The following is a 72,089-nucleotide window of genomic DNA, read 5'->3' on the forward strand; positions in this document are numbered from 1 at the left end:
TTATATGGTAATACTATATAACGTTATACGTTATTACGTATTAGTATATAACGTTATACGTTTTAGCGTAACAATATACAACGTTATACGTCATAACGTAACAATATACAACGTTATACTCTATTACGTAATAATATACAACGTTATATGTTATTACGTAATGGGACATATCGTTATAGATTATATGGTAATATATATCGTTATACGTCATTACTTAAAAATATACAACGTTATACGTCATTACGTAATAAGATACAACGTTATACGTTATTACGTAATAATATACAACGTTATAAGTAATATGCTAATACTATAGTAATTCTGCATAACGTTATACGTTATTTCGTAATAGTATATAACGTTATACGTTATATGGTAATACTATATAACGTTATACGTTTTTACGTAATAATATACAACGTTATACATAATATGCTAATACTATTGTAATTCTGTACAACGTTATACGTTATTACGTAACAGTATATAACGTTATACGTTATATGGTAATACTATATAACGTTATACGTTATAGCGTAACAATATACAACATGATACGCTATTACGTAATAGTATATAACGTTATACATTCTAAAGTAACAATATACAAAGTTATACGTTACAACGAAACAATATACAACGTTATACGTACTATGCTAATACTATCGTAATTCTGTATATCGTTATACGTTATTTCGTAATAGTATATAACGTTAGACTTTATATGGTAATACTATATGACGTTATACGTTATATGGAAATACTATATAAAGTTATACGGTATAACGTAACAATATTCAACGTTATACGTTAATACGTAATAGTATATAACGCTATACATTATATGGTAATACTATATAACGTTATACCTTATTACATAATAGTATATAACGTTATACGTTATGTGGTAATACTATATAACGTTATACGTAATGGCGTAACAATATGCAACGATATACTTTTTTATGTCATAGCATATATCGTAACACGTTACATGGTAATACTATATAACGTTATACGCTATTATGTAATAGCATATAATGTTTTACGTTATATGGTAATACAATATAACGTTATACGTTATTACGTAGTAGTATATAACGTTATACGTTTTAACGTAACAATATAAAACGTTATACGTCATAACGTAACAATATACAACGTTATAATCTATTACGTAATAATATACAACGTTACATGTTATTACGTAATGGGACATATCGTTATAGATTATATGGTAATATATATCGTTATCCGTCATTACGTAACAATATACGTAATAGTATATACGTTATACGTCATTACGTAATAAGATACAACGTTATACGTTATTACGTAGTAATATACAACGTTATAAGTCATATGCTAATACTACAGTAATTCTGCATAACGTTATACGTTATTTCGTAATAGTATATAACGTTATACGTTATATGGTAATACTATATAACGTTATACGTTAATACCTATTAGCATATAATGTTATACGTTATATGGTAATACTATATAACGTTATACGTTATTACGTAGTAGTATATAACGTTATACGTTATAACGTAAGAATATACAACGTTATACGTCATTACGTAATAATATACAACGTTATACGTTATTACGTAATAATATACAACGTTATACATAATATGCTAATACTATAGTAATTCTGCATAACGTTATACGTTATTACGTAACAGTATATAACGTTATACGTTATAGCGTAACGATATACAACATTATACGCTATTACGTAATACTATATAACGTTATACGTTATAACGTAACAATATACAACGTTATACGCTATTACGTAATAGTATACAACGTTATACGTTATTACGTAATAATATACATCGTTATACTTAACAAGCTAATACTATAGTAATTTCGCATAACTTTATACGTTATTTCGTAATAGTGAATAACGTTATACGTTATATGGTAATACTATATAACGTTATACGTTATAGAGTAACGATATACAACATTATACGCTATTACGTAATAGTATATAACGTTATACATTATAACGTAACAATATACAACGTTATACGTAATATGCTAATACTATCGTAATTCTGTATAACGTTATACGTTATTTCGTAATAGTATATAACGTTAGACTTTATATGGTAATACTATATAACGTTATACGTTATATGGTAATACTATATAAAGTTATACGGTATAACGTAACAATATTCAACGTTATACGTTAATACGTAATAGTATATAACGTTATACATTATATGGTAATACTCTATAACGTTATACCTTATTACATAATAGTATATAACGTTATACGTTATGTGTTAATACTATATAACGTTATACGTAATGGCGTAACAATATGCAACGATAAACGTTTTTATGTTATAGCATATATCGTAACACGTTACATGGTAATACTATATAACGTTATACGTTATTATGTAATAGCATATAACGTTTTACGTTATATGGTAATACTATATAACGTTATACGTTATTACGTAGTAGTATATAACGTTATACGTTTAACGTAACAATATAAAACGTTATACGTCATAACGTAACAATATACAACGTTATAATCTATTACGTAATAATATACAACGTTACATGTTATTACGTAATGGGACATATCGTTATAGATTATATGGTAATATATATCGTTATCCGTCATTACGTAACAATATACGTAATAGTATATACGTTATACGTCATTACGTAATAAGATACAACGTTATACGTTATTACGTAGTAATATACAACGTTATACGTTATTACGTAATAATATACAACGTTATACATAATATGCTAATACTATAGTAATTCTGCATAACGTTATACGTTATTACGTAACAGTATATAACGTTATACGTTATATGGTAATACTATATAACGTTATACGTTATAGCGTAACGATATACAACATTATACGCTATTACGTAATACTATATAACGTTATACGTTATAACGTAACAATATACAACGTTATACGTTATTACGTAATAATATACAACGTTATACTTAACAAGCTAATACTATAGTAATTTTGCATAACTTTATACGTTATTTCGTAATAGTGTATAACGTTATACGTTATATGGTAATACTATATAACGTTATTTCGTAATATTATATAACGTTATACGTTATATGGTAATACTATATAACGTTATACGTTACAACGTAACAATATACAACGTTATACGCTATTACGTAATAGTATATAACGTTATACATTATAACGTAACAATATACAATGTTATACGTTATAACGTAACAATACACAACGTTATACGTTAATACGTAATAGTATATAAGGTTATACATTACATGGTAATACTATCTAACGTTATACGTTAAATCGTATTAGCATATATTGTTATACGTTATATGGTAATACTATATAACGTTATACGTCATTACGTAATAATATATAACGTTATAAGTTATTACGTAATAATATACAACGTTATACTTAATATGCTAATACTATAGTAATTCTGCATAACGTTATACCTCATTACATAATAGTATGTAACGTTATACATTATGTGGTAATACTATATAACGTTATTCGTAATAGCGTAACAATATGCAACGATATACGTTTTTACGTAATAGTATATATCGTAACACGTTACATGGTAATGCTATATAACGTTATACGTTAATACGTAATAGTATATAACGTTGTACATTATATGGTAATACTATATAACGTTATACGTTATTACGTAATAGTATATAACGTTATACATTTTAACGTTAGAATCTTACAACGATATATGTTATTGCGTAATAGTATATAACGTTATACGTTATATGGTAATACTATATAACGTTATACGTTATAACGTAACAATATACAACATTATACGTTATTACGTAATAGTATATAACGTTATACATTACAACGTAACAATATACAACGTTATACGCTATTGAGTAATAGTATGCAACGATATTCGTTATTACGTAATAGTATATATCGTCATACGATATACTGTAATACTATATGACGCTATACGTTATTACGTAATAGTATATAACGTTATACGTTACATGGTAATGCTATATAACGTTATACGTTATTACGTAATAGTATATAACGTTATGCATTATAACGTTACAACATACAATGCTATACGCTATTGCGTAATAATATACAACGTAATACGTTACTACGTAATAGTATATAACGTTATACATTATATGGTAATACTATATAACGTTATACGTTATAGCGTAACAATATACAACGTTATACGCTATTACGTAATAGTATATAGCGTTATACATTATAGCGTAACAATATACAATGTTATACGTTATAACGTAACAATATACAACGTTATTCGTTAATACGTAATAGTATATAACGTTATACATTACATGGTAATACTATAGAACGTTATACGTTATTACGTATTAGTATATAATGTTATACGTTATATGGTAATACTATATAACGTTATACGCTATTACGTAGTAGTATATACCGTTATACGTTATAACGTAACAATATACAACGTTATACGTTATTACGTAATAATATACATCGTTATACTTAACAAGCTAATACTATAGTAATTTTGCATAACATTATACGTTATTTCGTAATAGTGAATAACGTTATACGTTATATGGTAATACTATATAACGTTATTTCGTAATATTATGTAACGTTATACGTTATATGGTAATACTGTATAACGTTATACGTTACAACGTAACAATATACAACGTTATAAGCTATTACGTAATAGTATATAACGTTATACATTATAACGTTACAATATACAATGTTATACGTTATAACGTAACAATATACAACGTTATACGTTAATACGTAATAGTATATAACGTTATACATTACATGGTAATACTATATAACGTTATACGGTAATACGTATTAGCATATAATGTTATACGTTATATGGTAATACTATATAACGTTATACGTTATTACGTAGTAGTATATAACGTTATACGTTATAACGTAAGAATATACAACGTTATACCTCATTACGTAATAATATACAACGTTAAACGTTATTACGTAATAATATACAACGTTTACATAATATGCTAATACTATAGTAATTCTGCATAACGTTATACGTTATTTCGTAATAGTATATAACGTTATACGTTATATGCTAATACTATATAACGTTATACGTTATAGCGTAACGATATACAACATTATACGCTATTACGTAATAGTATATAACGTTATACATTATAATGTAACAATATACAATGTTATACGTTATAACGTAATAATATACAACGTTATACGTAATATGCTAATACTATCGTAATTCTGTATATCGTTATACGTTATTTCGTAATAGTATATACCGTTAGACTTTATATGGTAATACTATATGACGTTATACGTTATATGGTAATACTATATAAAGTTATACGGTATAACGTAACAATATTCAACGTTATACGTTAATACGTAATAGTATATAACGCTATACATTATATGGTAATACTATATAACGTTATACCTTATTACATAATAGTATATAACGTTATACGTTATGTGGTAATACTATATAACGTTATACGTAATAGCGTAACAATATGCAACGATATACGCTTTTACGTAATAGTATATATCGTAACACATTACATGGTAATACTATATAACGTTATACGTTATTACGTAATAGCATATAACGTTATACGTTATATGGTAATACTATATAACGTTATACGTTATTACGTATTAGTATATAACGTTATACGTTTTAGCGTAACAATATACAACGTTATACGTCATAACGTAACAATATACAACGTTATACTCTATTACGTAATAATATACAACGTTATATGTTATTACGTAATGGGACATATCGTTATAGATTATATGGTAATATATATCGTTATACGTCATTACTTAAAAATATACAACGTTATACGTCATTACGTAATAAGATACAACGTTATACGTTATTACGTAATAATATACAACGTTATAAGTAATATGCTAATACTATAGTAATTCTGCATAACGTTATACGTTATTTCGTAATAGTATATAACGTTATACGTTATATGGTAATACTATATAACGTTATACGTTTTTACGTAATAATATACAACGTTATACGTAATATGCTAATACTATTGTAATTCTGTACAACGTTATACGTTATTACGTAACAGTATACAACGTTATACGTTATATGGTAATACTATATAACGTTATACGTTATAGCGTAACCATATACAACATGATACGCTATTACGTAATAGTATATAACGTTATACATTCTAAAGTAACAATATACAAAGTTATACGTTACAACGAAACAATATACAACGTTATACGTACTATGCTAATACTATCGTAATTCTGTATATCGTTATACGCTATTTCGTAATAGTATATAACGTTAGACTTTATATGGTAATACTATATGACGTTATACGTTATATGGAAATACTATATAAAGTTATACGGTATAACGTAACAATATTCAACGTTATACGTTAATACGTAATAGTATATAACGCTATACGTTATATGGTAATACTATATAACGTTATACCTTATTACATAATAGTATATAACGTTATACGTTATGTGGTAATACTATATAACGTTATACGTAATGGCGTAACAATATGCAACGATATACTTTTTTATGTCATAGCATATATCGTAACACGTTACATGGTAATACTATATAACGTTATACGCTATTATGTAATAGCATATAACGTTTTACGTTATATGGTAATACTATATAACGTTATACGTTATTACGTAGTAGTATATAACGTTATACGTTTTAACGTAACAATATAAAACGTTATACGTCATAACGTAACAATATACAACGTTATAATCTATTACGTAATAATATACAACGTTACATGTTATTACGTAATGGGACATATCGTTATAGATTATATGGTAATATATATCGTTATCCGTCATTACGTAACAATATACGTAATAGTATATACGTTATACGTCATTACGTAATAAGATACAACGTTATACGTTATTACGTAGTAATATACAACGTTATAAGTCATATGCTAATACTACAGTAATTCTGCATAACGTTATACGTTATTTCGTAATAGTATATAACGTTATACGTTATATGGTAATACTATATAACGTTATACGTTAATACCTATTAGCATATAATGTTATACGTTATATGGTAATACTATATAACGTTATACGTTATTACGTAGTAGTATATAACGTTATACGTTATAACGTAAGAATATACAACGTTATACGTCATTACGTAATAATATACAACGTTATACGTTATTACGTAATAATATACAACGTTATACATAATATGCTAATACTATAGTAATTCTGCATAACGTTATACGTTATTACGTAACAGTATATAACGTTATACGTTATATGGTAATACTATATAACGTTATACGTTATAGCGTAACGATATACAACATTATACGCTATTACGTAATACTATATAACGTTATACGTTATAACGTAACAATATACAACGTTATACGCTATTACGTAATAGTATACAACGTTATACGTTATTACGTAATAATATACATCGTTATACTTAACAAGCTAATACTATAGTAATTTCGGATAACTTTATACGTTATTTCGTAATAGTGAATAACGTTATACGTTATATGGTAATAATATATAACGTTATTTCGTAATATTATGTAACGTTATACGTTATATGGTAATACTATATAACGTTATACGTTACAACGTAACAATATACAACGTTATAAGCTATTACGTAATAGTATATAACGTTATACATTATAACGTTACAATATACAATGTTATACGTTATAACGTAACAATATACAACGTTATACGTTAATACGTAATAGTATATAACGTTATACATTACATGGTAATACTATATAACGTTATACGGTAATACGTATTAGCATATAATGTTATACGTTATATGGTAATACTATATAACGTTATACGTCATTACGTAATAATATATAACGTTATACGTTATTACGTAATAATATACAACGTTATACTTAATATGCTAATACTATAGTAATTCTGCATAACGTTATACGTTATTTCGTAATAGTATATAACGTTATACGTTATATGGTAATACTATATAACGTTATACGTTATAGAGTAACGATATACAACATTATACGCTATTACGTAATAGTATATAACGTTATACATTATAACGTAACAATATACAACGTTATACGTAATATGCTAATACTATCGTAATTCTGTATAACGTTATACGTTATTTCGTAATAGTATATAACGTTAGACTTTATATGGTAATACTATATAACGTTATACGTTATATGGTAATACTATATAAAGTTATACGGTATAACGTAACAATATTCAACGTTATACGTTAATACGTAATAGTATATAACGTTATACAGTATATGGTAATACTCTATAACGTTATACCTTATTACATAATAGTATATAACGTTATACGTTATGTGTTAATACTATATAACGTTATACGTAATGGCGTAACAATATGCAACGATATACGTTTTTATGTTATAGCATATATCGTAACACGTTACATGGTAATACTATATAACGTTATACGTTATTATGTAATAGCATATAACGTTTTACGTTATATGGTAATACTATATAACGTTATACGTTATTACGTAGTAGTATATAACGTTATACGTTTAACGTAACAATATAAAACGTTATACGTCATAACGTAACAATATACAACGTTATAATCTATTACGTAATAATATACAACGTTACATGTTATTACGTAATGGGACATATCGTTATAGATTATATGGTAATATATATCGTTATCCGTCATTACGTAACAATATACGTAATAGTATATACGTTATACGTCATTACGTAATAAGATACAACGTTATACGTTATTACGTAGTAATATACAACGTTATACGTTATTACGTAATAATATACAACGTTATACATAATATGCTAATACTATAGTAATTCTGCATAACGTTATACGTTATTACGTAACAGTATATAACGTTATACGTTATATGGTAATACTATATAACGTTATACGTTATAGCGTAACGATATACAACATTATACGCTATTACGTAATACTATATAACGTTATACGTTATAACGTAACAATATACAACGTTATACGTTATTACGTAATAATATACAACGTTTACATAATATGCTAATACTATAGTAATTCTGCATAACGTTATACGTTATTTCGTAATAGTATATAACGTTATACGTTATATGGTAATACTATATAACGTTATACGTTATAGCGTAACGATATACAACATTATACGCTATTATGTAATAGTATATAACGTTATACATTATAATGTAACAATATACAATATTATACGTTATAACGTAATAATATAAAGCGTTATACGTAATATGCTAATACTATCGTAATTCTGTATATCGTTATACGTTATTTCGTAATAGTATATAACGTTAGACTTTATATGGTAATACTATATGACGTTATACGTTATATGGTAATACTATATAAAGTTATACGGTATAACGTAACAATATTCAACGTTATACGTTAATACGTAATAGTATATAACGCTATACATTATATGGTAATACTATATAACGTTATACCTTATTACATAATAGTATATAACGCTATACGTTATGTGGTAATACTATATAACGTTATACGTAATAGCGTAACAATATGCAACGATATACGTTTTTACGTAATAGTACATATCGTAACACATTACATGGTAATACTATATAACGTTATACGTTATTACGTAATAGCATATAACGTTATACGTTATATGGTAATACTATATAACGTTATACGTTATTACGTATTAGTATATAACGTTATACGTTTTAACGTAACAATATACAACGTTATACGTCATAACGTAACAATATACAACGTTATACTCTATTACGTAATAATATACAACGTTATATGTTATTACGTAATGGGACATATCGTTATAGATTATATGGTAATATATATCGTTATACGTCATTACTTAACAATATACAACGTTATACGTCATTACGTAATAAGATACAACGTTATACGTTATTACGTAATAATATACAACGTTATAAGTAATATCCTAATACTATAGTAATTCTGCATAACGTTATACGTTATTTCGTAATAGTATATAACGTTATACGTTATATGGTAATACTATATAACGTTATACGTTTTTACGTAATAATATACAACGTTATACGTAATATGCTAATACTATGGTAATTCTGTACAACGTTATACGTTATTACGTAACAGTATATAACGTTATACGTTATATGGTAATACTATATAACGTTATACGTTATAGCGTAACAATATACAACATGATACGCTATTACGTAATAGTATATAACGTTATACATTCTAAAGTAACAATATACAAAGTTATACGTTACAACGAAACAATATACAACGTTATACGTAATATGCTAATACTATCGTAATTCTGTATATCGTTATACGTTATTTCGTAATAGTATATAACGTTAGACTTTATATGGTAATACTATATGACGTTATACGTTATATGGTAATACTATATAACGTTATACGTTATAGCGTAACGATATACAACATTATACGCTATTACGTAATACTATATAACGTTATACGTTATAACGTAACAATATACAACGTTATACGTTATTACGTAATAATATACAACGTTTACATAATATGCTAATACTATAGTAATTCTGCATAACGTTATACGTTATTTCGTAATAGTATATAACGTTATACGTTATATGGTAATACTATATAACGTTATACGTTATAGCGTAACGATATACAACATTATACGCTATTATGTAATAGTATATAACGTTATACATTATAATGTAACAATATACAATATTATACGTTATAACGTAATAATATACAACGTTATACGTAATATGCTAATACTATCGTAATTCTGTATATCGTTATACGTTATTTCGTAATAGTATATAACGTTAGACTTTATATGGTAATACTATATGACGTTATACGTTATATGGTAATACTATATAAAGTTATACGGTATAACGTAACAATATTCAACGTTATACGTTAATACGTAATAGTATATAACGCTATACATTATATGGTAATACTATATAACGTTATACCTTATTACATAATAGTATATAACGCTATACGTTATGTGGTAATACTATATAACGTTATACGTAATAGCGTAACAATATGCAACGATATACGTTTTTACGTAATAGTAGATATCGTAACACATTACATGGTAATACTATATAACGTTATACGTTATTACGTAATAGCATATAACGTTATACGTTATATGGTAATACTATATAACGTTATACGTTATTACGTATTAGTATATAACGTTATACGTTTTAACGTAACAATATACAACGTTATACGTCATAACGTAACAATTTACAACGTTATACTCTATTACGTAATAATATACAACGTTATATGTTATTACGTAATGGGACATATCGTTATAGATTATATGGTAATATATATCGTTATACGTCATTACTTAACAATATACAACGTTATACGTCATTACGTAATAAGATACAACGTTATACGTTATTACGTAATAATATACAACGTTATAAGTAATATGCTAATACTATAGTAATTCTGCATAACGTTATACGTTATTTCGTAATAGTATATAACGTTATACGTTATATGGTAATACTATATAACGTTATACGTTTTTACGTAATAATATACAACGTTATACGTAATATGCTAATACTATGGTAATTCTGTACAACGTTATACGTTATTACGTAACAGTATATAACGTTATACGTTATATGGTAATACTATATAACGTTATACGTTATAGCGTAACAATATACAACATGATACGCTATTACGTAATAGTATATAACGTTATACATTCTAAAGTAACAATATACAAAGTTATACGTTACAACGAAACAATTTACAACGTTATACGTAGTATGCTAATACTATCGTAATTCTGTATATCGTTATACGTTATTTCGTAATAGTATATAACGTTAGACTTTATATGGTAATACTATATGACGTTATACGTTATATGGTAATACTATATAAAGTTATACGGTATAGCGTAACAATATTCAACGTTATACGTTAATACGTAATAGTATATAACGCTATACATTATATGGTAATACTATATAACGTTATACCTTATTACATAATAGTATATAACGTTATACGTTATGTGGTAATACTATATAACGTTATACGTAATGGCGTAACAATATGCAACGATATACTTTTTTATGTTATAGCATATATCGTAACACGTTACATGGTAATACTATATAACGTTATACGCTATTATGTAATAGCATATAACGTTTTACGTTATATGGTAATACTATATAACGTTATACGTTATTACGTAGTAGTATATAACGATATACGTTTTAACGTAACAATATAAAACGTTATACGTCATAACGTAACAATATACAACGTTATAATCTATTACGTAATAATATACAACGTTACATGTTATTACGTAATGGGACATATCGTTATAGATTATATGGTAATATATATCGTTATCCGTCATTACGTAACAATATACGTAATAGTATATACGTTATACGTCATTACGTAATAAGATACAACGTTATACGTTATTACGTAGTAATATACAACGTTATAAGTCATATGCTAATACTACAGTAATTCTGCATAACGTTATACGTTATTTCGTAATAGTATATAACGTTATACGTTATATGGTAATACTATAAAACGTTATACGTTAATACGTATTAGCATATAATGTTATACGTTATATGGTAATACTATAAAACGTTATACGTTAATACGTATTAGCATATAATGTTATACGTTATATGGTAATACTATATAACGTTATACGTTATAGCGTAACGATATACAACATTATACGCTATTACGTAATACTATATAACGTTATACGTTATAACGTAACAATATACAACGTTATACGTTATTACGTAATAATATACAACGTTATACATAATATGCTAATACTATAGTAATTCTGCATAACGTTATACGTTATTTCGTAATAGTATATAACGTTATACGTTATATGGTAATACTATATAACGCTATACGTTAATACGTATTAGCATATAATGTTATACGTTATATGGTAATACTATATAACGTTATACGTTATTACGTAGTAGTATATAACGTTATACGTTATAACGTAAGAATATACAACCTTATACGTCATTACGTAATAATATACAACGTTAATCGTTATTACGTAATAATATACAACGTTATACATAATATGCTAATACTATAGTAATTCTGCATAACGTTATACGTTATTACGTAACAGTATATAACGTTATACGTTATATGGTAACACTATATAACGTTATACGTTATAGCGTAACGATATACAACATTATACGCTATTACGTAATACTATATAACGTTATACGTTATAACGTAACAATATACAACGTTATACGCTATTACGTAATAGTATACAACGTTATACGTTATAACGTAGCAGTATACAACGTTATACGTAATATGCTAATACTATCGTAATTCTGTATAACGTTATACGTTATTTCGTAATAGTATATAACGTTATACGTTATATGGTAACACCATATAACGCTACACGTTATAACGTAACAATATATAATGTTATACGTTATTACATAGTAGTACATAACGTTATAAGTTATAACGTAACAATATACAACGTTATACGCTATTACGTAATAGTATACAACGTTATACGTTATAACGTACAATATACAATGTTATACGTAATATGCTAATACTATCGTAATTCTGTATAACGTTACACGTTATTTCATAATAGTATATAACGCTATACGTTATATGGTAATACTATATAACGTTATACGCTATTACGTAGTAGTATATACCGTTATACGTTATAACGTAACAGTATACAACGTTATACGTTATTACGTAATAATATACAACGTTATACATAATATGCTAATACTATAGTAATTCTGCATAACGTTATACGTTATTACGTAACAGTATATAACGTTATACGTTATATGGTAATACTATATAACGTTATACGTTATAGCGTAACGATATACAACATTATACGCTATTACGTAATACTATATAACGTTATACGTTATAACGTAACAATATACAACGTTATACGTTATTACGTAATAATATACAACGTTATACATAATATGCTAATACTATAGTAATTCTTCATAACGTTATACGTTATTTCGTAATAGTATATAACGTTATACGTTATATGGTAATACTATATAACGTTATACGTTAATACGTATTAGCATATAATGTTATACGTTATATGGTAATACTATATATCGTTATACGTTATTACGTAGTAGTATATAACGTTATACGTTATAACGTAAGAATATACAACGTTATACGTCATTACGTAATAATATACAACGTTATACGTTATTACGTAATAATATACAACGTTATACATAATATGCTAATACTATAGTAATTCTGCATAACGTTATACGTTATTACGTAACAGTATATAACGTTATACGTTATATGGTAACACTATATAACGTTATACGTTATAGCGTAACGATATACAACATTATACGCTATTACGTAATACTATATAACGTTATACGTTATAACGTAACAATATACAACGTTATACGCTATTACGTAATAGTATACAACGTTATACGTTATAACGCAGCAGTATACAACGTTATACGTAATATGCTAATACTATCGTAATTCTGTATAACGTTATACGTTATTTCGTAATAGTATATAACGTTATACGTTATATGGTAACACCATATAACGCTACACGTTATAACGTAACAATATATAATGTTATACGTTATTACATAGTAGTACATAACGTTATAAGTTATAACGTAACAATATACAACGTTATACGCTATTACGTAATAGTATACAACGTTATACGTTATAACGTACAATATACAATGTTATACGTAATATGCTAATACTATCGTAATTCTGTATAACGTTACACGTTATTTCATAATAGTATATAACGCTATACGTTATATGGTAATACTATATAACGTTATACGCTATTACGTAGTAGTATATACCGTTATACGTTATAACGTAACAGTATACAACGTTATACGTTATTACGTAATAATATACATCGTTATACTTAACAAGCTAGTACTATAGTAATTTTGCATAACTTTATACGTTATTTCGTAATAGTGAATAACGTTGTACGTTATATGGTAATACTATATAACGTTATTTCGTAATATTATGTAACGTTATACGTTATATGGTAATACTATATAACGTTATACGTTACAACGTAACAATATACAACGTTATACGCTATTGAGTAATAATATACAACGTAATACGTTATTACGTAATAGTATATAACGTTATACATTATATGGTAATACTATATAATGTTATACGTTATAGCGTAACAATATACAATGTTATACGTTATAACGTAACAATATACAACGTTATACGTTAATACGTAATAGTATATAACGTTATACATTACATGGTAATACTATAGAACGTTATACGTTATTACGTATTAGTAAATAATGTTATACGTAATATGCCAATACTATCGTAATTCTGTATAACGTTACACGTTATTTCATAATAGTATATAACGCTATACGTTATATGGTAATACTATATAACGTTATACGTTATTACGTAGTAGTATATAACGTTATACGTTATAACGTAAGAATATACAACGTTATACGTCATTACGTAATAATATACAACGTTATACGTTATTACGTAATAATATACAACGTTATACATAATATGCTAATACTATAGTAATTCTGCATAACGTTATACGTTATTACGTAATAGTATATAACGTTATACATTATATCGTTACAATATACAATGTTATACGTTATAACGTAACAATATACAACGTTATACGTTAATACGTAATAGTATAAAACGTTATACATTACATGGTAATACTATATAACGTTATACGGTAATACGTATTAGCATATAATGTTATACGTTATATGGTAATACTATATAACGTTATACGTCATTACGTAATGATATATAACGTTATACGTTATTACGTAATAATATACAACGTTATACTTAATATGCTAATACTATAGTAATTCTGAATAACGTTATACGTTATTTCGTAATAGTATATAACGTTATTTCGTTATATGGTAATACTATATAACGTTATACGTTATAGAGTAACGATATACAACATTATACGCTATTACGTAATAGTATATAACGTTATACATTATAACGTAACAATATACAATGTTATACGTTATAACGTAACAATATACAACGTTATAAGTAATATGCTAATACTATCGTAATTCTGTATATCGTTATACGATATTTCGTAATAGTATATAACGTTAGACTTTATATGGTAATACTATATAACGTTATACGTTATATGGTAATACTATATAAAGTTATACGGTATAACGTAACAATAGTCAACGTTATACGTTAATACGTAATAGTATATAACGTTATACATTATATGGTAATACTATATAACGTTATACCTCATTACATAATAGTATGTAACGTTATACATTATGTGGTAATACTATATAACGTTATACGTTATAACGTAAGAATATACAACGTTATACGTCATTACGTAATAATATACAACGTTATACTTAATATGCTAATACTATAGTAATTCTGAATAACGTTATACGTTATTTCGTAATAGTATATAACGTTATTTCGTTATATGGTAATACTATATAACGTTATACGTTATAGAGTAACGATATACAACATTATACGCTATTACGTAATAGTATATAACGTTATACATTATAATGTAACAATATACAATGTTATACGTTATAACGTAATAATATACAACGTTATACGTAATATGCTAATACTATCGTAATTCTGTATATCGTTATACGTTATTTCGTAATAGTATATAACGTTAAACTTTATATGGTAATACTATATGACGTTATACGTTATATGGTAATACTATATAAAGTTATACGGTATAACGTAACAATATTCAACGTTATACGTTAATACGTAATAGTATATAACGCTATACATTATATGGTAATACTATATAACGTTATACCTTATTACATAATAGTATATAACGTTATACGTTATGTGGTAATACTATATAACGTTATACGTAATAGCGTAACAATATGCAACGATATACGTTTTTACGTAATAGTATATATCGTAACACATTACATGGTACATATTACACATTACATATACATTACATATTACATATACATACATACATACATATATATACATACATACACATTACATATAACGTTATACGTTATTACGTAATAGCATATAACGTTGTACGTTATATGGTAATACTATATAACGTTATACGTTATTACGTATTAGTATATAACGTTATACGTTTTAACGTAACAATATACAACGTTATACGTCATAACGTAACAATATACAACGTTATACTCTATTACGTAATAATATACAACGTTATATGTTATTACGTAATGGGACATATCGTTATAGATTATATGGTAATATATATCGTTATACGTCATTACTTAACAATATACAACGTTATACGTCATTACGTAATAAGATTCAACGTTATACGTTATTACGTAATAATATACAACGTTATAAGTAATACGCTAATACTATAGTAATTCTGTACAACGTTATACGTTATTACGTAACAGTATATAACGTTATACGTTATATGGTAATGTTATATAACGTTATACGTTATAGCGTAACAATATACAACATGATACGCTATTACGTAATAGTATATAACGTTATACATTCTAAAGTAACAATATACAAAGTTATACGTTACAACGAAACAATATACAACGTTATACGTAATATGCTAATACTATCGTAATTCTGTATATCGTTATACGTTATTTCGTAATAGTATATAACGTTAGACTTTATATGGTAATACTATATGACGTTATACGTTATATGGTAATACTATATAAAGTTATACGGTATAACGTAACAATATTCAACGTTATACGTTAATACGTAATAGTATATAACGCTATACATTATATGGTAATACTATATAACGTTATACCTTATTACATAATAGTATATAACGTTATACGTTATGTGGTAATACTATATAACGTTATACGTAATGGCGTAACAATATGCAACGATATACTTTTTTATGTTATAGCATATATCGTAACACGTTACATGGTAATACTATATAACGTTATACGCTATTATGTAATAGCATATAACGTTTTACGTTATATGGTAATACTATATAACGTTATACGTTATTACGTAGTAGTATATAACGTTATACGTTTTAACGTAACAATATAAAACGTTATACGTCATAACGTAACAATATACAACGTTATAATCTATTACGTAATAATATACAACGTTACATGTTATTACGTAATGGGACATATCGTTATAGATTATATGGTAATATATATCGTTATCCGTCATTACGTAACAATATACGTAATAGTATATACGTTATACGTCATTACGTGATAAGATACAACGTTATACGTTATTACGTAGTAATATACAACGTTATAAGTCATATGCTAATACTACAGTAATTCTGCATAACGTTATACGTTATTTCGTAATAGTATATAACGTTATACGTTATATGGTAATACTATATAACGTTATACGTTATTACGTAGTAGTATATAACGTTATACGTTATAACGTAAGAATATACAACGTTATACGTCATTACGTAATAATATACAACGTTATACGTTATTACGTAATAATATACAACGTTATACATAATATGCTCATACTATAGTAATTCTGCATAACGTTATACGTTATTACGTAACAGTATATAACGTTATACGTTATATGGTAATACTATATAACGTTATACGTTATAGCGTAACGATATACAACATTATACGCTATTACGTAATACTATATAACGTTATACGTTATAACGTAACAATATACAACGTTATACGCTATTACGTAATAGTATACAACGTTATACGTTATTACGTAATAATATACATCGTTATACTTAACAAGCTAATACTATAGTAATTTTGCATAACTTTATACGTTATTTCGTAATAGTGAATAACGTTATACGTTATATGGTAATACTATATAACGTTATTTCGTAATATTATGTAACGTTATACGTTATATGGTAATACTATATAACGTTATACGTTACAACGTAACAATATACAACGTTATAAGCTATTACGTAATAGTATATAACGTTATACATTATAACGTTACAATATACAATGTTATACGTTATAACGTAACAATATACAACGTTATACGTTAATACGTAATAGTATATAACGTTATACATTACATGGTAATACTATATAACGTTATACGGTAATACGTATTAGCATATAATGTTATACGTTATATGGTAATACTATATAACGTTATACGTCATTACGTAATAATATATAACGTTATACGTTATTACGTAATAATATACAACGTTATACTTAATATGCTAATACTATAGTAATTCTGCATAACGTTATACGTTATTTCGTAATAGTATATAACGTTATACGTTATATGGTAATACTATATAACGTTATACGGTATAACGTAACAATAGTCAACGTTATACGTTAATACGTAATAGTATATAACGTTATACATTATATGGTAATATTATATAACATTATACCTCATTACATAATAGTATGTAACGTTATACATTATGTGGTAATACTATATAACGTTATACGTAATAGCGTAACAATATGCAACGATATACGTTTTTACGTAATAGTATATATCGTAACACCTTACATGGTAATGCTATATAACGTTATACGTTAATACGTGATAGTATATAACGTTATACATTATATGGTAATATTATATAACATTATACCTCATTACATAATAGTATGTAACGTTATACATTATGTGGTAATACTATATAACGTTATACGTAATAGCGTAACAATATGCAACGATATACGTTTTTACGTAATAGTATATATCGTAACACGTTACATGGTAATGCTATATAACGTTATACGTTAATACGTAATAGTATATAACGTTGTACATTATATGGTAATACTATATAACGTTATACGTTATTACGTAATAGTATATAACGTTATACATTTTAACGTTAGAATCTTACAACGATATATGTTATTGCGTAATAGTATATAACGTTATACGTTATATGGTAATACTATATAACGTTATTTCGTAATATTATGTAACGTTATACGTTATATGGTAATACTATAGAACGTTATACGTTATTACGTATTAGCATATAATGTTATACGTTATATGGTAATACTATATAACGTTATACGCTATTACGTAGTAGTATATAACGTTATACGTTATAACGTAACAATATACAACGTTATACTTAATATGCTAATACTATAGTAATTCTGCATAACGTTATACGTTATTTCGTAATAGTATATAACGTTATACGTTATATGGTAATACTATATAACGTTATACGTTATAGCGTAACGATATACAACATTATACGCTATTACGTAATAGTATATAACGTTATACATTATAACATAACAATATACAATGTTATACGTTATAACGTAACAATATACAGCGTTATAGGTTAATACGTAATAGTATATAACGTTATACATTACATGGTAATACTATAGAACGTTATACGTTATTACGTATTAGCATATAATGTTATACGTTATATGGTAATACTATATAACGTTATACGCTATTACGTAGTAGTATATAACGTTATACGTTATAATGTAACAATATACAAAGTTATACGTTATTACGTAATAATATACAACGTTATACTTAACATGCTAATACTATAGTAATTCTGCATAACTTTATACGTTATTTCGTAAAAGGATATAACGTTATACATTATAACGTAACAATATACAATGTTATACGTTATAACGTAAAAATATACAGCGTTATACGTTAATACGTAATAGTATATAACGTTATACATTACATGGTAATACTATATAACGTTATACGTTAGTACGTATTAGCATATAATGTTATACGTTATATGGTAATACTATATAACGTTATACGTTATTACGTAGTAGTATATAACGTTATACGTTATAACGTAAGAATATACAACGTTATACGTCATTACGTAATAATATACAACGTTAAACGTTATTACGTAATAATATACAACGTTATACATAATATGCTAATACTATAGTAATTCTGCATAACGTTATACGTTATTTCGTAATAGTATATAACGTTATACGTTATATGGTAATACTATATAACGTTATACGTTATAGCGTAACGATATACAACATTATACGCTATTACGTAATAGTATATAACGTTATACATTATAATGTAACAATATACAATGTTATACGTTATAACGTAATAATATACAACGTTATACGTAATATGCTAATACTATCGTAATTCTGTATATCGTTATACGTTATTTCGTAATAGTATATAACGTTAGACTTTATATGGTAATACAATATAACGTTATACGTTATATGGTAATACTATATAACGTTATTTCGTAATATTATGTAACGTTATACGTTATATGGTAATACTATATAACGTTATTTCGTAATATTATGTAACGTTATACGTTATATGGTAATACTATATAACGTTATACGTTACAACGTAACAATATACAACGTTATAAGCTATTACGTAATAGTATATAACGTTATACATTATAACGTTACAATATACAATGTTATACGTTATAACGTAACAATATACAACGTTATACGTTAATACGTAATAGTATATAACGTTATACATTACATGGTAATACTATATAACGTTATACGGTAATACGTATTAGCATATAATGTTATACGTTATATGGTAATACTATATAACGTTATACGTCATTACGTAATAATATATAACGTTATACGTTATTACGTAATAATATACAACGTTATACATAATATGCTAATACTATAGTAATTCTGCATAACGTTATACGTTATTTCGTAATAGTATATAACGTTATACGTTATATGGTAATACTATATAACGTTATACGTTATAGCGTAACGATATACAACATTATACGCTATTAAGTAATAGTATATAACGTTATACATTATAATGTAACAATATACAATGTTATACGTTATAACGTAATAATATACAACGTTATACGTAATATGCTAATACTATCGTAATTCTGTATATCGTTATACGTTATTTCGTAATAGTATATAACGTTAGACTTTATATGGTAATACTATATAACGTTATACGTTATGTGGTAATACTATATAACGTTATACGTAATAGCGTAACAATATGCAGCGATATACGTTTTTACGTAATAGTATATATCGTAACACATTACATGGTAATACTATATAACGTTATACGTTATTACGTAATAGCATATAACGTTATACGTTATATGGTAATACTATAGAACGCTATACGTTATTACGTAATAATATATAACGTTATACGTTATTACGTAATAATATACAACGTTATACTCAATATGCCAATACTATAGTAATTCTGCATAACGTTATACGTTATTTCGTAATAGTATATAACGTTATACGTTATATGGTAATACTATATAACGTTATACGTTATAGAGTAACGATATACAACATTATACGCTATTACGTAATAGTATATAACGTTATACCTTATAACGTAACAATATACAATGTTATACGTTATAACGTAACAATATACAACGTTATAAGTAATATGCTAATACTATCGTAATTCTGCATAACGTTATACGTTATTTCGTAATAGTATATAACGTTATACGTTATATGGTAATACTATATAACGTTATACGTTATAGCGTAACGATATACAACATTATACGCTATTACGTAATAGTATATAACGTTATACATTATAATGTAACAATATACAATGTTATACGTTATAACGTAATAATATACAACGTTATACGTAATATGCTAATACTATCGTAATTCTGTATATCGTTATACGTTATTTCGTAATAGTATATAACGTTAGACTTTATATGGTAATACTATATAACGTTATACGTTATATGGTAATACTATATAAAGTTATACGGTATAACGTAACAATATTCAACGTTATACGTTAATACGTAATAGTACATAACGTTATACATTATATGGTAATACTATATAACGTTATACCTCATTACATAATAGTATGTAACGTTATACATTATGTGGTAATACTATATAACGTTATACGTAATAGCGTAACAATATGCAACGATATACGTTTTTACGTAATAGTATATATCGTAACACGTTACATGGTAATGCTATATAACGTTATACGTCAATACGTAATAGTATATAACGTTGTACATTATATGGTAATACTATATAACGTTATACGTTATTACGTAATAGTATATAACGTTATACATTTTAACGTTAGAATCTTACAACGATATATGTTATTGCGTAATAGTATATAACGTTATACGTTATATGGTAATACTATATAACGTTATACGTTATAACGTAACAATACACAACATTATACGTTATTACGTAATAGTATATAACGTTATACGTTATAACGTAACAATATACAACGTTATACGTTATTACGTAATAGTATATAACGTTATACGTTACAACGTAACAATATACAACGTTATACGCTATTGAGTAATAGTATGCAACGTTATTCGTTATTACGTAATAGTATATATCGTCATACGATATACTGTAATACTATATGACGCTATACGTTATTACGTAATAGTATATAACGTTATACGTTACATGGTAATGCTATATAACGTTATACGTTATTACGTAATAGTGTATAACGTTATACGTTATTACGTAATAGTATATAACGTTATGCATTATAACGTTACAACATACAATGCTATACGCTATTGCGTAATAATATACAACGTAATACGTTATTACGTAATAGTATATAACGTTATACATTATATGGTAATACTATATAATGTTATACGTTATAGCGTAACAATATACAATGTTATACGTTATAGCGTAACAATATACAACGTTATACGTTAATACGTAATAGTATATAACGTTATACATTACATGGTAATACTATAGAACGTTATACGTTATTACGTATTAGTATATAATGTTATACGTTATATGGTAATACTATATAACGTTATACGCTATTACGTAGTAGTATATACCGTTATACGTTATAACGTAACAATATACAACGTTATACGTTATTACGTAATAATATACATCGTTATACTTAACAAGCTAATACTATAGTAATTTTGCATAACTTTATACGTTATTTCGTAATAGTGAATAACGTTATACGTTATATGGTAATACTATATAACGTTATTTCGTAATATTATGTAACGTTATACGTTATATGGTAATACTATATAACGTTATACGTTACAACGTAACAATATACAACGTTATAAGCTATTTCGTAATAGTATATAACGTTATACATTATAACGTTACAATATACAATGTTATACGTTATAACGTAACAATATACATCGTTATACGTTAATACGTAATAGTATATAACGTTATACATTACATGGTAATACTATAGAACGTTATACGTTATTACGTATTAGCATATAATGTTATACGTTATATGGTAATACTATATAACGTTATACGCTATTACGTAGTAGTATATAACGTTGTACGTTATAACGTAACAATATACAAAGTTATACGTTATTACGTAATAATATACAACGTTATACTTAACATGCTAATACTATAGTAACTCTGCATAACTTTATACGTTATTTCGTAAAAGTATATAACGTTATACATTATAACGTAACAATATACAATGTTATACGTTATAACGTAACAATATACAGCGTTATACGTTAATACGTAATAGTATATAACGTTATACATTACATGGTAATACTATATAACGTTATACGTTAATACGTATTAGCATATAATGTTATACGTTATATGGTAATACTATATAACGTTATACGTTATTACGTAGTAGTATATAACGTTATACGTTATTACGTAATCATATACAACGTTATACTTAACATGCTAATACCATAGTAATTCTGCATAACTTTATATGTTATTTCGTAAAAGGATATAACGTTATACATTATAACGTAACAATATACAATGTTATACGTTATAACGTAACAATATACAGCGTTATACGTTAATACGTAATAGTATATAACGTTATACATTACATGGTAATACTATGTAACGTTATTCGTTAATACGTATTAGCATATAATGTTATACGTTATATGGTAATACTATATAACGTTATACGTCATTACGTAATAATATATAACGTTATACGTTATTACGTAATAATATACAACGTTATACATAATATGCTAATACTATAGTAATTCTGCATAACGTTATACGTTATTTCGTAATAGTATATAACGGTATACGTTATATGGTAATACTATATAACGTTATACGTTATAGCGTAACGATATACAACATTATAAGCTATTACGTAATAGTATATAACGTTATACATTATAATGTAACAATATACAATGTTATACGTTATAACGTAATAATATACAACGTTATACGTAATATGCTAATACTATCGTAATTCTGTATATCGTTATACGTTATTTCGTAATAGTATATAACATTAGACTTTATATGGTAATACTATATAACGTTATACGTTATATGGTAATACTATATAAAGTTATACGGTATAACGTAACAATATTCAACGTTATACGTTAATACGTAATAGTATATAACGCTATACATTATATGGTAATACTATATAACGTTATACCTTATTACATAATAGTATATAACGTTATACGTTATGTGGTAATACTATATAACGTTATACGTAATAGCGTAACAATATGCAACGATATACGTTTTTACGTAATAGTATATATCGTAACACATTACATGGTAATACTATATAACATTATACGTTATTACGTAATAGCATATAACGTTATACGTTATATGGTAATACTATAGAACGTTATACGTTATTACGTAATAATATATAACGTTATACGTTATTACGTAATAATATACAACGTTATACTTAATATGCCAATGCTATAGTAATTCTGCATAACGTTATACGTTATTTCGTAATAGTATATAACGTTGTACGTTATATGGTAATACTATATAACGTTATACGTTATAGAGTAACGATATACAACATTATACGCTATTACGTAATAGTATATAACGTTAGACTTTATATGGTAATACTATATAACGTTATACGTTATATGGTAATACTATATAAAGTTATACGGTATAACGTAACAATATTCAACGTTATACGTTAATACGTAATAGTACATAACGTTATACATTATATGGTAATACTATATAACGTTATACCTCATTACATAATAGTATGTAACGTTATACATTATGTGGTAATACTATATAACGTTATACGTAATAGCGTAACAATATGCAACGATATACGTTTTTACGTAATAGTATATATCGTAACACGTTACATGGTAATGCTATATAACGTTATACGTCAATACGTAATAGTATATAACGTTGTACATTATATGGTAATACTATATAACGTTATACGTTATTACGTAATAGTATATAACGTTATACATTTTAACGTTAGAATCTTACAACGATATATGTTATTGCGTAATAGTATATAACGTTATACGTTATATGGTAATACTATATAACGTTATACGTTATAACGTAACAATACACAACATTATACGTTATTACGTAATAGTATATAACGTTATACGTTATAACGTAACAATATACAACGTTATACGTTATTACGTAATAGTATATAACGTTATACGTTACAACGTAACAATATACAACGTTATACGCTATTGAGTAATAGTATGCAACGTTATTCGTTATTACGTAATAGTATATATCGTCATACGATATACTGTAATACTATATGACGCTATACGTTATTACGTAATAGTATATAACGTTATACGTTACATGGTAATGCTATATAACGTTATACGTTATTACGTAATAGTGTATAACGTTATACGTTATTACGTAATAGTATATAACGTTATGCATTATAACGTTACAACATACAATGCTATACGCTATTGCGTAATAATATACAACGTAATACGTTATTACGTAATAGTATATAACGTTATACATTATATGGTAATACTATATAATGTTATACGTTATAGCGTAACAATATACAATGTTATACGTTATAGCGTAACAATATACAACGTTATACGTTAATACGTAATAGTATATAACGTTATACATTACATGGTAATACTATAGAACGTTATACGTTATTACGTATTAGTATATAATGTTATACGTTATATGGTAATACTATATAACGTTATACGCTATTACGTAGTAGTATATACCGTTATACGTTATAACGTAACAATATACAACGTTATACGTTATTACGTAATAATATACATCGTTATACTTAACAAGCTAATACTATAGTAATTTTGCATAACTTTATACGTTATTTCGTAATAGTGAATAACGTTATACGTTATATGGTAATACTATATAACGTTATTTCGTAATATTATGTAACGTTATACGTTATATGGTAATACTATATAACGTTATACGTTACAACGTAACAATATACAACGTTATAAGCTATTTCGTAATAGTATATAACGTTATACATTATAACGTTACAATATACAATGTTATACGTTATAACGTAACAATATACATCGTTATACGTTAATACGTAATAGTATATAACGTTATACATTACATGGTAATACTATAGAACGTTATACGTTATTACGTATTAGCATATAATGTTATACGTTATATGGTAATACTATATAACGTTATACGCTATTACGTAGTAGTATATAACGTTGTACGTTATAACGTAACAATATACAAAGTTATACGTTATTACGTAATAATATACAACGTTATACTTAACATGCTAATACTATAGTAATTCTGCATAACTTTATACGTTATTTCGTAAAAGTATATAACGTTATACATTATAACGTAACAATATACAATGTTATACGTTATAACGTAACAATATACAGCGTTATACGTTAATACGTAATAGTATATAACGTTATACATTACATGGTAATACTATATAACGTTATACGTTAATACGTATTAGCATATAATGTTATACGTTATATGGTAATACTATATAACGTTATACGTTATTACGTAGTAGTATATAACGTTATACGTTATTACGTAATAATATACAACGTTATACTTAACATGCTAATACCATAGTAATTCTGCATAACTTTATATGTTATTTCGTAAAAGGATATAACGTTATACATTATAACGTAACAATATACAATGTTATACGTTATAACGTAACAATATACAGCGTTATACGTTAATACGTAATAGTATATAACGTTATACATTACATGGTAATACTATGTAACGTTATTCGTTAATACGTATTAGCATATAATGTTATACGTTATATGGTAATACTATATAACGTTATACGTCATTACGTAATAATATATAACGTTATACGTTATTACGTAATAATATACAACGTTATACATAATATGCTAATACTATAGTAATTCTGCATAACGTTATACGTTATTTCGTAATAGTATATAACGGTATACGTTATATGGTAATACTATATAACGTTATACGTTATAGCGTAACGATATACAACATTATAAGCTATTACGTAATAGTATATAACGTTATACATTATAATGTAACAATATACAATGTTATACGTTATAACGTAATAATATACAACGTTATACGTAATATGCTAATACTATCGTAATTCTGTATATCGTTATACGTTATTTCGTAATAGTATATAACATTAGACTTTATATGGTAATACTATATAACGTTATACGTTATATGGTAATACTATATAAAGTTATACGGTATAACGTAACAATATTCAACGTTATACGTTAATACGTAATAGTATATAACGCTATACATTATATGGTAATACTATATAACGTTATACCTTATTACATAATAGTATATAACGTTATACGTTATGTGGTAATACTATATAACGTTATACGTAATAGCGTAACAATATGCAACGATATACGTTTTTACGTAATAGTATATATCGTAACACATTACATGGTAATACTATATAACATTATACGTTATTACGTAATAGCATATAACGTTATACGTTATATGGTAATACTATAGAACGTTATACGTTATTACGTAATAATATATAACGTTATACGTTATTACGTAATAATATACAACGTTATACTTAATATGCCAATGCTATAGTAATTCTGCATAACGTTATACGTTATTTCGTAATAGTATATAACGTTGTACGTTATATGGTAATACTATATAACGTTATACGTTATAGAGTAACGATATACAACATTATACGCTATTACGTAATAGTATATAACGTTAGACTTTATATGGTAATACTATATAACGTTATACGTTATATGGTAATACTATATAAGGTTATACGGTATAACGTAACAATAGTCAACGATATACGTTAATACGTAATAGTACATAACGTTATACATTATATGGTAATACTATATAACGTTATACCTCATTACATAATAGTATGTAACGTTATACATTATGTGGTAATACAATATAACGTTATACGTAATAGCGTAACAATATGCAACGATATACGTTTTTACGTAATAGTATATATAGTAACACGTTACATGGTAATGCTATATAACGTTATACGTTAATACGTAATAGTATATAACGTTGTACATTATATGGTAATACTATATAACGTTATACGTTATTACGTAATAGTATATAACGCTATTCATTTTAACGTTAGAATCTTACAACAATATATGTTATTGCGTAATAGTATATAACGTTATACGTTATATGGTAATACTATATAACGTTATACGTTATAACGTAACAATACACAACATTATACGTTATTACGTAATAGTATATAACGTTATACGTTATAACGTAACAATATACAACGTTATACGTTATTACGTAATAGTATATAACGTTATACGTTACAACGTAACAATATACAACGTTATACGCTATTGAGTAATAGTATGCAACGTTATTCGTTATTACGTAATAGTATATATCGTCATACGATATACTGTAATACTATATGACGCTATACGTTATTACGTAATAGTATATAACGTTATACGTTACATGGTAATGCTATATAACGTTATACGTTATTACGTAATAGTATATAACGTTATGCATTATAACGTTACAACATACAATGCTATACGCTATTGCGTAATAATATACAACGTAATACGTTATTACGTAATAGTATATAACGTTATACATTATATGGTAATACTATATAATGTTATACGTTATAGCGTAACAATATACAATGTTATACGTTATAACGTAACAATATACAACGTTATACGTTAATACGTAATAGTATATAACGTTATACATTACATGGTAATACTATAGAACGTTATACGTTATTACGTATTAGTATATAATGTTATACGTTATATGGTAATACTATATAACGTTATACGCTATTACGTAGTAGTATATACCGTTATACGTTATAACGTAACAATATACAACGTTATACGTTATTACGTAATAATATACATCGTTATACTTGTCAAGCTAATACTATAGTAATTTTGCATAACTTTATACGTTATTTCGTAATAGTGAATAACGTTATACGTTGTATGGTAATACTATATAAGGTTATTTCGTAATATTATGTAACGTTATACGTTATATGGTAATACTATATAACGTTATACGTTACAACGTAACAATATACAACGTTACAAGCTATTACGTAATAGTATATAACGTTATACATTATAACGTTACAATATACAATGTTATACGTTATAACGTAACAATATACAACGTTATACGTTAATACGTAATAGTATATAACGTTATACATTACATGGTAATACTATAGAACGTTATACGTTATTACGTATTAGCATATAATGTTATACGTTATATGGTAATACTATATAACGTTATACGCTATTACGTAGTAGTATATAACGTTATACGTTATAACGTAACAATATACAAAGTTATACGTTATTACGTAATAATATACAACGTTATACTTAACATGCTAATACTATAGTAATTCTGCATAACTTTATACGTTATTTCGTAAAAGTATATAACGTTATACATTATAACGTAACAATATACAATGTTATACGTTATAACGTAACAATATACAGCGTTATACGTTAATACGTAATAGTGTATAACGTTATACATTACATGGTAATACTATATAACGTTATACGTTAATACGTATTAGCATATAATGTTATACGTTATATGGTAATACTATATAACGTTATACGTTACTACGTAGTAGTATATAACGTTATACGTTATAACGTAAGAATATACAACGTTATACGTCATTACGTAATAATATACAACGTTAAACGTTATTACGTAATAATATACAACGTTATATGTTATTACGTAATGGGACATATCGTTATAGATTATATGGTAATATATATCGTTATACGTCATTACTTAACAATATACAACGTTATACGTCATTACGTAATAAGATACAACGTTATACGTTATTACGTAATAATATACAACGTTATAAGTAATATGCTAATACTATAGTAATTCTGCATAACGTTATACGTTATTTCGTAATAGTATATAACGTTATACGTTATATGGTAATACTATATAACGTTATACGTTTTTACGTAATAATATACAACGTTATACGTAATATGCTAATACTATGGTAATTCTGTACAACGTTATACGTTATTACGTAACAGTATATAACGTTATACGTTATATGGTAATACTATATAACGTTATACGTTATAGCGTAACAATATGCAACGATATACGTTTTTATGTTATAGCATATATCGTAACACGTTACATGGTAATACTATATAACGTTATACGTTATTATGTAATAGCATATAACGTTTTACGTTATATGGTAATACTATATAACGTTATACGTTATATGGTAATACTATATAACGTTATTTCGTAATATTATGTAACGTTATACGTTATATGGTAATACTATATAACGTTATACGTTACAACGTAACAATATACAACGATATAAGCTATTACGAAATAGTATATAACGTTATACATTATAACGTTACAATATACAATGTTATACGTTATAACGTAACAATATACAACGTTATACGTTAATACGTAATAGTATATAACGCTATACATTATATGGTAATACTATATAACGTTATACCTTATTACATAATAGTATATAACGTTATACGTTATGTGTTAATACTATATAACGTTATACGTAATGGCGTAACAATATGCAACGATATACGTTTTTATGTTATAGCATATATCGTAACACGTTACATGGTAATACTATATAACGTTATACGTTATTATGTAATAGCATATAACGTTTTACGTTATATGGTAATACTATATAACGTTATACGTTATTACGTAGTAGTATATAACGTTATACGTTTTAACGTAACAATATAAAACGTTATACGTCATAACGTAACAATATACAACGTTATAATCTATTACGTAATAATATACAACGTTACATGTTATTACGTAATGGGACATATCGTTATAGATTATATGGTAATATATATCGTTATCCGTCATTACGTAACAATATACGTAATAGTATATACGTTATACGTCATTACGTAATAAGATACAACGTTATACGTTATTACGTAGTAATATACAACGTTATAAGTCATATGCCAATACTACAGTAACTCTGCATAACGTTATACGTTATTTCGTAATAGTATATAACGTTATACGTTATATGGTAATACTATATAACGTTATACGTTAATACGTATTAGCATATAATGTTATACGTTATATGGTAATACTATATAACGTTATACGTTATTACGTAGTAGTATATAACGTTATACGTTATAACGTAAGAATATACAACGTTATACGTCATTACGTAATAATATACAACGTTATACGTTATTACGTAATAATATACAACGTTATACATAATATGCTAATACTATAGTAATTCTGCATAACGTTATACGTTATTACGTAACAGTATATAACGTTATACGTTATATGGTAATACTATATAACGTTATACGTTATAGCGTAACGATATACAACATTATACGCTATTACGTAATACTATATAACGTTATACGTTATAACGTAACAATATACAACGTTATACGCTACTACGTAATAGTATACAACGTTATACGTTATAACGTAACAGTATACAACGTTATACGTAATATGCTAATACTATCGTAATTCTGTATAACGTTATACGTTATTTCGTAATAGTATATAACGTTGTACGTTATATGGTAACACCATATAACGCTACACGTTATAACGTAACAATATACAATGTTATACGTTATTACATAGTAGTACATAACGTTATAAGTTATAACGTAACAATATACAACGTTATACGCTATTACGTAATAGTATACAACGTTATACGTTATAACGTACAATATACAATGTTATACGTAATATGCTAATACTATCGTAATTCTGTATAACGTTACACGTTATTTCATAATAGTATATAACGCTATACGTTATATGGTAATACTATATAACGTTATACGCTATTACGTAGTAGTATATACCGTTATACGTTATAACGTAACAATATACAACGTTATACGTTATTACGTAATAATATACATCGTTATACTTAACAAGCTAATACTATAGTAATTTTGCATAACTTTATACGTTATTTCGTAATACTGAATAACGTTATACGTTATATGGTAATACTATTTAAACGTTATTTCGTAATATTATGTAACGTTATACGTTATATGGTAATACTATATAACGTTATACGTTACAACGTAACAATATACAACGTTACAAGCTATTACGTAATAGTATATAACGTTATACATTATAACGTTACAATATACAATGTTATACGTTATAACGTAACAATATACAACGTTATACGTTAATACGTAATAGTATATAACGTTATACATTACATGGTAATACTATAGAACGTTATACGTTATTACGTATTAGCATATAATGTTATACGTTATATGGTAATACTATATAACGTTATACGCTATTACGTAGTAGTATATAACGTTATACGTTATAACGTAACAATATACAAAGTTATACGTTATTACGTAATAATATACAACGTTATACGTAACATGCTAATACTATAGTAATTCTGTATAACTTTATACGTTATTTCGTAAAAGTATATAACGTTATACATTATAACGTAACAATATACAATGTTATACGTTATAACGTAACAATATACAGCGTTATACGTTAATACGTAATAGTATATAACGTTATACATTACATGGTAATACTATATAACGTTATACGTTAATACGTATTAGCACATAATGTTATACGTTATATGGTAATACTATATGACGTTATACGTTACTACGTAGTAGTATATAACGTTATACGTTATAACGTAAGAATATACAACGTTATACGTCATTACGTAATAATATACAACGTTAAACGTTATTACGTAATAATATACAACGTTATACATAATATGCTAATACTATAGTAATTCTGCATAACGTTATACGTTATTTCGTAATAGTATATAACGTTATACGTTATATGGTAATACTATATAACGTTATACGTTATAGCGTAACGAAATACAACATTATACGCTATTACGTAATAGTATATAACGTTTTACATTATAATGTAACAATATACAATGTTATACGTTATAACGTAATAATATACAACGTTATACGTAATATATTAATACTATCGTAATTCTGTATATCGTTATACGTTATTTCGTAATAGTATATAACGTTAGACTTTATTTGGTAATACTATATAACGTTATACGTTATATGGTAATACTATATAAAGTTATACGGTATAACGTAACAATATTCAACGTTATACGTTAATACGTAATAGTATATAACGCTATACATTATATGGTAATACTATATAACGTTATACCTTATTACATAATAGTATATAACGTTATACGTTATGTGGTAATACTATATAACGTTATACGTAATAGCGTAACAATATGCAACGATATACGTTTTTACGTAATAGTATATATCGTAACACATTACATGGTAATACTATATAACGTTATACGTTATTACGTAATAGCATATAATGTTATACGTTATATGGTAATAATATAGAACGTTATACTCTATTACGTAATAATATACAACGTTATATGTTATTACGTAATGGGACATATCGTTATAGATTATATGGTAATATATATCGTTATACGTAATTACTTAACAATATACAACGTTATACGTCATTACGTAATAAGATACAACGTTATACGTAATATGCTAATACTATGGTAATTCTGTACAACGTTATACGGTATTACGTAACAGTATATAACGTTATACGTTATATGGTAATACTATATAACGTTATACGTTATAGCGTAACAATATACAACATGATACGCTATTACGTAATAGTATATAACGTTATACATTCTAAAGTAACAATATACAAAGTTATACGTTACAACGAAACAATATACAACGTTATACGTAATATGCTAATACTATCGTAATTCTGTATATCGTTATACGTTATTTCGTAATAGTATATAACCTTAGACTTTATATGGTAATACTATATAACGTTATACGTTATATGGTAATACTATATAAAGTTATACGGTATAACGTAACAATATTCAACGTTATACGTTAATACGTAATAGTATATAACGTTATACATTATATGGTAATACTCTATAACGTTATACCTTATTACATAATAGTATATAACGTTATACGTTATGTGTTAATACTATATAACGTTATACGTAATGGCGTAACAATATGCAACGATATACGTTTTTATGTTATAGCATATATCGTAACACGTTACATGGTAATACTATATAACGTTATACGTTATTATGTAATAGCATATAACGTTTTACGTTATATGGTAATACTATATACCGTCATACGTTATTACGTAGTAGTATATAACGTTATACGTTTTAACGTAACAATATAAAACGTTATACGTCATAACGTAACAATATACAACGTTATAATATATTACGTAATAATATACAACGTTACATGTTATTACGTAATGGGACATATCGTTATAGATTATATGGTAATTTATATCGTTATCCGTCATTACGTAACAATATACAACGTTATACGTCATTACGTAATAAGATACAACGTTATACGTTATTACGTAATAATATACAACGTTATAAGTAATATGCTAATACTATCGTAATTCTGCATAACGTTATACGTTATTTCGTAATAGTATATAACGTTATACGTTATATGGTAATACTATATAACGTTATACGTTATAGCGTAACGATATACAACATTATACGCTATTACGTAATAGTATATAACGTTATACATTATAATGTAACAATATACAATGTTATACGTTATAACGTAATAATATACAACGTTATACGTAATATGCTAATACTATCGTAATTCTGTATATCGTTATACGTTATTTCGTAATAGTATATAACGTTAGACTTTATATGGTAATACTATATAACGTTATACGTTATATGGTAATACTATATAAAGTTATACGGTATAACGTAACAATAGTCAACGTTATACGTTAATAGGTAATAGTACATAACGTTATACATTATATGGTAATACTATATAACGTTATACCTCATTACATAATAGTATGTAACGTTATACATTATGTGGTAATACTATATAACGTTATACGTAATAGCGTAACAATATGCAACGATATACGTTTTTACGTAATAGTATATATCGTAACACGTTACATGGTAATGCTATATAACGTTATACGTCAATACGTAATAGTATATAACGTTGTACATTATATGGTAATACTATATAACGTTATACGTTATTACGTAATAGTATATAACGTTATACATTTTAACGTAACAATATAAAACGTTATACGTCATAACGTAACAATATACAACGTTATAATCTATTACGTAATAATATACAACGTTACATGTTATTACGTAATGGGACATATCGTTATAGATTATATGGTAATTTATATCGTTATCCGTCATTACGTAACAATATACAACGTTATACGTCATTACGTAATAAGATACAACGTTATACGTTATTACGTAATAATATACAACGTTATAAGTAATATGCTAATACTATAGTAATTCTGCATAACGTTATACGTTATTTCGTAATAGTATATAACGTTATACGTTATATGGTAATACTGTTTAACGTTATACGTTATTAGGTAATAATATACAACGTTATATGAAATATGCTAATAGTATGGTAATTCTGTACAACGTTATACGTTATTACGTATCAGTATATAATGTTATACGTTATATGGTAATACTATTCAACGTTATACGTTATAACGTAACAATATACAACGTTATGCGTTATTACGTAATAGTATTTAGCGTTATACGTTACAACGTAACAATATAGAATGTTATACGTTATAGCGTAAGAGTATACAACGTTATACGCTATTGCGTAATAATATACAACGTTATTCGTTATTACGTAATAGTATATATCGTCATACGATATACTGTAATACTATATAACGCTATACGTTATTACGTAATAGTATATGACGTTATACATTATAACGTAACAATTTGCAACGTTATACGTCATAACGTAACAATATACAACGTTATACGCTATTACGTAATAATATACAACGTTATACGTTATTACGTAATAATATACAACGTTATCAGTAATATGCTAATACTATAGTAATTCTGCATAGCGTTATACGTTATTTCGTAATAGTATATAACGTTATACGTTATATGGTAATACTATATAACGTTATACGTTATAGCGTAACAATATACAACGTTATACGTTATAGCGTAACAATATACAACGCTATACGCTATTACGTAATAGTATACAACGTTATACATTATAACGTAACCATATACAAACTTATACGTTATAACGTAACAATATACAACGTTATACGTAATATGCTAATACTATCGTAATTCTGTATATCGTTATACGTTATTTCGTAATAGTATATAACGTTATGCATTATAACGTTACAACATACAACGCTATACGCTATTGCGTAATAATATACAACGTTATTCGTTACTTCGTAATAGTATATCTCGTCATACGATATACTGTAATACTATATAACGCTATACGTTATTACGTAATAGTATATGACGTTATACATTATAACGTAACAATTTGCAACGTTATACGTCATAACGTAACAATATACAACGTTATACGCTATTACGTAATAATATACAACGTTATACGTTATTACGTAATAATATACAACGTTATCAGTAATATGCTAATTCTATAGTAATTCTGCGTAGCGTTATACGTTATTTCGTAATAGTATATAACGTTAGACTTTATTTGGTAATACTATATAACGTTGTACGTTATATGGTAATACTATATAAAGTTATACGGTGTAACGTAACAATATACAACGTTATACGTTAATACGTAATGGTATATAACGTTATCTATTATATGTTAATACTATATAACGTTATACGTTATTACGTAATAGTATATAACGTTATACATTATAACGTCACAATATACAACCTTATATGTTATTGCGTAATAGTATATAACGTTATACGTTATATGGTAAAACTATATAACGATATACGTTATAACGTAACAATATACAACGTTATACGTTAATACGTAATAGTATATAACGTTATACATTACATGGTAATACTATATAACGTTATACGTTATATAGTATTAGCATATAATGTTATACGTTATATGGAAATACTATATAACGTTATACGGTATTAGGTAGTAGTATATAACGTTATACGTTATAACGTAACAATATACAACGTTATACGTCATTACGTAATAATATACAACGTTATACGTTATTACGTAATAATATACAACGTTATACTTAATATGCTAATACTATAGTAATTCTCCATAACGTTATACGTTATTTCGTAATAGTATATAACGTTATACGTTATATGGTAATACTATATAACGTTATACGTTATAGCGTAACGATATACAACATTATACGCTATTACGTAATAGTACATAACGTTATACATTATAACGTAACAATATACAACGTTAAACGTTATTACGTAATAATATACAACGTTATACTTAATATGCTAATACTATGATAATTCTGTATAATGTTATACGTTATTTCGTAATAGTATATAACGTTATACTTTATATGGTAATACTATATAACGTTATACGTTATATGGTAATACTATATAACGTTATACGTTATATGGTAATACTATATAACGTTATACGTTATTACGTAGTAGTATATAACGTTATACGTTATAACGTAACAATATACAACGTTCTACGTCATTACGTAATAATATACAACGTTATACGTTATTACGTAATAATATACAAGGTTATACATAATATGCTAATACTATAGTAATTCTGCATAACGCTATACATTATTTCGTAATAGTATATAACGTTATACGTTATATGGTAATACTATATAACGTTATGCGTTATAACGTAACGATATACGACATTATACGCTATTACGTAATAGTATATAACGTTATACATTATAACGTAACAATATACAATGTTATACGTTATGACCTAACAATACACAACGTTATATGTAATATGCTAATACTATCGTAATTCTGTATATCGTTATACGTTATTTCGTAATAGTATATAACGTTAGACTTTATTTGGTAATACTATATAACGTTATACGTTATATGGTAATACTATATAAAGTTATACGGTGTAACGTAACAATATACAACGTTATACGTTAATACGTAATAGTATATAACGTTATACATTATATGGTAATACTATATAACGTTATACGTTATTACGTAGTAGTATATAACGTTATACGTTTTAACGTAACAATATACAACGTTATACGTCATAACGTAACAATATACAACGTTATACTCTATTACGTAATAATATACAACGTTATACGTTATTACGTAATGGGACATATCGTTATAGATTATATGGTAATTTATATCGTTATCCGTCATTACGTAACAATATACAACGTTATACGTCATTACGTAATAATATACAACGTTATACGTTATTACGTAATAATATACAACGTTATCACTAATATGCTAATACTATAGTAATTCTGCATAGCGTTATACGTTATTTCGTAATAGTATATAACGTTATACGTTATATGGTAATACTATATAACGTTATACGTTACTACGTAGTAGTATATAACGTTATACGTTATAACGTAAGAATATACAACGTTATACGTCATTACGTAATAATATACAACGTTAAACGTTATTACGTAATAATATACAACGTTATACATAATATGCTAATACTATAGTAATTCTGCATATCGTTATACGTTATTTCGTAATAGTATATAACGTTATACGTTATATGGTAATACTATATAACGTTATACGTTATAGCGTAACGATATACAACATTATACGCTATTACGTAATAGTATATAACGTTATACATTATAATGTAACAATATACAATGTTATACGTTATAACGTAATAATATACAACGTTATACGTAATATGCTAATACTATCGTAATTCTGTATATCGTTATACGTTATTTCGTAATAGTATATAACGTTAGACTTTATATGGTAATACTATATAACGTTATACGTTATATGGTAATACTATATAAAGTTATACGGTATAACGTAACAATATTCAACGTTATACGTTAATACGTAATAGTATATAACGCTATACATTATATGGTAATACTATATAACGTTATACCTTATTACATAATAGTATATAACGTTATACGTTATGTGGTAATACTATATAACGTTATACGTAATAGCGTAACAATATGCAACGATATACGTTTTTACGGAATAGTATATATTGTAACACATTACATGGTAATACTATATAACGTTATACATTATTACGTAATAGCATATAATGTTATACGTTATATGGTAATAATATAGAACGTTATACGTTATTACGTAGTAGTATATAACGTTATACGTTTTAACGTAACAATATAAAACGTTATACGTCATAACGTAACAATATACAACGTTATAATCTATTACGTAATAATATACAACGTTACATGTTATTACGTAATGGGACATATCGTTATAGATTATATGGTAATTTATATCGTTATCCGTCATTACGTAACAATATACAACGTTATACGTCATTACGTAATAAGATACAACGTTATACGTTATTACGTAATAATATACAACGTTATAAGTAATATGCTAATACTATAGTAATTCTGCATAACGTTATACGTTATTTTGTAATAGTATATAACGTTATACGTTATAAGGTAATACTGTTTAATGTTATACGTTATTAGGTAATAATATACAACGTTATATGAAATATGCTAATAGTATGGTAATTCTGTACAACGTTATACGTTATTACGTAACAGTATATAATGTTATACGTTATATGGTAATACTATATAACGTTATACGTTATTACGTAGTAGTATATAACGTTATACGTTATAACGTAAGAATATACAACGTTATACGTCATTACGTAATAATATACAACGTTATACGTTATTACGTAATAATATACAACGTTATACATAATATGCTAATACTATAGTAATTCTCCATAACGTTATACGTTATTTCGTAATAGTATATAACGTTATACGTTATATGGTAATACTATATAACGTTATACGTTATAGCGTAACGATATACAACATTATACGCTATTACGTAATAGTACATAACGTTATACATTATAACGTAACAATATACAACGTTAAACGTTATTACGTAATAATATACAACGTTATACTTAATATGCTAATACTATGATAATTCTGTATAATGTTATACGTTATTTCGTAATAGTATATAACGTTATACTTTATATGGTAATACTATATAACGTTATACGTTATATGGTAATACTATATAACGTTATACGTTATATGGTAATACTATATAACGTTATACGTTATTACGTAGTAGTATATAACGTTATACGTTATAACGTAACAATATACAACGTTCTACGTCATTACGTAATAATATACAACGTTATACGTTATTACGTAATAATATACAAGGTTATACATAATATGCTAATACTATAGTAATTCTGCATAACGTTATACATTATTTCGTAATAGTATATAACGTTATACGTTATATGGTAATACTATATAACGTTATGCGTTATAACGTAACGATATACGACATTATACGCTATTACGTAATAGTATATAACGTTATACATTATAACGTAACAATATACAATGTTATACGTTATGACCTAACAATACACAACGTTATATGTAATATGCTAATACTATCGTAATTCTGTATATCGTTATACGTTATTTCGTAATAGTATATAACGTTAGACTTTATTTGGTAATACTATATAACGTTATACGTTATATGGTAATACTATATAAAGTTATACGGTGTAACGTAACAATATACAACGTTATACGTTAATACGTAATAGTATATAACGTTATACATTATATGGTAATACTATATAACGTTATACGTTATTACGTAGTAGTATATAACGTTATACGTTTTAACGTAACAATATACCACGTTATACGTCATAACGTAACAATATACAACGTTATACTCTATTACGTAATAATATACAACGTTATACGTTATTACGTAATGGGACATATCGTTATAGATTATATGGTAATTTATATCGTTATCCGTCATTACGTAACAATATACAACGTTATACGTCATTACGTAATAATATACAACGTTATACGTTATTACGTAATAATATACAACGTTATCACTAATATGCTAATACTATAGTAATTCTGCATAGCGTTATACGTTATTTCGTAATAGTATATAACGTTATACGTTATATGGTAATACTATATAACGTTATACGTTACTACGTAGTAGTATATAACGTTATACGTTATAACGTAAGAATATACAACGTTATACGTCATTACGTAATAATATACAACGTTAAACGTTATTACGTAATAATATACAACGTTATACATAATATGCTAATACTATAGTAATTCTGCATAACGTTATACGTTATTTCGTAATAGTATATAACGTTATACGTTATATGGTAATACTATATAACGTTATACGTTATAGCGTAACGATATACAACATTATACGCTATTACGTAATAGTATATAACGTTATACATTATAATGTAACAATATACAATGTTATACGTTATAACGTAATAATATACAACGTTATACGTAATATGCTAATACTATCGTAATTCTGTATATCGTTATACGTTATTTCGTAATAGTATATAACGTTAGACTTTATATGGTAATACTATATAACGTTATACGTTATATGGTAATACTATATAAAGTTATACGGTATAACGTAACAATATTCAACGTTATACGTTAATACGTAATAGTATATAACGCTATACATTATATGGTAATACTATATAACGTTATACCTTATTACATAATAGTATATAACGTTATACGTTATGTGGTAATACTACTTAACGTTATACGTAATAGCGTAACAATATGCAACGATATACGTTTTTACGGAATAGTATATATTGTAACACATTACATGGTAATACTATATAACGTTATACATTATTACGTAATAGCATATAATGTTATACGTTATATGGTAATAATATAGAACGTTATACGTTATTACGTAGTAGTATATAACGTTATACGTTTTAACGTAACAATATAAAACGTTATACGTCATAATGTAACAATATACAACGTTATAATCTATTACGTAATAATATACAACGTTACATGTTATTACGTAATGGGACATATCGTTATAGATTATATGGTAATTTATATCGTTATCCGTCATTACGTAACAATATACAACGTTATACGTCATTACGTAATAAGATACAACGTTATACGTTATTACGTAATAATATACAACGTTATAAGTAATATGCTAATACTATAGTAATTCTGCATAACGTTATACGTTATTTCGTAATAGTATATAACGTTATACGTTATAAGGTAATACTGTTTAATGTTATACGTTATTAGGTAATAATATACAACGTTATATGAAATATGCTAATAGTATGGTAATTCTGTACAACGTTATACGTTATTACGTAACAGTATATAATGTTATACGTTATATGGTAATACTATTCAACGTTATACGTTATAACGTAACAATATACAACGTTATGCGTTATTACGTAATAGTATATAGCGTTATACGTTACAACGTAACAATATAGAATGTTATACGTTATAGCGTAAGAGTATACAACGTTATACGCTATTGCGTAATAATATACAACGTTATTCGTTATTACGTAGTAGTATATATCGTCATACGGTATACTGTAATACTATATAACGCTATACGTTATTACGTAATAGTATATGACGTTATACATTATAACGTAACAATTTGCAACGTTATACGTCATAACGTAACAATATACAACGTTATACGTTATAGCGTAACAATATACAACGCTATACGCTATTACGTAATAGTATACAACGTTATACATTATAACGTAACCATATACAAACTTATACGTTATAACGTAACAATATACAACGTTATACGTAATATGCTAATACTATCGTAATTCTGTATATCGTTATACGTTATTTCGTAATAGTATATAACGTTACAGTTTATATGGTAATGCTATATAACGTTATACGTTATATGGTAATACTATACAAAGTTATACGGTATAACGCAACAATATACAATGTTATACGTTATAACGTAACAATATACGACGTTATACGTAATATGCTAATACTATCGTAATTCTGTGTATCGTTATAAGTTATTTCGTAATAGTATATAACGTTAGACTTTATTGGGTAATACTATATAACGTTATACGTTATATGGTAATACTATATAAAGTTATACGGTGTAACGTAACAATATACAACGTTATACGTTAATACGTAATAGTATATAACGTTATACATTATATGGTAATACTATATAACGATATACGTTATTACGTAGTAGTATATAACGTTATACGTTTTAACGTAACAATATACCACGTTATACTTCATAACGTAACAATATACAACGTTACACTCTATTACGTAATAATATACAACGTTATACGTTATTAGGTAATGGGACATATCGTTATAGATTATATGGTAACATATATCGTTATCCGTCATTACGTAACAACATACAACGTTATACGTCATTACGTAATAGGATACAACGTTATACCTTATTACGTAATAATATACAACGTTATAAGTAATATGCTAATACTATAGTAATTCTGCATAACGTTATACGTTATTTCGTAATAGTATATAACGTTATACGTTATATGGTAATACTGTTTAACGTTATACGTTATTACGTAATAATATACAACGTTATATGTAATATGCTAATACTATGTTAATTCTGTACAACGTTATACGTTTTTACGTAACAGTATATAATGTTATACGTTATATGGTAATACTATTCAACGTTATACGTTATAACGTAACAATATACAACGTTATACGTTATTACGTAATAGTATATAGCGTTATACGTTACAACGTAACAATATAGAATGTTATACGTTATAGCGTAAGAGTATACAACGTTATACGCTATTGCGTAATAATATACAACGTTATACGTTGTTACGTAATAGTATATATCGTTATACGTTAAATGGTAATTCTATATAACGCTATACGTTATTACGTAATAGTATATATCGTTATATGTTATATGGTAATACTATATAGCGTTATACGTTATAGCGTAACGATATACAACATTATACGATATTACGTAATAGTATATAATGTTATACATTATAACGTAACAATATACAATGTTATACGTTATAACGTAACAATATACAACGTTATACGTAATATGCTAATACTATCGTCATTCTGCATAACGTTATACGTTATTTCGTCATAGTATATAACGTTAGACTTTATATGGTAATACTATATAACGTTATACGTTATATGGTAATACTATATAAAGTTATACGGTATAACGTAACAATATACAACGTTATACGTTAATACGTAATAGTATATAACGTTATACATTATATGGTAATACTATATAACGTTATTCGTTATTACGTAATAGTATATAACGTTATACGTTATATGGTGATACTATATAACGTTATACATTATTACGTAGTAGTATATAACGCTATACGTTATAACGTAACAATATACAACGTTATCCGGTCATTACGTAATAATATACAACGTTATACGTCATTACGTAATAATATACAACGTTATACGTTATAACGTAACAATATACAACGTTATACGTAATATGCTAATACTATCGTTATTCTGTACAACGTTATACGTTATTTCGTAATAGTATATAACGTTATGCATTATAACGTTACAACATACAACGCTATACGCTATTGCGTAATAATATACAACGTTATTCGTTATTTCGTAATAGTATATCTCGTCATACGATATACTGTAATACTATATAACGCTATACGTTATTACGTAATAGTATATGACGTTATACATTATAACGTAACAATTTGCAACGTTATACGTCATAACGTAACAATATACAACGTTATACGCTATTACGTAATAATATACAACGTTATACGTTATTACGTAATAATATACAACGTTATCAGTAATATGCTAATACTATAGTAATTCTGCGTAGCGTTATACGTTATTTCGTAATAGTATATAACGTTATACGTTATATGGTAATACTATATAACGTTATACGTTATAGCGTAACAGTATACAACGTTATACGTTATAGCGTAACAATATACAACGTTATACGCTATTACGTAATAGTATACAACGTTATACATTAAAACGTAACCATATACAAACTTATACGTTATAACGTAACAATATACAACGTTATACGTAATATGCTAATACTATCGTAATTCTGTATATCGTTATACGTTATTTCGTAATAGTATATAACGTTACAGTTTATATGGTAATACTATATAACGTTATACGTTATATGGTAATACTATATAAAGTTATACGGTATAACGTAACAATATACAACGTTATACGATAATACGTAATAGTATATAAAGTTATACATTATATGGTAATACTACATAACGTTATACGTTATTACGTAATAGTATATAACGATATGCATTATAACGTTACAACATACAACGCTATACGCTATTGCGTAATAATATACAACGTAATACGTTATTACGTAATAATATATATCGTTATACGTTATATGGTAATACTATATAGCGTTATACGTTATAGCGTAACGATATACAACATTATACGCTATTACGTAATAGTATATAACGTTATACATTATAACGTAACAGTATACAATGTTATACGTTATAACGTCACAATATACAACGTTATACGTAACATGCTAATACCATCGTAATTCTGTATATCGTTATACGTTATTTCGTAATAGTATATAACGTTACAGTTTATATGGTGTTACTATATAACGTTATACGTTATTACGTAATAGTATATAGCGTTATACGTTACATGGTAATACTATAAATAGTTATACGTTATAACGTAACAATATACAACGTTATACGTTAATACGTAATAGTATATAACGTTATACATTATATGGTAATACTATATAACGTTATACGTTATTACGTAATAGTATATAACGTTATACATTATAACGTTAGAATATACAACGTTATATGTTATTGCGTAATAGTATATAACGTTATACGTTATATGGTAATACTATATAACGGTATACGTTATAACGTAACAATATACAACGTTATACGTTATTACGTAATAGTATATAACGTTATACGTTACAACGTAACAATATACAACGTTATACGCTATTGGGTAATAATATGCAACGTTATTCGTTATTACGTAATAGTATATATCGTCATACGATATACTGTAATACTATATAACGCTATACGTTATTACGTAATAGTATATAACGTTATACGTTACATGGTAATGCTATATAACGTTATACGTTATTACGTAATAGTATATAACGTTATGCATTATAACGTTACAACATACAACGCTATACGCTATTGCGTAATAATATACAACGTAATACGTTATTACGTAATAGTATATAACGTTATACATTATATGGTAATACTACATAACGTTATACGTTATTACGTATTAGCATATAATGATATACGTTATATGGTAATACTATATAACGTTATACGCAATTACGTAATAGTATATAACGTTATGCATTATAACGTTACAACATACAACGCTATACGCTATTGCGTAATAATATACAACGTAATACGTTATTACGTAATAGTATATAACGTTATACATTACATGGTAATACTATATAACGTTATACGTTATAGCGTAACAATATACAACGTTATACGCTATTACGTAATATTATATAACGTTATACATTATAACGTAACAATATACAATGTTATACGTTATAACGTAACAATATACAACGTTATACGTTAATACGTAATAGTATATAACGTTATACATTACATGGTAATACTATATAACGTTATACGTTATTACGTATTAGCATATAATGATATACGTTATATGGTAATACTATATAACGTTATACGCTATTACGTAATAGTATATAACGTTATGCATTATAACGTTACAACATACAACGCTATACGCTATTGCGTAATAATATACAACGTAATACGTTATTACGTAATAGTATATATCGTTATACGTTATATGGTAATACTATATAGCGTTCTACGTTATAGCGTAACGATATACAACATTATACGCTATTACGTAATAGTATACAACGTTATACATTATAACGTAACAATATACAAACTTATACGTTATAACGTAACAATATACAACGTTATACGTAATATGCTAATACTATCGTCATTCTGTATATCGTTATACGTTATTTCGTAATAGTATATACCGTTACAGTTTATATGGTAATACTATATAACGTTATACGTTATATGGTAATGCTATATAACGTTATACGTTACAACGTAACAATATACAACGTTATACGCTATTACGTAATAGTATATAACGTTATACATTATAAAGTAACAATATACAATGTTATACGTCATAACGTAACAATATACAACGTTATACGTCAATACGTAATAGTATATAACGTTATACATTACATGGTAATACTATATAACGTTATACGTTAATACGTATTAGCATATAATGTTATACGTTATATGGTAATACTATATAACGTTATACTTCATTACGTAATAATATATAACGTTATACGTTATTACGTAATAGCATATAACGTTATACGTTATATGGCAATACTATTCAACGTTATACGTCATAACGTAACAATATACAACGTTATACTCTAATACGTAATAATATACAACGTTATACGTTATTACGTAATGGGACATATCGTTATAGATTATATGGTAATATATATCGTTATCCGTCATTACGTAACAATATACAACGTTATACGTCATTACGTACTAAGATACAACGTTATACGTCATTACGTAATAATATACAACGTTATAAGTAATATGCTAATACTATAGTAATTCTGTATAACGTTATACGTTATTTCGTAATAGTATATAACGTTATACGTTATATGGTAATACTATTTAACGCTATACGTTATTACGTAATAATATACAACGTTATATGTAATATGCTAGTACTATAGTAATTCTGTATAACGTTATACGTTATTACGTAATAATATATATCGTTATACGTTATATGGTAATACTATATAGCGTTATACGTTATAGCGTAACGATATACAACGTTATACGCTATTACGTAATAGTATATAACGTTATACATTATAAAGTAACAATATACAATGTTATACGTCATAACGTAACAATATACAACGTTATACGTTATTACGTAACAGTATATAACGTTATACGTTATATGGCAATACTATTCAACGTTATACGTTATAACGTAACAATATACAACGTTATACGTTATTACGTAATAGTATATAGCGTTATACGTTACAACGTAACAATATACAATGTTATACGTTATAACGTAACAATATACAACGTTTTACGTAATATGCTAATACTATCGTAATTCTGCATAACGTTATACGTTATTTCGTAATAGTATAAATCGTTATACGTTATATGGTAATACTATATAATGTTATACGTTATAGCTTAACGATATACAACATTATACGCTATTACGTAATAGTATATAACGTTATACATTATAACGTAAGAATATACAACGTTAAACGTTATTACGTAATAATATACAACGTTATACTTAATATGCTAATACTGTGATAATTCTGTATAACGTTATACGCTATTTCGTAATAGTATATAACGTAATACTTTAGAAGGTAATACTATATAGCGTTATACGTTATTATGTAATATCATATAACGTTATACGCTATATGGTAATACTATATAACGTTATACGTTATTACTTAGTAGTATATAACGCTATACGTTATTACGTAATAGTATATGACGTTATACAGTATAACGTAACAATTTACAACGTTGTACGTTATAACGTAACAATATACGACGTTATGCGTAATATGCTAACACTATCGTAATTCTGTATATCGTTATACGTTATTTCGTAATAGTATATAACGTTATGCGTTATAACGTAACAATATACAACGTTATACGTCATAACGTAACAATATACAACGTTATACGCTATTACGTAATAACATACAACGTTATACGTTATTACTTAATAATATACAACGTTATAAGTAATATGCTAATACTATGGTAATTCTGTACAACGTTATACGTTATTACGTAACAGTATATCATGTTATACGTTATATGGTAATACTATTCAACGTTATACGTTATAACGTAACAATATACAACGTTATACGCTATTGAGTAATAATATGCAAAGTTATTCGTTATTACGTAATAGTATATATCGTCATACGATATACTGCAATACTATATAACGCTATACGTTATTACGTAATAGTATATAACGTTATACGGTACATGGTAATGCTATATAACGTTATACGTAATTGCGTAATAGTATATAACGTTATGCATTATAACGTTACAACATACAACGCTATACGCTATTGCGTAATAATATACAACGTAATACGTTATTACGTAATAGTATATAACGTTATACATTATATGGTAATACTATATAACGTTATACGTTATAGCGTAAGAATATACAACGTTATACTTAACATGCTAATACTATAGTAATTCTGCATAACTTTATACGTTATTTCGTAATAGTATATAACGTTATACGTTATATGGTAATACTATATAACGTTATACGTTATAGCGTAACAATATACAACATTATACGCTATTACGTGATAGTATATAACGTTATACATTATAACGCAACAATATACAACGTTATACGTTATTACGTAATAATATACAACGTTATACATTACATGGTAATACTATATAACGTTATACGTTAATACGTATTAGCATATAATGTTATACGTTATATGGTAATACTATATAACGTTATACGTCATTACGTAATAATATATAATGTTATACGTTATTACGTAATAATATACAACGTTATATGTAATATGCCAATACTATGGTAATTCTGTACAACGTTATACGTTATTACGTAACAGTATATAATGTTATACGTTATATGGTAATACTATTCAACGTTATACGTTATAACGTAACAATATACAGCGTTATACGTTATTACGTAATAGTATATAGCGTTATACGTTACAACGTAACAATATAGAATGTTATACGTTATAGCGTAAGAGTATACAACGTTATACGCTATTGCGTAATAATATACAACGTTATACGTTGTTACGTAATAGTATATATCGTTATACGTTAAATGGTAATTCTATATAACGCTATTCGTTATTACGTAATAGTATATATCGTTATACGTTATATAGTAATACTATATAGCGTTATACGTTATAGCGTAACGATATACAACATTATACGCTATTACGTAATAGTATATAACGTTATACATTATAACGTAACAATATACAATGTTATACGTTATAACGTAACAATATACAACGTTATACGTAATATGCTAATACTATAGTAATTCTGCATAACGTTATACGTTATTTCGTAATAGTATATAACGTTAGACTTTATATGGTAATACTATATAACGTTATACGTTATATGGTAATACTATATAAGGTTATACGGTATAACGTAACAATACACAACGTTATACGTTAATACGTAATAGTATATAACGTTATACATTACATGGTAATACTATATAACGTTATTCGTTATTACGTAATAGTATATAACGTTATACGTTATATGGTAATACTATATAACGTTATACGTTATTACGTAATAATATACAAAGTTATACGTTATTACGTAATAATATACAACGTTATTATTAATATGCTAATACTATAGTAATTCTGCATAACGTTATACGTTATTTCGTAATAGTATATAACGTTATACGTTATGTGGTAATACTATATAACGTTATACGTAACAGCGTAACAATATGCAACGATATACGTTTTTACGTAATAGTATATATCGTAACACGTTACATGGTAATACTATATAACGTTATACGTTATTACGTAATAGCATATAACGTTATACGTTATTACGTAGTAGTATATAACGTTATACGTTTTAACGTAACAATATAAAACGTTATACGTCATAACGTAACAATATACAACGTTATACTCTAATACGTAATAATATACAACGTTATACGTTATTACGTAATGGGACATATCGTTATAGATTATATGGTAATATATATCGTTATCCGTCATTACGTAACAATATACAACGTTATACGTCATTACGTACTAAGATACAACGTTATACGTCATTACGTAATAATATACAACGTTATATGTAATATGCTAGTACTATGGTAATTCTGTACAACGTTATACGTTATTACGTAACAGTATATAACGTTATACGTTATATGGTAACACTATTCAACGTTATACGTTATAACGTAACAATATACAACGTTATACGTTATTACGTAATAGTATATAGCGTTATACGTTACAACGTAACAATATACAATGTTATACGTTATAACGTAACAATATACAACGTTATACGTAATATGCTAATACTATCGTAATTCTGCATAACGTTATACGTTATTTCGTAATAGTATAAAGCGTTATACGTTATATGGTAATACTATATAACGTTATACGTTATAGCTTAATGATATACAACATTATACGCTATTACGTAATAGTATATAACGTTATACATTATAACGTAAAAATATACAACGTTAAACGTTATTACGTAATAATATACAACGTAATACTTAATATGCTAATACTGTGATAATTCTGTATAACGTTATACGCTATTTCGTAATAGTATATAACGTAATACTTTATAAGGTAATACTATATAGCGTTATACGTTATTATGTAATAGCATATAACGTTATACGCTATATGGTAATACTATATAACGTTATACGTTATTACTTAGTAGTATATAACGCTATACGTTATTACGTAATAGTATATGACGTTATACAGTATAACGTAACAATTTACAAAGTTATACGTTATAACGTAACAATATACGACGTTATGCGTAATATGCTAACACTATCGTAATTCTGTATATCGTTATACGTTATTTCGTAATAGTATATAACGTTATGCGTTATAACGTAACAATATACAACGTTATACGTAATATGCTAATACTATCGTCATTCTGTATATCGTTATACGTTAATACGTAATAGTATATAACGTTATTCGTTATATGGTAATTCTATACAAAGTTATACGTTAATACGTAATAGTATATAACGTTATACGTTACAACGTAACAATATACAACGTTATACGTAATATGCTAATACTATCGTAATTCTGTATATCGTTATACGATATTTCGTAATATTATATAACGTTAGACTTTATATGGTAATACTATATAACGTTATACGTTATATGGTAATACTATATAAAGTTATACGGTATAACGTAACAATATTCAACGTTATACGTTAATACGTAATAGTATATAACGTTATACATTATATGGTGTTACTATATAACGTTATACCTTATTACGCAATAGTATATAACGTTATACATTATAACGTTAGAAGATACAACGTTATATGTTATTGCGTAATAGTATATAACGTTATACATTACATGGTAATACTATATAACGTTATACGTTATTACGTATTAGCATATAATGTTATACGTTATATGGTAATGCTTTATAGCGTTATACGCTATTACGTAGTAGTATATAACGTTATACGTTATAACGTAACAATATAAAACGTTATACGTTATTACGTAATAGTATATAACGTTATACGTTACAACGTAACAATATACAACGTTATACGCTATTGAGTAATAATATGCAACGTTATTCGTTATTACGTAATAGTATATATCGTCATACGATATACTGTAATACTATATGACGCTATACGTTATTACGTAATAGTATATAACGTTATACGTTACATGGTAATGCTATATAACGTTATACGTTATTACGTAATAGTATATAACGTTATACATTACATGGTAATACTATATAACGCTATACGTTATTACGTATAAGCATATAATGTTATACGTTATATGGTAATGCTATATAACGTTATACGCTACTACGTAGTAGTATATAACGTTATACGTTATAACATAACAATATAAAACGTTATACGTTATTACGTAATAGTATATAACGTTATACGTTACAACGTAACAATATGCAACGTTATACGCTATTGAGTAATAATATGCAACGTTATTCGTTATTACGTAATAGTATATATCGTCATACGATATACTGTAATACTATATGACGCTATACGTTATTACGTAATATTATATAACGTTATACGTTGCATGGTAATGCTATATAACGTTATACGTTATTACGTAATAGTATATAACGTTATGCATTATAACGTTACAACATACAACGCTATACGCTATTGCGTAATAATGTACAACGTAATACGTTATTACGTAATAGTATATAACGTTATACACTATATGGTAATACTATATAACGTTATACGTTATAGCGTAACAATATACAACGTTATACGCTATTACGTAATAGTATATAACGTTATGCATTATAACGTTACAACATACAACGCTATACGCTATTGCGTAATAATGTACAACGTAATACGTTATTACGTAATAGTATATAACGTTATACACTATATGGTAATACTATATAACGTTATACGTTATAGCGTAACAATATACAACGTTATACGCTATTACGTAATAGTATATAACGTTATACATTATAGCGTAACAATATACAATGTTATACGTTATAACGTAACAATATACAACGTTATACGCTATTGAGTAATAATATGCAACGTTATTCGTTATTACGTAATAGTATATATCGTCATACGATATACTGTAATACTATATAACGCTATACGTTATTACGTAATAGTATATAACGTTATACGTTACATGGTAATGCTATATAACGTTATACGTAATTGCGTAATAGTATATAACGTTATGCATTATAACGTTACAACATACAACGCTATACGCTATTGCGTAATAATATACAACGTAATACGTTATTACGTAATAGTATATAACGTTATACATTATATGGTAATACTATATAACGTTATACGTTATAGCGTAAGAATATACAACGTTATACTTAACATGCTAATACTATAGTAATTCTGCATAACTTTATACGTTATTTCGTAATAGTATGTAACGTTATACGTTATATGGTAATACTATATAACGTTATACGTTATAGCGTAACAATATACAACGTTATACGTTATAGCGTAACAATATACAACGCTATACGCTATTACGTAATAGTATACAACGTTATACATTATAACGTAACCATATACAAACTTATACGTTATAACGTAACAATATACAACGTTATACGTAATATGCTAATACTATCGTAATTCTGTATATCGTTATACGTTATTTCGTAATAGTATATAACGTTATGCATTATAACGTTACAACATACAACGCTATACGCTATTGCGTAATAATATACAACGTTATTCGTTACTTCGTAATAGTATATCTCGTCATACGATATACTGTAATACTATATAACGCTATACGTTATTACGTAATAGTATATGACGTTATACATTATAACGTAACAATTTGCAACGTTATACGTCATAACGTAACAATATAAAACGTTATACGCTATTACGTAATAATATACAACGTTATACGTTATTACGTAATAATATACAACGTTATCAGTAATATGCTAATACTATAGTAATTCTGCGTAGCGTTATACGTTATTTCGTAATAGTATATAACGTTAGACTTTATTTGGTAATACTATATAACGTTGTACGTTATATGGTAATACTATATAACGTTATACGTTATATGGTAATACTATATAAAGTTATACGGTATAACGTAGCAATATTCAACGTTATACGTTAATACGTAATAGTATATAACGTTATACATTATATGGTAATACTATATAACGTTATACGTTAATACGTAATAGTATATAACGTTATTCGTTATATGGTAATTCTATACAAAGTTATACGTTAATACGTAATAGTATATAACGTTATACGTTACAACGTAACAATATACAACGTTATACGTAATATGCTAATACTATCGTAATTCTGTATATCGTTATACGATATTTCGTAATATTATATAACGTTAGACTTTATATGGTAATACTATATAACGTTATACGTTATATGGTAATACTATATAAAGTTATACGGTATAACGTAACAATATTCAACGTTATACGTTAATACGTAATAGTATATAACGTTATACATTATATGGTAATACTATATAACGTTATACCTTATTACGCAATAGTATATAACGTTATACATTATAACGTTAGAAGATACAACGTTATATGTTATTGCGTAATAGTATATAACGTTATACATTACATGGTAATACTATATAACGTTATACGTTATTACGTATTAGCATATAATGTTATACGTTATATGGTAATGCTTTATAGCGTTATACGCTATTACGTAGTAGTATATAACGTTATACGTTATAACGTAACAATATAAAACGTTATACGTTATTACGTAATAGTATATAACGTTATACGTTACAACGTAACAATATACAACGTTATACGCTATTGAGTAATAATATGCAACGTTATTCGTTATTACGTAATAGTATATATCGTCATACGATATACTGTAATACTATATGACGCTATACGTTATTACGTAATAGTATATAACGTTATACGTTACATGGTAATGCTATATAACGTTATACGTTATTACGTAATAGTATATAACGTTATACATTACATGGTAATACTATATAACGTTATACGTTATTACGTATAAGCATATAATGTTATACGTTATATGGTAATGCTATATAACGTTATACGCTACTACGTAGTAGTATATAACGTTATACGTTATAACATAACAATATAAAACGTTATACGTTATTACGTAATAGTATATAACGTTATACGTTACAACGTAACAATATGCAACGTTATACGCTATTGAGTAATAATATGCAACGTTATTCGTTATTACGTAATAGTATATATCGTCATACGATATACTGTAATACTATATGACGCTATACGTTATTACGTAATATTATATAACGTTATACGTTGCATGGTAATGCTATATAACGTTATACGTTATTACGTAATAGTATATAACGTTATGCATTATAACGTTACAACATACAACGCTATACGCTATTGCGTAATAATGTACAACGTAATACGTTATTACGTAATAGTATATAACGTTATACACTATATGGTAATACTATATAACGTTATACGTTATAGCGTAACAATATACAACGTTATACGCTATTACGTAATAGTATATAACGTTATGCATTATAACGTTACAACATACAACGCTATACGCTATTGCGTAATAATGTACAACGTAATACGTTATTACGTAATAGTATATAACGTTATACACTATATGGTAATACTATATAACGTTATACGTTATAGCGTAACAATATACAACGTTATACGCTATTACGTAATAGTATATAACGTTATACATTATAGCGTAACAATATACAATGTTATACGTTATAACGTAACAATATACAACGTTATACGTTAATACGTAATAGCATATAACGTTATACATTACATGGTAATACTATAGAACGTATTACATTATTACATATTAGCATATAATGTTATACGTTATATGGTAATACTATATAACGTTATACGTTATTACGTAATAATATACAACGTTATACGTAATATGCTAATACTATGGCAATTTTGTACAACGTTATACGTTATTACGTAACAGTATATAACGTTATACGTTATATGGTAATACTATATAACGTTATACGTTATAACGTAACAATATACAACGTTATACGTTATTACGTAATAGTATATAGCGTTATACGTTACAACGTAACAATATAGAATGTTATACGTTATAGCGTAGCAATATACAACGTTATACGCTATTGCGTAATAATATACAACGTTATACGTTATTACGTAATAGTATATATCGTTATACGTTAAATGGTAATACTATATAACGCTATACGTTATTACGTAATAGTATATAACGTTATACGTTATATGGTAATACTATATAACGTTATACGTTATTACGTAATAGTATATAACGTTATACGTTATATGGTAATACCATATATAGTTATTCGTTACAACATAACAATATACAACGTTATACGCTAATACGTAATAGTATATAACGCTATACATTATATGGTAATACTATATAACGTTATACGTTATTACGTAATAGTATATAACGTTATACTTTATAACGTTAGAATATACAACGTTATATGTTATTGCGTAATAGTATATAACGTTATACGTTATATGGTAATACTAAATAACGTTATACGTTATAACGTAACAATATACAACGTTATACGTTATATGGTAATACTATATAACGTTATACGTTATAGCGTGACAATATACAACATTATACGCTATTACGTAATAGTATATAACGTTATACATTATAACGTAACAATATACAAAGTTATACGTTACAACGTAACAATATACAACGTTATACGTAATATGCTAATACTATCGTAATTCTGTATATCGTTATACGTTATTTCGTAATAGTATATAACGTTAGACTTTATATGGTAATACTATATAACGCTATACGTTATATGGTAATACTATATGAAGTTATACGGTATAACGTAACAATATTCAACGTTATACGTTAATACGTAGTAGTATATAACGTTATACATTATATGGTAATACTATATAACGTTATACCTTATTACGTGATAGTATATAACGTTGTACGTTATAACGTAACAATATACAACGTTATACGTTATTACGTAATAGTATATAACGTTATACATTATAACGTAACAATATAACGTTATACGCTATTGAGTAATAATATAGAACGTTATTCGTTATTACGTAATAGTATATATCGTCATACGATATACTGTAATACTATATGACGCTATACGTTATTACGTAATAGTATATAACGTTATACGTTACATGGTAATGCTATATAACGTTATACGTTACATGGTAATGCTATATAACGTTATACGTTATTACGTAATAGTATATAACGTTATGCATTATAACGTTACAACGTACAACGCTATACGCTATTGCGTAATAATATACAACGTAATACGTTATTACGTAATAGTATATAACGTTATACATCATATGGTAATACTATATAACGTTATACGTTATAGCGTAACAATATACAACGTTATACACTATTACGTAATAGTATATAACGTTATACATTATAGCGTAACAATATACAATGTTATACGTTATAACGTAACAATATACAACGTTATGCGTCATTACGTAATAATATACAACGTTATACGTTATTACGTAATAATATACAACGTTATACATAATATGCTAATACTATAGTAATTCTGCATAACGTTATACGTTATTTCGTAATAGTATATAACGTTATACGTTATAAGGTAATACTATATAACGTTATACGTTATATGGTAATACTATATAAAGTTATACGGTATAACGTAACAATATTCAACGTTATACGTTAATACGTAATAGTATATAACGTTATACATTATATGGTAATACTATATAACGTTATACGTTAATACGTAATAGTATATAACGTTATTCGTTATATGGTAATTCTATATAACGTTATACGTTATTACGTAATAGTATATATCGTTATACGTTATATGGTAATACTATATAAAGTTATACGTTACAACATAACAATATACAAAGTTATACGTTATTACGTAATAGTATATAACGTTATACGTTACAACGTAACAATATACAACGTTATACGCTATTGAGTAATAATATGCAACGTTATTCGTTATTACGTAATAGTATATATCGTCATACGATATACTGTAATACTATATGACGCTATACGTTATTACGTAATATTATATAACGTTATACGTTGCATGGTAATGCTATATAACGTTATACGTTATTACGTAATAGTATATAACGTTATGCATTATAACGTTACAACATACAACGCTATACGCTATTACCTAATAATATACAACGTTATACGTAATATGCTAATACTATGGCAATTTTGTACAACGTTATACGTTATTACGTAACAGTATATAACGTTATACGTTATATGGTAATACTATATAACGTTATACGTTATAACGTAACAATATACAACGCAATACGTTATTACGTAATAGTATATAACGTTATACGTTATATGGTAATACTATATAACGCTATACGTTATTACGTAATAGTATATAACGTTATACGTTATATGGTAATACTATATATAGTTATTCGTTACAACATAACAATATGCAACGTTATACGCTAATACGTAATAGTATATAACGTTATACATTATATGGTAATACTATATAACGTTATACGTTATTACGTAATAGTATATAACGTTATACTTTATAACGTTAGAATATACAACGTTATGTTATTGCGTAATAGTATATAACGTTATACGTTATATGGTAATACTAAATAACGTTATACGTTATAACGTACCAATATACAACGTTATACGTTATATGGTAATACTATATAACGTTATACGTTATAGCGTGACAATATACAACATTATACGCTATTACGTAATAGTATATAACGTTATACATTATAACGTAACAATATACAAAGTTATACGTTACAACGTAACAATATACAACGTTATACGTAATATGCTAATACTATCGTAATTCTGTATATCGTTATACGTTATTTCGTAATAGTATATAACGTTAGACTTTATATGGTAATACTATATAACGCTATACGTTATATGGTAATACTATATGAAGTTATACGGTATAACGTAACAATATTCAACGTTATACGTTAATACGTAATAGTATATAACGTTATACATTATATGGTAATGCTATATAACGTTATACCTTATTACATAATAGTATATAACGTTATACGTTATGTGGTAATACTATATAACGTTATACGTAATAGCGTAACAATATGCAACGATATACGTTTTTACGTAATAGTATATATCGTAACACGTAACATGGTAGTGCTATATAACGTTATACGTTATAACGTAACAATATACAACGTTATACGTTATTACGTAATAGTATATAACGTTATACATTATAACGTAACAACATAACGTTATACGCTATTGAGTAATAATATGCAACGTTGTTCGTTATTACGTAATAGTATATATCGTCATACGATATACTGTAATACTATATGACGCTATACGTTATTACGTAATAGTATATAACGTTATACGTTACATGGTAATGCTATATAACGTTATACGTTACATGGTAATGCTATATAACGTTATACGTTATTACGTAATAGTATATAACGTTATGCATTATAACGTTACAACGTACAACGCTATACGCTATTGCGTAATAATATACAACGTAATACGTTATTACGTAATAGTATATAACGTTATACATTATATGGTAATACTATATAACGATATACGTTATAGCGTAACAGTATACAACGTTATACGTCATTACGTAATAATATACAACGTTATACGTTATTACGTAATAATATACAACGTTATACATAATATGCTAATACTATAGTAATTCTGCATAACGTTATACGTTATTTCGTTATAGTATATAACGTTATACGTTATATGGTAATACTATATAACGTTATACGTTATATGGTAATACTATATAAAGTTATACGGTATAACGTAGCAATATTCAACGTTATACGTTAATACGTAATAGTATATAACGTTATACATTATATGGTAATACTATATAACGTTATACGTTAATACGTAATAGTATATAACGTTATTCGTTATATGGTAATTCTATACAAAGTTATACGTTAATACGTAATAGTATATAACGTTATACGTTACAACGTAACAATATACAACGTTATACGTAATATGCTAATACTATCGTAATTCTGTATATCGTTATACGATATTTCGTAATATTATATAACGTTAGACTTTATATGGTAATACTATATAACGTTATACGTTATATGGTAATACTATATAAAGTTATACGGTATAACGTAGCAATATTCAACGTTATACGTTAATACGTAATAGTATATAACGTTATACATTATATGGTAATACTATATAACGTTATACATTATAACGTTAGAAGATACAACGTTATATGTTATTGCGTAATAGTATATAACGTTATACATTACATGGTAATACTATATAACGTTATACGTTATTACGTATTAGCATATAATGTTATACGTTATATGGTAATGCTTTATAACGTTATACGCTATTACGTAGTAGTATATAACGTTATACGTTATAACGTAACAATATAAAACGTTATACGTTATTACGTAATAGTATATAACGTTATACGTTACAACGTAACAATATACAACGTTATACGCTATTGAGTAATAATATGCAACGTTATTCGTTATTACGTAATAGTATATATCGTCATACGATATACTGTAATACTATATGACGCTATACGTTATTACGTAATAGTATATAACGTTATACGTTACATGGTAATGCTATATAACGTTATACGTTATTACGTAATAGTATATAACGTTATACATTACATGGTAATGCTATATAACGTTATACGTTATTACGTATAAGCATATAACGTTATACGTTATATGGTAATGCTATATAACGTTATACGCTATTACGTAGTAGTATATAACGTTATACGTTATAACATAACAATATAAAACGTTATACGTTATTACGTAATAGTATATAACGTTATACGTTACAACGTAACAATATACAACGTTATACGCTATTGAGTAATAATATGCAACGTTATTCGTTATTACGTAATAGTATATATCGTCATACGATATACTGTAATACTATATGACGCTATACGTTATTACGTAATATTATATAACTTTATACGTTGCATGGTAATGCTATATAACGTTATACGTTATTACGTAATAGTATATAACGTTATGCATTATAACGTTACAACATACAACGCTATACGCTATTGCGTAATAATGTACAACGTAATACGTTATTACGTAATAGTATATAACGTTATACACTATATGGTAATACTATATAACGTTATACGTTATAGCGTAACAATATACAACGTTATACGCTATTACGTAATAGTATATAACGTTATACATTATAGCGTAACAATATACAATGTTATACGTTATAACGTAACAATATACAACGTTATACGTTAATACGTAATAGCATATAACGTTATACATTACATGGTAATACTATAGAACGTATTACATTATTACGTATTAGCATATAATGTTATACGTTATATGGTAATACTATATAACGTTATACGTTATTACGTAATAATATACAACGTTATACGTAATATGCTAATACTATGGCAATTTTGTACAACGTTATACGTTATTACGTAACAGTATATAACGTTATACGTTATATGGTAATACTATATAACGTTATACGTTATAACGTAACAATATACAACGTTATACGTTATTACGTAATAGTATATAGCGTTATACGTTACAACGTAACAATATAGAATGTTATACGTTATAGCGTAGCAATATACAACGTTATACGCTATTGCGTAATAATATACAACGTTATACGTCATTACGTAATAGTATATATCGTTATACGTTAAATGGTAATACTATATAACGCTATACGTTATTACGTAATAGTATATAACGTTATACGTTATATGGTAATACTATATGAAGTTATACGGTATAACGTAACAATATTCAACGTTATACGTTAATACGTAATAGTATATAACGTTATACATTATATGGTAATACTATATAACGTTATACCTTATTACGTGATAGTATATAACGTTATACGTTATAACGTAACAATATACAACGTTATACGTTATTACGTAATAGTATATAACGTTATACATTATAACGTAACAATATAACGTTATACGCTATTGAGTAATAATATGCAACGTTATTCGTTATTACGTAATAGTATATATCGTCATACGATATACTGTAATACTATATGACGCTATACGTTATTACGTAATATTATATAACGTTATACGTTGCATGGTAATGCTATATAACGTTATACGTTATTACGTAATAGTATATAACGTTATGCATTATAACGTTACAACATACAACGCTATACGCTATTACGTAATAATATACAACGTTATACGTATTATGCTAATACTATGGCAATTTTGTACAACGTTATACGTTATTACGTAACAGTATATAACGTTATACGTTATATGGTAATACTATATAACGTTACACGTTATAACGTAACAATATACAACGCTATACGTTATTACGTAATAGTATATAACGTTATACGTTATATGGTAATACTATATAACGTTATACGTTATTACGTAATAGTATATAACGTTATACTTTATAACGTTAGAATATACAACGTTATGTTATTGCGTAATAGTATATAACGTTATACGTTATATGGTAATACTAAAGAACGTTATACGTTATAACGTACCAATATACAACGTTATACGTTATATGGTAATACTATATAACGTTATACGTTATAGCGTGACAATATACAACATTATACGCTATTACGTAATAGTATATAACGTTATACATTATAAAGTAACAATATACAAAGTTATACGTTACAACGTAACAATATACAACGTTATACGTAATATGCTAATACTATCGTAATTCTGTATATCGTTATACGTTATTTCGTAATAGTATATAACGTTAGACTTTATATGGTAATACTATATAACGCTATACGTTATATGGTAATACTATATGAAGTTATACGGTATAACGTAACAATATTCAACGTTATACGTTAATACGTAATAGTATATAACGTTATACATTATATGGTAATACTATATAACGTTATACCTTATTACATAATAGTATATAACGTTATACGTTATGTGGTAATACTATATAACGTTATACGTAATAGCGTAACAATATGCAACGATATACGTTTTTACGTAATAGTATATATCGTAACACGTAACATGGTAGTGCTATATAACGTTATACGTTATAACGTAACAATATACAACGTTATACGTTATTACGTAATAGTATATAACGTTATACATTATAACGTAACAACATAACGTTATACGCTATTGAGTAATAATATGCAACGTTATTCGTTATTACGTAATAGTATATATCGTCATAAGATATACTGTAATACTATATGACGCTATACGTTATTACGTAATAGTAGATAACGTTATACGTTACATGGTAATGCTATATAACGTTATACGTTACATGGTAATGCTATATAACGTTATACGTTATTACGTAATAGTATATAACGTTATGCATTATAACGTTACAACGTACAACGCTATACGCTATTGCGTAATAATATACAACGTAATACGTTATTACGTAATAGTATATAACGTTATACATTATATGGTAATACTATATAACGTTATACGTTATAGCGTAACAGTATACAACGTTATACGCTATTACGTAATAGTATATAACGTTATACATTATAGCGTAACAATATACAATGTTATACGTTATAACGTAACAATATACAACGTTATACGTCATTACGTAATAATATAAAACGTTATACGTTATTACGTAATAATATACAACGTTATACATAATATGCTAATACTATAGTAATTCTGCATAACGTTATACGTTATTTCGTAATAGTATATAACGTTATACGTTATATGGTAATACTATATAACGTTATACGTTATATGGTAATACTATATAAAGTTATACGGTATAACGTAGCAATATTCAACGTTATACGTTAATACGTAATAGTATATAACGTTATACATTATATGGTAATACTATATAACGTTATACGTGAATACGTAATAGTATATAACGTTATTCGTTATATGGTAATTCTATACAAAGTTATACGTTAATACGTAATAGTATATAACGTTATACGTTACAACGTAACAATATACAACGTTATACGTAATATGCTAATACTATCGTAATTCTGTATATCGTTATACGATATTTCGTAATATTATATAACGTTAGACTTTATATGGTAATACTATATAACGTTATACGTTATATGGTAATACTATATAAAGTTATACGGTATAACGTAACAATATTCAACGTTATACGTTAATACGTAATAGTATATAACGTTATACATTATATGGTAATACTATATAACGTTATACCTTATTACGCAATAGTAAATAACGTTATACATTATAACGTTAGAAGATACAACGTTATATGTTATTGCGTAATAGTATATAACGTTATACATTACATGGTAATACTATATAACGTTATACGTTATTACGTATTAGCATATAATGTTATACGTTATATGGTAATGCTTTATAACGTTATACGCTATTACGTAGTAGTATATAACGTTATACGTTATAACGTAACAATATAAAACGTTATACGTTATTACGTAATAGTATATAACGTTATACGTTACAACGTAACAATATACAACGTTATACGCTATTGAGTAATAATATGCAACGTTATTCGTTATTACGCAATAGTATATATCGTCATACGATATACTGTAATACTATATGACGCTATGCGTTATTACGTAATAGTATATAACGTTATACGTTACATGGTAATGCTATATAACGTTATACGTTATTACGTAATAGTATATAACGTTATACATTACATGGTAATACTATATAACGTTATACGTTATTACGTATAAGCATATAATGTTATACGTTATATGGTAATGCTATATAACGTTATACGCTATTACGTAGTAGTATATAACGTTATACGTTATAACATAACAATATAAAACGTTATACGTTATTACGTAATAGTATATAACGTTATACGTTACAACGTAACAATATACAACGTTATACGCTATTGAGTAATAATATGCAACGTTATTCGTTATTACGTAATAGTATATATCGTCATACGATATACTGTAATACTATATGACGCTATACGTTATTACGTAATATTATATAACGTTATACGTTGCATGGTAATGCTATATAACGTTATACGTTATTACGTAATAGTATATAACGTTATGCATTATAACGTTACAACATACAACGCTATACGCTATTGCGTAATAATGTACAACGTAATACGTTATTACGTAATAGTATATAACGTTATACACTATATGGTAATACTATATAACGTTATACGTTATAGCGTAACAATATACAACGTTATACGCTATTACGTAATAGTATATAACGTTATACATTATAGCGTAACAATATACAATGTTATACGTTATAACGTAACAATATACAACGTTATACGTTAATACGTAATAGCATATAACGTTATACATTACATGGTAATACTATAGAACGTATTACATTATTACGTATTAGCATATAATGTTATACGTTATATGGTAATACTATATAACGTTATACGTTATTACGTAATAATATACAACGTTATACGTAATATGCTAATACTATGGCAATTTTGTGCAACGTTATACGTTATTACGTAACAGTATATAACGTTATACGTTATATGGTAATACTATATAACGTTATACGTTATAACGTAACAATATACAACGTTATACGTTATTACGTAATAGTATATAGCGTTATACGTTACAACGTAACAATATAGAATGTTACACGTTATATGGTAATACTATATAACGTTATACGTTATAGCGTGACAATATACAACATTATACGCTATTACGTAATAGTATATAACGTTATACATTATAACGTAACAATATACAATGTTATACGTTATAACGTAACAATATACAACGTTATGCGTCATTACGTAATAATATACAACGTTATACGTTATTACGTAATAATATACAACGTTATACATAATATGCTAATACTATAGTAATTCTGCATAACGTTATACGTTATTTCGTAATAGTATATAACGTTATACGTTATAAGGTAATACTATATAAAGTTATACGGTATAACGTAACAATATTCAACGTTATACGTTAATACGTAATAGTATATAACTTTATACATTATATGGTAATACTATATAACGTTATACGTTAATACGTAATAGTATATAACGTTATTCGATATATGGTAATTCTATATAACGTTATACGTTATTACGTAATAGTATATATCGTTATACGTTACATGGTAATGCGATATAACGTTATACGTTATTACGTAATAGTATATAACGTAATGCATTATAACGTTACAACATACAACGCTATACGCTATTGCGTAATAATATACAACGTAATACGTTATTACGTAATAGTATATAACGTTATACATTATATGGTAATACTATATAACGTTATACGTTATAGCGTAACAATATACAACGTTATACGCTATTACGTAATAGTATATAACGTTATACTTTATAGCGTAACAATATACAATGTTATACGTTATAACGTAACAATATACAACGTTATACGTTACTACGTAATAGCATATAACGTTATACATTACATGGTAATACTATAGAACGTTATACATTATTACGTATTAGCATATAATGTTATACGTTATATGGTAATACTATATAACGTTATACGCTATTACGTAGTAGTATATAACGTTATACGTTATAACGTAACAATATACAACGTTATACGTTATTACGTAATAATATACAACGTTATACTTAACATGCTAATACTATAGTAATTTTGCATAACCTTATACGTTATTTCGTAATAGTATATAACGCTATACGTTATATGGTAATACTATATAACGTTATTTCGTAATATTATATTACGTTATACGTTATATGGTAATACTATATAACGTTATACGTTACAACGTAACAATATACAACGTTATACGCTATTACGTAATACTATATAACGTTATACATTATAACGTAACAATATACAATGTTATACGTTATAACGTAACAATATACAACGTTATACGTTAATACGTAATAGTATATAACGTTATACATTACATGGTAATACTATATAACGTTATACGTTAATACGTATTAGCATATAATGTTATACGTTATATGGTAATACTATATAACGTTATACGTCATTACGTAATAATATATAATGTTATACGTTATTACGTAATAATATACAACGTTATACTTAATATGCTAATACTATAGTAATTCTGCATAACGTTATACGTTATTTCGTAATAGTATATAACGTTATACGTTATATGGTAATACTATATAACGTTATACGTTATAGCGTAACGATATACAACATTATACGCTATAACGTAATAGTATATAACGTTATACATTATAACGTAACAATATACAATGTTATACGTTATAACGTAACAATATACAACGTTATACGTAATATGCTAATACTATCGTAATTCTGTATATCGTTATACGATATTTCGTAATAGTATATAACGTTAGACTTTTATGGTAATACTATATAACGTTATACGTTATATGGTAATACTATATAAAGTTATACGGTATAACGTAACAATATTCAACGTTATACGTTAATACGTAATAGTATATAACGTTATACATTACATGGTAATACTATATAACGTTATACCTCATTACATAATAGTATATAACGTTATACGTTATGTGGTAATACTATATAACGTTATACGTAATAGCGTAGCAATATGCAACGATATACGTTTTTATGTAATAGTATATATCGTAACACGTTACATGGTAATGCTATATAACGCTATACGTTAATACGTAATAGTATATAACGTTATACATTATATGGTAATACTATATAACGTTATACCTTATTACGTATTAGCATATAATGTTATACGTTATATGGTAATACTATATAACGTTATACGTTATAGCGTAACGATATACAACATTATACGCTATTACGTAATAGTATATAACGTTATACATTATAACGTAACAATATACAATGTTATACGTTATAACGTAACAATATACAACGTTATACGTAATATGCTAATACTATCGTAATTCTGCATAACGTTATACGTTATTTCGTAATAGTATATAACGTTATACGTTATATGGTAATACTATATAACGTTATACGTTATAGCGTAACAATATACAACGTTATACGCTATTACGTAATAGTATATAACGTTATACATTATAGGGTAACAATATACAATGTTATACGTTATAACGTAACAAAATACAACGAAATACGTTAATACGTAATAGTATATAACGTTATACATTACATGGTAATACTATATAACGTTATACGTTATTACGTATTAGCATATAATGTTATACGTTATATGGTAATACTATATAACGTTATACGCTATTACGTAGTAGTATATAACGTTATACGTTACAACGTAACAATATACAACGTTATACGCTATTGAGTAATAATATGCAACGTTATTCGTTATTACGTAATAGTATATATCGTCATACGATATACTGTAATACTATATGACGCTATACGTTATTACGTAATAGTATATAACGTTATACGTTACATGGTAATGCTATATAACGTTATACGTTATTACGTAATAGTATATAACGTTATACATTACATGGTAATACTATATAACGTTATACGTTATTACGTATTAGCATATAATGTTATACGTTGCATGGTAATGCTATATAGCGTTATACGTTATTACGTAATAGTATATAACGTTATGCATTATAACGTTACAAAATACAACGCTATACGCTATTGCGTAATAATATACAACGTAATACGTTATTACGTAATAGTATATAACGTTATACACTATATGGTAATACTATATAACGTTATACGTTATAGCGTAACAATATACAACGTTATACGCTATTACGTAATACTATATAACGTTATACATTATAGCGTAACAATATACAATGTTATACGTTATAACGTAACAATATACAACGTTATACGTTAATACGTAATAGCATATAACGTTATACATTACATGGTAATACTATAGAACGTATTACATTATTACGTATTAGCATATAATGTTATACGTTATATGGTAATACTATATAACGTTATACGCTATTACGTAGTAGTATATAACGTTATACGTTATAACGTAACAATATACAATGTTATACGTTATTACGTAATAATATACAACGTTATACTTAACATGCTAATACTATAGTAATTTTGCATAACCTTATACGTTATTTCGTAATAGTATATAACGTTATACGTTATATGGTAATACTATATAACGTTA

Source organism: Bombus terrestris, chromosome 17 (genome assembly GCF_910591885.1).
Source record: "Bombus terrestris chromosome 17, iyBomTerr1.2, whole genome shotgun sequence".
NCBI classification, from domain to species: Eukaryota; Metazoa; Arthropoda; class Insecta; order Hymenoptera; family Apidae; genus Bombus; species Bombus terrestris.